This window comes from Ictalurus punctatus, chromosome 12, assembly GCF_001660625.3.
Source record: "Ictalurus punctatus breed USDA103 chromosome 12, Coco_2.0, whole genome shotgun sequence".
Lineage (NCBI taxonomy): Eukaryota > Metazoa > Chordata > Actinopteri > Siluriformes > Ictaluridae > Ictalurus > Ictalurus punctatus.
In genome coordinates, this window is record NC_030427.2 from 24,297,798 (window position 1) to 24,369,886 (window position 72,089).

Sequence of the window (72,089 nt, forward strand, 5' to 3'; positions counted from 1 at the left end):
TAGTAATGGAGAGGAAACCAACAGCGAAAATATACCCAGTATAAGAGCTTAAAAAAAAAAAAAAAAAAAAAAAAAAAAGGAAAAATAAATGATTTTAGAAAGTAAGAGAAAAGTCAAAATTCTGAATTACAGGATATCAGGAAGTAGCATAAAGAGCCACAGCAACATGCAGATGCAACACTTCACATAGGGCTGTATTTAATTGAGTTAAGGATGCACATTAAGCATTTAATATCAAAATTATGCATATTAATATTCAGACCTAATGTTAGATTTATGTACATGGGGTAGAGTTGGTCTAAAACAGAGGCATGTCTTAATTACATGCAATTCTGAGCTTAGATTTATAATCCTATTTTCTTGCGCAATATCACCTCAACTGAATTATGTTCAGGGTTGCTGCCTAACAGTTTGAGGTAAATACAATATGTCACACTGTATGATTAATGATTTAAATGTTAAATGATTAAATGCCATTTGAGGCCAATATTAAGTGCATAAATGCGTTAATTGATCATATTAATATTAGATTTATTAATATTGACATCCTACAAATTTCGCAATCTTTTTTTTTTTTCACTACAGAGGAGACATTGCTTATCCTGAGGCGCAAATTTGTGTTATTGATGAACAAAAAACTTCGATTAAAATTGTGCTGTAGGGATAGCAGCTGAATGCTCATGTCAGCATATGTCGTTTAAAATTAGAGAAGGAATTCTGGACTACAGTTCCCAACAGCCACTGCACCACACCATCATGTCACATGATCACCTACACCTGAACTTCATTCATTTTGATGAGCACTTACAGGTATTTATAGCCACAGTTTGCACTACACTGGTTGTCTTGTGTTTGTCTTATTTTGCCATTATGTTGTCTCGTTTCTCTGCCTAGATTCTATAGTTTATGTTTCATCATTTGTGTTAGTACATTTGTTTTATTTCAATTAAATCTGCACTTGCATCCTACTCGCATTCCGTGTCGTGACATCTTATCCACAATCCTAAATTGTGAGCATATTTACATTATAAAAGATTGCATTGAATAAACAAAAAAATAATAAGCCAGGCACATACTTTAGATTCCCTGACCTTTATTTAGTATCTTGTGGTACGTTAAATTGAAGGCCGGCATGGGCTATAAAAATGTCATATTGTTAAATAAATAAAATTTTCAGTGATTGTGATCATTACAACTAGGACTATTCATGAAGCTATATATTGGCCATATACCAGACTCCTATTAGATGTTTCTTTCAATACTGGTCATCTTCATTCATGTAATTCATCTTTATTCATTAGTTCTTTTTATCTCTAATTTTTAAATTAAGAAAAAAAAGCTGTTTCCTTCTTCAGTCCACATTTTCTATCACCTGGTTTATGTTTCCCAGGCGTTGAAAGGTGTTTGTGTTTATGGGCAGTGGTCTAGATGCTATTGAAAATGAACATCTCAGGTGCTCTGCTTACTCTGAATGACACATCCAAAAACCAATTTAAGCACCTGTTTAATACAACTCTGAATAAGCAGGACTTTCCTCATATAATTGTTGACATAACTTTTGGACTTATGCCACTGACTCCGAATATGGCTCAGTGTGTGTTTAGCCTCACCCACCTAGCAAAAACTCTTTGAAAAGCCAACTTTGCCAGATGCTTCAACAACATTGGTAGAAAAGTGAAAAGTCGTCTTTATTAGGTCGTTGAAAATACGTCTATAAAAAGACGTCCCTCTAAGTCTAAATTTGCTTGCAAAGTGATGTGATTGCAAACACTCAGTCAAAACAAGTCTCTAGCTTTCTGTACTGCTATCATGCAAAATACGTATCCTGTGGTTGTGTGTGTGCATGTGTGTCATGAAGCAGCAGGAAATTACATTCTTATAGATAAATGTATATTAAGAGCAGTAACATCAAGTTTTTCTTATGGCATATTTTAAACATACTGCATTTATATTTATATGAATATATTGAATTTTTTTAACAACACATCACACGTTTTCATGACGTATAATTCCCTACTTGCTGCAATGCGATCTTATTTTCATGGCTGTATTAGGGCCATACATGGTCCGAAACAGACGTCCATTATGGGAAATATTTGGACCAAATCAGATGGACTAAACAAAGCCTAATTTTCAACAATTTTTGGTTTAAATATAAGCCATGACGGACCAACTAGGTTTAGCCCGACAAACAATGTCCACGGATATCTGGTGCTTGGTGGGTAGGATCTACCTATTCCTCAGGCAAAATGGAAAACTGCACTATAGTGGTAAAAAAAAAAAAAAAAAAAAAGCATCAAGTATTACAGTCGATGGAATGGTGAACGAACACTATTTGCATTTATAGGGTTTGCACAACACCTGGCTTTAATAAGCCACTTACACTGATCTATTCTTTTGTTTTTATTTGCGTATGATGGAGAAATTAGTTCCTGTCCATCAAACGCAATGGAGCTGTCACAACCAATGAAGTACTCCATTTGTTTGTGGACATACTCTGCACCAATACTGAAACGGGGACCAAGGTGGACCCACAAATCAATATACATTGGACACAGTCTAGTTCCCACCTCACGAGTTGGTTTGAGCAGTGTTTGCAAAATCTACCAGAGAGAAACAAATCGAAGAGGGGGAAAAAGTTACATTGTACATTGTCTACATTATACTCTAGGGGAATGATTTAAAGCACGACCATATTTGTTACCAATATCTCAGTTCTACAAAGTCCAATGTTAATCAGAATATGCCTCAAAACTGAGCCAGTGTCTCTGCACTGCACTAGTGTCTCTTGCTACCTTTAAACTGCTGACTTAAAACACTGAGCCTCCATCACATCTGTGAGAGTTTTTTTCTTCCCCCAGTCAAAAGACATCTAATTGCTAATCTATAATCCTTTTAATATGCTCCTGCCTTTTTTCGATTGATCCTCTGCCAAGCGGAACAGCATGGCCGCAGGCTACATTAATCCTATTACAGCTGGGTTTGGAATGGTGCTGTGCAAACCTAAACATCTCTTTTTTACACCCACCATGTGTTCACGCTATATAATATACGTATGTCTTAATTGAATCTTGTTGTTCAGAAAGGATGACCCTGACAAAAGCTTGTTTTAGTCCCTGTCTATTTCTATCTATCTGTTTAGTCCATTATTTGTTTAAAATACATGCTGGGTTACTGTATGAACTATGAACTGACCTCTTGCTCTTGTGAAATTGAGTCATTTAATGCCCACGTCATTACACTTTTAAGGTTGCGTTGCCCCAAGAGGTGTTCTATTAATAATGAAATTGTAACCCAATATTCTCCTTTATGTTCTCAGTTCCAATCAATATGTCATATATTTTCATTTAAACAGGTCAGATTTGATGTTGTACCAATATCTGATTAGACTTTCAGTAGGTTTCTGAATCAATGTAAAACTTGCAGCCTGAGGTAATTCAAACTTTCTGCTAAATGAAATGCTGAGAGAATTAAGGAGTGTGAAAAACACATTAAAATTTGTAACCAGAGTTGGAAATGTTGCTTACTTCCTTATGCAGTAGCTAGATACCAGTGTAACATGTTGAGTACAAAATGATCTTTACCTCTTATCAGTCAAGAAAAGCTAGGCAAGACGTCAAAATCAAGTACTGTATTTCAGTTCTATTTCTCAAACAGTATACTGTAATTACAATAAAACTTTAAAAATGTTTTCTTTACTTCTTTACAGAAAGAAAAAATGCCCAAACTGAGGCAGTGTTGGCTATTGGACATTGGGAGATGACAATAATTAATACTGTATTACCACTCAGTATGGCATAACAAGGTATAATGTTGTAGTGTAGCGCAAAACCACAACATCACACAACAGCAACAACACAGTGATACACAACAACAACAACAACAACAAGAACAGCACATTGGTATACAACAACAACAACAGTGTGGTACCACAACTACAACAGTATAGTGTTATACAACAACAACAACAACAACAGTGTGATATAACAACAATAAAAACACAGTGTGATACAACTACATAAGTACAGTGTTATACAACAACAATAAAACACAGTGCTATACAACAACAACAGTAGCAGCACAGTGTTGTACAACAACAGCAATAACAACAACACAGTGTTTACAACAACAATAACAACCACATACGCACAGTATTACTCAGCAACAACAGCACAGTGTTCTACAACAGCACCAGCAGTAACAACAACATAAAAGGTGCCTTCAAAAGTAATGAAATTTAATGTTTGTACATCACCTGTACACTTGCTCATTTATGTAGTTGTCCAATCAGTTAATCATGTGGCAGCTGCATAATGCATAAAATCATGCAAATACTGGTCAAGTGCTTCAGTTATTGTTTTACATCAAACATCAGATTGGGGTGTGAAATAATGGTGTATTTGGTGCCAGAATGGCTGGTTTGAATACTTCAGAAACTGCTGATCTCCTGGGAATTTCACACACAACAGTCTGTAGAGTTTATAGTACTGTGCAAAGGTCTTAGCCACATGCAATGAAATACTGTAACACCAAAAATGCTTTTAAAAATAATGAAATTAAATGTTTCTACATTGAAAAAAACTCACATAAAGAGAAGTAAAAAGTAATTAAATAAAGTCAATATTTGGTGTGACAACCTTTTGCTTTTTTAAAAATGCATCAGTAGTTTCAGATATGATTTGCACAGTCTTATAAGGAAATTGATGGGTATGTTTTACCGAGCATCTTGGAGAATCTACCCCAGTTTTTCTGGAGACTTTGACTGTCTCACTGGTTTCTGCTTTTGCAGATAAAACCTGACAGTCTTTTTTGTCTGAAAAGTGATGTTGTGAAATATGTTGCTTTCTTTACTGACATACAAACATTTTTCTGTAACAATACATTTTTGGTTGAAAAAGTAATGTTCGGAAATATAAAATGTTTGTGTTGACTAAATAAAATAATAAAACAAAATAAAATAAATAATAAAAAAAGTCTATAAATATATAAACATCTGTTTAAAAGTTTATAGCAATATACATATCCGTCTTTCGGATGAGATGTTAAACCGAGGTCCTGACTCTCTGTGGTCATCTCTGTGGTAAAAAATCCCAGGACACTTCTCATAAAGAGTAGGGGTATAACCCCGGTGTTCTGGCAAAATTACCCCATTGGCCCTTATCATGGCCCCCTAATAATCTCAGGCCTGAATTGGCTACATCAATCTCCTCTCCTCTCCACCACATCTCCAAGGATCCCAGCTGGAGAATTGCAGAGGTTAGTTGCGTCTTGGGTTCAGAAAGTCTCCAAAACTACAATCCAAAGTCACCTACATCACTACAAGTTGTTTGGAAGGGTTACAAGAAAAAAGCCTCTACTCTCATCCAAAAACAAACTCAACCGCCTTCAGTTTGCCAGACACTACTGGAACTTCAAATGGGATCGGGTTCTATGGTCAGATGAAACCAAAATTTCCTTTTTGGCAATAAACACCAGAGGTGGTTTTGGTGCACACAGAGAGGTAGCCATATGGAAAAGTATCTCATGCCCACCCTTAAAAATGGTGGTTTGATGTTTTGGGGCTGTTTTCCTGCTAGCGGACCTGGACATTTTGTTAGCATACATGGCATCATGGACTCTATCAAATATCAACAGGTATTAAATGAAAACCTGACTGCCTCTGCCAGAAAGCTTAAAATGGGCCATGATTGGATCTTCCAGCAGGACAATGATCCAAAACATACATCAAAATCAACACAAAAATGGTTTACTGACCACAAAATCAAGGTCCTGCCATGGCCATCCCAGTCCTCTGACATGAAACCCATAGAAAACCTGTGGAGTGAACTGAAGAGGAGAGTCTACCAGCATGGACCTCGAAATTGTGGAGAGATTCTGTATGGAGGAACGGTCTCAGATACCTTGCCATGTATTCTCCAACCTCATCAGGCATTATAGGAGAATTGTCGTTTAGGTGTGCACTACCAATAATATTATAATCTAATAAATCAAAGCTAAAACTTATGATGGACATCATAAAGGTGTGGGGTTAATTTATTACTCAACATTTGCTTAGCCTAAACTAGTATCCTAATTAAAAGGTAGTATATAGTATATTCTATCATATATACTCCCAGTATTGGCAAATTCACATCACCTCTATTAATGAATCATTTTAAAGTTGAAGTCAAAATGTTAATAAGGATAACAACACCTCTATGAAAAGTATGGAGTTTTGAAGCCCTCAGGGTCTCCCCAGGGAGCCTAAAGTTATTAAATATGAGTGTAACCTTTACCCACATGTATTTTCTTTCTCTCTCTCTCTCTCGCTCCTCAAGCAATTTATTTTAAATGGATTTTTGGAGAATGCAGGGGAGAGAGAGAGAGTGATCCTGAGTTGTGTAGAAGTTTAATTGTTTTAAGTTACAATAGCCTATGGGACTGAATTCATAATGTGTAACCAGGCCAGCATATATCATATTGGCATCTGTGGTAAAGATTAGAAAATAAGCTATAAAAAATATTTTGTTGTATTAGCATGGTGTAACACTGAACACATTACTTTTTCTTTTAAAATCTGTTGGTAGGTGTCCAAAACTTTGTATGAAATATGTATGTATATACCATGTACATTTTACCTTTTTTTTGGGGGGGGGGGGGGGGGGGGGGGGCATTCCTGATGTTTTACAAATTCATAATCGATGGATTGTTTATCTACAGCGCCAAGGTCCCTAATTTCACCCTGAACCCGACTAGTGTATGTGAGTAATTTTGTATGTTCTCCTCCTGTTTGAGTAAGTTTCTTATAGGTTCTCCAGTTTCCTCTAACCTCCTAAAACATGCTGGTAGGTGGAATGGCAATTATAAATCACCCCTAAACATGAATGTGCATGCGCATGGTGCCTTGCTATACATTGACATCCCATCCAGCGTGTGGTCCCACCTTGTGCCCAGCTCGGTTATCCAGCATTTGGGGATAAAATGGTTGCTGAAGATGATGATGATGTATCTACGGTGACAAAATAATCTTGTACAGTCTACATGACATTTACGTCACGTAAAATTGATTCTTTATAACCAATTTTTTTTCCTGTCAGTTTAGTTAGTGCTCACAATATGTACACTGTCCTGTGAGTTTATTGCATTGTCTTTTCAGTTGTTCTTGTCTTACAATGTTTGTACTGGTTTGGCATTTACATAATACTGTTTTGGTACTGTGATCCTTGATAAACGTGTTCACAAACTGTTGCCAACAATTATGACATAACCTTTTGGGGAAAAGTATTTGTAATAATAATAATAATAATAATAATAATTTAACTGTACTGTAAGGGTGCAACACAATGCCTATGTCTGTATTTGTATTTAAACCTAAGGTTGTTGTAACCCAATTATTATTATTATTATTATTATTATTATTATTATTATTATTAATATTATTAATGAACTTTACCACTATGCTCCTAAAAATAGAAGTAGAGATGCCAGCACTATCATCATGGTCTGCTGTGGATCTAACAGCTCCACAAACTCAGCTTCATCACTCAGGTACATATTTTTAGCAAATTTAGTTGGTTCTATTTCCCAAAATATAAGCAAACTCATAGCCTCCACTACCTTGAACATGCAGTTACAAGGATGAACAAGAGAACGCTGTAAATGCATGTTAACGAACAAGGTTTTAGTTTGTCCCATAAGCATAACATCTGACTGCCTGAAAGTAAAACTTCCCAACTTTTTTGCAGTATATCATGGGATGGCAATCATGATATGCACACCTCTATTGTCCATCACACCTCCGGTGCAGACCTCTACTCCACAAATAAAACACACAAAATAATAGTGCACCTCATATTTGTATCTGTATTTGTATCTTTTTAGAACACACTATCTATTCATTCATGAACCATGACTAATGTATTCATATTCAATTGTATCCCTACTCTACTGAAAGGCTATATTCCAGTCATAGTAAGACACGATGAAGCATTCCTTCTAGCTTTTATTTACTCCTCAGCTAAAAGGGCCAAACTTTTGGAGGGCTGTTAAGTGAAGAAGTAAAATCAGAACTGGATTTTGGCTATCAAGTGCCTCCAACATTTGAGCATACGACCAAATAGACTGGAAGGGCTGGAGGGGAAAAAATGATGCGCTATGCCTAAAATGAGATTCTGATGCAAGATGTCTAATGTTGCGTGTTCACTTGCTCACTGGAGGAGAAAGAGCTTTATCTAGAGTGCAGGGAGAAAACTGTAATGGATGTGCTTTAGTAAAGGTTACTGTTCCTTCACCGAGCACGCCTGAGCAGCTCCCTCACTGTTCTGTGTGAAAATCAAGGGAAATGTTACATCTGAATAAGCTGCTCACAGTTCATATAAATGACTCTGAATGTGATACAAATGCATGCTTGGAATAGGTGGAAGGTAAGAGAAGTGATTAAGGTACAAACTTTGTCATAGGAGATCGAATGCATAAACATAGAGATTTCCCAAGCTGAAAAAGGTCGCTTATCAGATCTGAAAGGAAGGGAAGCTTCAAATGTGTACAATACACTACAAAATGAATCAGACCTGCTCATTATGTCCTGAAACACACTTAAAATTCAGATAGGCAACTGTGGAAAGCTTTCAGGAAAAGGATGAGCAGCCATTTTGAGGGAAGCCATAATGGCACACCGGCACCATTGAGAAGATCCAGGGGTGATTAATGAAAACTAATTATTCATGGCAATTAAAATGATTAAAGCCGCAGGGCTTTTTTTTCACCATTGCTCTGGATTGCTTGAGGAACAAGGTGGTAACAAAGCCGAGAAGCAAAATTGCATTAGTACTGGAGGAGAACTGTATTAAAATGCAAATGTACAGCTGTTAATAGTTCTTCAAAAACCAATAATCCCCCACAGTCACTCATGTGTCAGAATGGTTAATGGAAAAACATCCCAGAGGCATGCAAGGTCCTTTTTCCATTCTGCTTTTGATTAAAACAGATATTCTGTGGTAAAAGTAGGGCCGTTGAGTTGGGATGGGATTGGCAGGAATGCTTCAATGTTGGGTCGAGGACCCAAAACCCACTGTTGAGTCAATCCCTCATTTTTGAGCTCTCTCTCTTTCTCTTTCCATCCCAAGATAGACATGCTGAGCTAACAAGGGCAAAGTTGCTGCTATATTTGATCTTGTAGTATAAAGGACATTCATTATAGTAGTATTTAACAGGTAATATTTATTGAGTAATAATTGAATTAAATGCAAATGATAGCCAGATTCATAAATAAAGAAGAAACAGGCTTCGTCAAGAGATCAGGCAGCAATGTAAATTGAATAAATATTCGACTTGCTCAGTCTGTCACTTAATTATGATTCTGCTGCAGGGTATGTTTCAGAGAGCAAAATGTTCTGACCCACCAGAGGGGAGAAATGTGGTTTTCTAGACACATTCACAGGAGGGGGGCTGTTGATGGACCAAGCAAATGTATTAAATGCATCATTGTTTCTTTTTTTTATTATTATTTCTATTCTTTTTTTGTGAAAGCCTCAGCAATGATTTATATTCATGGCAGTATAATGAGGTTTGATGGTACTGATGAGATTATTCCTAAGCGATCATGGTTCATGAAAGAGCTTAAGAGCCTGAGCCTGCTAAACTGATTTGCATATACTATACCAGGCAGGATGGGACAATTGGTGAATATTGATATGAATCGATGAGCCTTATGGCCTTTAGTTAACTATTGTACAATTAACAAGATATATACAGTAGCATGAGAAGTGGAAGTAATGTTTACTCTCTGTACATAGTGTATATTATAAACTTGTGTAATTATACCCAACTCTAAATTCCTAAGGCTAATTAAAAAGTGAGCAACTCAAATGAGAAATCCTATAAAGGCCCCCTCTGAACGGTGAAACCTGGCATCCTTTTTAATTACTGATAAGTCATGAGCCAGCTAGGCACTGTTCATGTCTCCCACCGGATGCTCTAATCACTTTAAAGGGGACTGCTGATATTAAGTGCCAAGTCTGAGGACATCTGAGCTCTCTGAACAGACGTTATTAGGCCTCTGCACGCAGACTCTAACTTTTGCAATCACGTTCAGTTGCCGAGAATAAGGTAGTGTTCTGTTCTGCACAATTAATTAAACACATTCAATACAACATTCTGTAAATTGAATCTTACACAGATACATTTCTAAACCATATCTTTATTTTACTTTGTCTTTAAGATCCTAGGTAACTTAAAAGGACTCAAAAAAAAAAAATCAACTGATAAAACTTTCAGTATTTTATTCATATATATACACATCTCCACCCCCAGTTTGACCTGAAAGTAACCAAGATCATACAGATGGTAAGTACTTATATATTTTTAGACAGCTTTTACAGCTGCTGTACAAGAGCATGAAAATTACATCTACATCAGCAACATCATTTTCTTTGCCCAAGAAACCAGGAACAGATATGGGACGTGGCATAGAGAGAAAGGGGGGGAAAGGATGAAGGGAAGAGGATCGCCAGATAGGAGATGAGCGCATATACAGAAGTGGCTCCATTGGGATTGACTATGTACAATACAAACCATTCATACAAATTAAGCTCTAAGATATAGAATTCAATACATTACTGTGTATTATAATGGCAATGAGCAAACTGTCAAACCATGGCTGGATCATATTGACACTACAGGAGACAGTGTGGGCTGTATCATCCAGGATTATTACAGTAATAGGACAAAGGCTGAGGAACAACTGTTGTTAATCAGGTTCTCACATTTCTGCTTCTTTTATTTTAACATAGAAAACATGCCCCGAGTCAAGGCATCTCAGACGAAAACCATTATTTTGTCCATAAACATACCGACAGATCTTGGGGTCATTCTTAGATCTCAAGACAGTATTCACCAAAGCTTGGGGATTCTTGTGTACCTTACACAGTTGGATGGATGAGGGAAAAATTTTTTAGAGTCTAATTAAAGTATTCACTTCAAATTTCTCTTCTGTACATCTGTTCTGGTGAACGGTTGGTAAAATATACTGTCTTAACATCCACATATTGTTAAGGGATTTAAGAAAAAAAAAATCTAATAAAATAATATTGTTACATTCAAGATATTCAAGAAATGAACATTTATACTGGAATATATAGAAATAAAAGTGACATACAGGATGAAAATATAAATTTCATTTGAATAAATCAAATAAACAAACAAACAAACAAACAAACAAATAAATAAATATACAGCTGGCAAATATCAATTGGCAGAATTTACTACCCCTATAATTGTGATCAGACGTTTCATTAATTAAACCAACTAAAACAATAACAATTACAAAGAAGCTATTCTAAATTAAGAACCAGACTGACACTTTAAACCATAAGAACTACATTTTTAAAATACGTGTGGGGGAAAAAAAATGGAATCCCATCTGAAATATTGAATTAATTCTGGGTCACATATTTGGAAGGTACAAGAAACACATATTTGTTGTGGTTGGGGAGAGAGAGTCCCACATTGCCTGTGTTGTCCTTCACATCAGTGGCATCCATCAGCCCGAGGGGAAGTAGGGAGTGTCGCTGTGGTAATTATAGTCCGGGCAGACTTTCTGCACCAGCTTGTAGTCGGTGCTGTAGAAGGAGATGTAGATGCAGATGACTTTGAAGGGCTTTGAGCAGAGCCAGGAGACATGACTCTGTGTCTGCTCCTGGAAGCACGTCTTGGATGGGTCATAGTTGCACAGCGTGTTCTTGGAGCCCTTCTCAACTTTCTCATACTCAATGCGGCAGTTGAAGGACTTGGAGTCCTTGGCATCAATGACTGACTGCTGCGCTGTCACATCAAACTCCACGATCTTGGTTGGCGGCACTAGACTGACGGATACATTGCCCTGGCCTGTTGAGTTGTGGCGGAAATAAACGCTGAAGGTACCATTGCCATGGTCGACAATCTTGCCGGTGATGAGAAGGTTGAGCTTGACTGTTTTGATGTTGGAGTGGAAGTCTCCCCATCCGAACATCTTCTTGAATTTTCCTGTCTTGACCATGGGCCGCCGTTTGGCCCTGGGCCTCGAGTCCTGGAGTTCGGTGGCATTCCTCAGCCAGTCCCATAAGTCCCATTCTGAATAGGGCTCTGGTGTGTCATAGCGAAGATCCAGGGCTGTGGCATTCTCCTTCCCATTCAGAGTCTGTGACAGCAGACGACTGATGGACAAGTCCTTGGTGCTTTCTGTCCATATGTGCTTTAATGTCGATTTGGGGCTCCCTGACTTAAGTAGCTCCGACTTCCCTGGGATGGAACCATCAACACTTGAAACCTATGATGATGACAACAACAACAAGAAGAAAAGATATCAATGACAGAGCTGGCTAAACTTCAAGAGCACCTTGGCAAACATTAAACTACTAAGCATTCGATTTAGCATTGCAATGCCAGGAGAAATTTGAGAAGATATTAATCTTCAGTTCCAATTGCAATTCTTACTCAAGCATTGAGGCCTTCCACCAAAAAGATAGAACAAATGGATTTGGAGAGAAAAAGAGATAATCGATCCCTGCTGCATGCTTCAGTTTGGAAGCGTATTAGCTGACAGGAGTCGTCTGGGAAATAGAACAGGGGGCACTGCGAATGAGAAAAAGAACCCAGTGATCAAAGTTGGAGCAGCATTGTTCTATAACTCCTCCTCCTCATCATCACCGAACTTCTCCTCCTCTACTGCTATGCAATGCTGGGGATATCCAGCAGCCTGGCCTGATAATGCTGGCACCCATTCAGTGAGTAAAGAGCAAACTATTAACCAGCAAGTGCTCCTTGAATTGATGATTGATGAACCCCTGCATTCTCTCCATTTAGTGGTAGTGAGTGGAATTAGGTTCATATGGAGCATTGTGGAGTGCCGTGACATTGATTGCCTGATTTCTACTGTAAGACGTGACAGCAGATCTGTCTTTCCAAGCTTTTTACATCTTGTGCGTTCACTCTCCCCCTCCTCCCGCCCCTCCAGGATCAATAGTTAGAAAATAAGGTTTTAGAATTGCCTCACAGCATGTGTCAGCATTAAGGATGGTGCGACCCAGTTTTAAGCATTGCATTGCGTGGACCAATGTAGCTCACCTAAGAAAACTAGAGGCAATCGATACATGACCTTAAGACTGCTTTGAGTTGCAAATTTCAATGTAATTACTCTTAAAAAATGATTGTTGTATAAAGAGCAGGTTCATATATTCAACTTAAATGTGATGTGTGAACAATACAATAGATCTTTATGATTAGCTGATTAATCTTTATCTTAATGTTACCACTAGAGCAGAGATTACCCAAGAAAATTTTGAACCAACACATGCTGACTAAAATCTGCTAAATATGAGTTAGATACCCCCCCCCAAAAAAAAAAAAAAAAAAAAGCAATGAAGATCAATTATTTTTTGAAATTATTCTTCATTTCTACTGGAATAATGGGCTAGCCAGGCCTTGCCCTGTGTTAAAACATTCTAATGATGTGTGTTTTATTGCCAGCAAGTACATGCTTGGAAAGGATGATTAAAGACTCAAATCAATTATTTATGGCTAATAACTAGAGGGAAAATATGCATTCACCGACTGAGCAACTTTGAAAGATCAATTCTGCATACAGTTCACTACAGATCACATTGATGAATGGACCTTTACAAAGACAGAGCAGTGTGTGCACCACAGCCTACTTTATTATAAATGTCAAGAGAGCAGAAATGTGTAGAATGAGTCTGCTTTTTTGCTGCTTTATTTTCTGCACCATTGTCACTGATATCTCTCTGATTCAAAAAGATAGCTGAGAAAAAAAAAGGTTCATGTTAATACTGACTGTTTAATGGATTTATTGATCCAGTGAACATATATGGAGTATGTGTTGCAGCAATAGTAGTGTCCAACCATCAGAGAAATAACCATGTCCTTTGTAAAAATACATTTATCAAACAAGATTCCGCTATTCGTCATGAACCCGAGGTCCACGATGTCACGTGATCACGTTAGGGGTGAATGTTATGATAAAGATATCATCATGATTATCATATACATTTCCACAATATGACATGCATCATGATATATAGGTTTGCTAACAATTTCCCAGCCATACAGTTGTATTGAATAAAAAATGGTTTGATACCGCCTATCGTGTCAAGAAAAATAAGTTATTTATTTTCTATTTAGAAAGAACATTTTTATTTAGAAAAAAGAAAAAAAAGTTTGATGCTTTAATTTAAACTATATATATATATATATATATATATATATATATATATATATATATATATATATATATATATATATATATATATATATATATAATCTACCTTGAAAATAAAACAGTTTGATACTTTATCTACAAAAAATAGTTTTTTTATTGATAAAATTATTTTTTTAATTAAATTCTTCTGTATAACACTTAACATATATATATATATATATATATATATATATATATATATATATATATATAAACATGAAATCAGATGCTCTCAAATATAAAAACCTAAAAAGTAATAAAATTAATAATAAACTGATAACACAATGTCCATGATATCTCAGAAAAGTTTACTGTGACAATTATAATGGTATCGATATTATATTGTCATATTGCCCAGCCCTATATCACATCTTATATAGAGTTGAATCATTTAGGAATTATTTAGTCTAGAGACTTTAGGTTGTCTCTTGCTACAGGTAGCCAAACCTTTACCCAGACAAAATGACAATATCAAGTGTTAACAATATAAAAGCAGGTTGTGTATTTTTATTTGCTTGCTGGTCAGTTTCTAAGGAGGAAATTAGTCATGGTAGACACAACAAGCTCACTGTTTGTAAATAAGACCCTTTGACCAGTCGTACATTTTGTTATTCAGTTTGTACACCAGGCAGAAATCTGTTCATTCAGCAACAGGTCTGTGTGCCTCTCTAAGATTTGTTAACCCTATGGATTGGACAAATTTCTGTCTCAGTAGTAGTAACATGACATTTGGATATTTTGTTTGTTGCTTTTTTTTAATTTAGCTTTTAATATAGTCACACAGTTGAAACTGCAAATAGTCACACAGCCATCTGTGCCGAAATATCCCAACATATATACTTAAATCTAAGTAGCAACAATGAGCATTTACCTCTAATACATAAATACCTATAATAAAAAAAGCACAAAAAAAAAAAAGATGTATTGTTTACTGTTCGTAGGCATGAATCTGCCAGAACGCATACTAAAGCTATAATAATTGAGTCACTATCAGGTGCTATTTGTTATGAGACAATAATTAACACTTTGGTTTAAGAGCATCCATGTGTTACGATTTAAATTAAATAAAAAAGATATTACTGGAATCTGAAAATATGAAGCAGATGGTGTATGAACAGGATATTAATATATATTTCACTTTCACATCATTATTTCTCCAACATCTATAAATAGACTGGTCTGAGTTTTATAGAATTGAGTAAATATTTGAATAATATCTATCACCTGAGTAAAATATTGCACTAGTTCTTGATAAATGATGACTCGTTCTTGGACTCAGACTCTTGGACCCTACTGTATATTAATGTGAGCTTTCTTGTGTCCACATGGCTGCGTGTACCGGCCGGGCGAGGTGCCAGTGGGTCTGATGGAGCTTTGTACTACCAGCTGCAGTGTTCACCTAAGGGGACAGGGCATCTGGTAAACTTGGGTATGGGAGAACGCTGGTACTGACAGGCAGCCAGATGCAAACAGCTGGACTCCCCCGGGCACTGCATGCTGCCAGGTCAGCAAGAGCAGAATGTGGATACCTCTAAGGTGTCTTGATGGCTCATGCACTAGGTTTTTGCTACAGTTTGGAAACTTCCAGAACCTTTCCCAGAAATTCTTTCTTAAGGCAAACAGAATTATGTGTGAGAACAGAACTCTTATTCATCACAATATTGTGAGAGTTCATAAGAAATCATAGTATCATTTTTTGGAAGGCCATAACTATAATGATCTAATAATACACTAATAGCATGTTATAATAATTTTGTAAGTTTCTGTAGTAACACTTTCTATGAAGGCTATACAGTATGTACAATGACCTATCAATACTTTCACAACCTGTACCGTATACATCAATATAATTATTTACAGTATGAGAAGGCATTGCTGTTTATAGTAATGTTTATTATGCATTTATAAATTGTTAACAGAATGCATTATAAACAGTGATTATAACCCATTATTTTGCCATTACCTAAACATTCTGCCTTGGTTTATTAGTGCTTTATTTTTAGTCATAGCCATACCTCCAAGTTCTTGACAAGAATTTGATAAGTTTGTATTGTGATTTCCTGATCATCTCTCTGGCGTATTTAGAGAGAAAATAAAAATAATGGTAATAGTGATATAATGTGTTATGAACACTATGCATGTTAATTCATAATGCATAATAAATATTATAAAGTGTAATGTATTTTCATAAATAATTCTAAATATGTACAATGCATATTTATGATGTGTATAGCATTGTTATAATTATTTATTAGTAAAAAGTCTACTATGCATTTATAAATGGTTGATTATATATAATAATGTATATAACATCACAAATGTCAAAGAAAAACATTTTGCATGGTCTATTATTCTTTATAGATTATTCTATATAGATAGATAGATAGATAGATAGATAGATAGATAGATAGATAGATAGAGTAGTGTATATATAGTAATGTCTGGCATAATAAAAAAATAATAAGACAGATCTCACGATGCCCCATGCACAAGTGGGCTCAGAGTCTTTGGTATTAGTGATATAATCTGTAATGAACACTAGTTATGATTCAGAGGCTCCCAATCTAGTGGTCACAGATGGTTTATACATGGGGTCATAAGAGAAACTCACTAATGGTACTACAATTAAAACAGATGTGCTGTATTAGAGTGGGATTTGGACAAAATTCTTTGTCCAGCTGCCTCTGCTAGTTCCTCAGCAACTTCAAGTAACCCTGACTAGCTGGAACGACAGAAGTCAAGATAATAAGATAATAAGTCAAGATAAGGAAATATGAAAATTAGGTTAAATATTTATTGACTATTGATTGACAAGCATGACTATAAATAACAACAAAGCATCACAAAAAAGTCTGAACACCCTGTTATAATGCATCCTGTTATAGATTCATAATAAATAATAAACATAGCTACAAAGTGTACTTTAGTTTCATAAATAAGATTAAAATTGCTTATAATGTCTTATACAAACAATGTTATGTGTTACCTACATGTTTATTACACTTACAATATGTTTTTTGTCAGTTATTAAGATGGATCATCAGCTGAGTTTAAGTTTTTATGTCTAATTTTTTTAACATGGTCTTCGAACAAGAGTTGTAATTCAAGTCAATCCAACATGAATTACCACATCAAATTATTTCATGGTATGAACATTTGTATTTGTAGCACTCACTTGCAGACCACTTCTAATTTACCATGTAACACTGGCATTTAAAATATTATCGGAGTTAAGTGGGTTAATATTTAGTGACTTTTTAAAAATATATCACACTATTATTTGTGTGTCGTTGGGTAAATGTACACTTTGATTTGTCCAACACTTTATTTTTAACTAGAAATTAAAAGATGCTAGCACTGCATTAAAGCAGAGCATGATTCCTGCAATAATTAAAATTACTGAATTAAATAGAATAATTACAGAAGCTAATTTTGAAAACACAATCACGCTACTGCTACGGGTTTGTGTTTCCATCTAAGTGCTAATTTGGACTAATCAAGGTATTAATATGCATCAATAAGTAAGTTAGAGATCTAACTGGCATTTAAGCTGCCGTGTGCTTGTTGTTGACTTTATGTCAGCAGCTTTTTTGGTCATTTAATGCACAATGTTTCTTCAAACGAGCTGAACTTCAAAAAGAGTATATTCAAATGTAGAAGGATTGTATTTTAAGCAGTCTTCTTAAACAAATCTGGTGGTTCTTTCCAAGATATATAATCGACATGCATTGTTCTTATTATATATTCAACAGAGCCAGAATATGAAATAAAGAAAAGACCAAAGGTCTGCTAATAATGGGAATATTGGGAATTGAGAATAATGGGTATAGAAATGAGAACACGATGGCTCCTATGGTGCTGTGCAACCTTGAATGTGCTGACATTTATTCATTTTTACACATGAGAAAGCTGAAATACACAGCGTAGTTCAGATAAAGCATCTGCATCTAAAAGAATTCAAGCACCTGTGTCCATTTTGCATTTGAACTTAAGAAGAGGAGATAAAACAGCCAACATTAAAAAAAATAAAAAAATAAAATAAAAAAATCCCTATGCTGCTGTTAGCTTGAGATACTGAAAATAAAAAGGAAAGGCATAAATGAAGATGGATTCCAGTAGATCCTCTGCTGCTAACAAAGCATTGCCTCCAGTGTGTTTCGGTTAGCGGGAGTGCAGTGGCGTGGAGCAGTGGCCAATTAACACTGAAGCTCTGAGCTTTTGGGATGCAAGGGGCCCAATGGAGGAGCTGGACAGCTGCTAAGCAGCGCTGTAATATCATGCCGTGGCTATGCACTAGAACTGACTAATGGCCTTGCAAGGAGGCTGTTAGACGCACCATTAAAGCAGACTCTTTGGTCCAGAGCGTATATATGTGTATGTGTATGTGAGTGCAAAAATGACCACAGGCCTCTCTGCGACAAAATATAGATGAAAAAATGAGCCCCTAAATGTAAATCCTTCACCTCAAGTCAGACCAATAATGAATCATTTTTTTAATGTGTAACATTAAAAAACACCTTTTCAGATTTTTTTCCCTTTTTTACAGCATGTGCTTTCATCCTGTGCATATGAAATAACGGACAATTCTTTTTATTCGTGTTTTTTTTTTTTTTTTTTTAATCCCATTGTTATTGGGCACTTCAGTATTCAGGGAATATACTAAGCTCTTTTCAATTTGTTGGGTTTTTTTATTATTATTATTTTCACTTTATCTCCATTCCCTTTTATACAAAATGCCCTCTTTTTCATCCATAGAACAAGTACACAATTTAATCATGTCACAGCTTCTATGCCTTGTAATCATTTTAACATGATGTAAAGAATATCTACAAAATAAATGTAGCTCTGTGTATCTGAATGCACATTTTTTTTTTCCCCTCTGAAGTCAGACCCTCAGCCGAGGTATTTCACTGGGCAGAAATCTCAAGATTAATCCATCCTGAGGTGCCATAAATCAAAACGGACTTCCCTTTGTCAGCAACGCAGATGGTCCGATCACACCAATTAAGAGGCGAGGAGGCAAAAGAGGCGAGCACATACGCAGCAAGAGGGAAAAAGAGTAACAGAGAGAAGGACAGGGGGGCACCTGTTCCTGTTCGGCTGTCATATTCGACCCTTTCACAGATCAGCCGCTCTTCCTCTGAGCCTCTCTGGGCTCAAATTAATGATGGCAAACAAAGACTCCTCTCCTCTCAGCTATTTGTAGCTGCCTTCGCTTCACTTCTTACCCTCTGAACTAATCTTCAGCGTCACACTTAATGAGATTTTTGGGATGGAATAATAAACTGGAGCTGTGCTGCTCTTCTCCAAATGAGCTCTTTCTCTTTTATATCCTTTCTTGAATCCCTCATGTATCATTACACTGGCTATACATGCAACACCAAAAAAAAAAAGAGACTCGGGCTTTTCTTTTGGACTAGCAGTGTGATTTAGTTGTTGTTGTTGTTGTTGTATAATATTCCCATTTGTACATTTAACCCAAGACATGATGGTGAAACTCACTGATTCAGTCGCTGAAAAAGAAATATGGGCACAAGCTTTCTCTGTATTTAACTGATCTCATGCATTGATTGTTCCTTTACACAAAACCTAATCGTAAAGAGAATGTTATTTAAAGGCCAGTATGACTACATTATGTTTCTTTTTATATGTTTGTGAGCCAAAAATATCATATCATGGCTATTTCTACAATACATGATATCTATCACAATACATATGACTGCTAAAGCAAAACAAACAAACACACAAGCAAATCGAATAATTCAAATAAATTCTAATAATAAGTAAAAAAAAAAAAAAAAAAAAAAAAAAGTGTTAACCCATTTTAAAGAGTCTGTGCAAAATATCAGATCAGCTGCTTCCAATTAGAACTTGCTTGATAACTATGTTATCTCAGAAAAGTGTATTTCACCACAACTTATCATGATAAATGGTAAATGGTAAAATGGCACACTTATCTAGCGCTTTACACTGTGCCTCATTCACCCATTCACACACACACCAATGGTAGCAGAGCTGCCATGCAAGATGCAAACTTGCCATCGGAAGCAAATTGGGGTTTCAGTGTCTTGCCCAAGGACACTTCGGTATGTGGAGTCATGCGGGCCAGGAATCAAAACCCCAACCCTACGATTAGTCTACAACCCGCTCTATCAACTGAGCCACAGCCGCCCCATGATATCGATATTAAATCATCACACTGTACAGGCCTGGTTTGTGTCTGGGTGTGTGTTTCTATACAACCAAGGTGGAGTGGGAGGGGATTTATATTAACTCTAATAACACTTTAATAATGTGGTATAAAACATTCCTTGAAACCATAAATATAACCATAAGGATCTAATCATTGTAACATGTGCTGTACTGTATGACATTTATAACTAATTATAACCTGTGATTAATTATAAAACATCTGTCATATTTATTACCGATTAAAAAAAAAAAAAAGCTTTATAAACATTTAAAATGTCAGCAAAAAAGTGAAGTAGGTGCTACATACTGTAAGTATATCCTTATCATTTTTGGATGTTTCAGAGCACCTATATACATTTATACATTATATGTATTTTCTTTTGTATGTGCCTGTATTATTTTTTCCTTTAAACTTTTCAAACTTTTTTTTTATTAATCCAGAATTAAATGTTTCCATAATCACGTGACAAAAATAAAAATAATAGTGCTATAGAACTTATAACGAGGATTTAACCTATTAATTTTACTTGATTGCATATTGCATGTTTATAATGTTTGTTTGTTTTGTTACATTATATTACAGTTGCCTTATATTTATTGGCAGGTCATAATTAGTTACAAAGGCTACACAGTACACCACATGGAATTATAAGGAATACAAATACTTGTGTGACAGTATGATTAAGTAGAGATGGCACGATGATTCTCATCTGAGACCAATAATGATAATGATACTAAAAGCCTGAATATAAGCTGATATTGATACCTATCTGATATGTTTTTTAAGCTACTAAGCTTTAAAATGATTCAGAATATATATATATATATATATATATATATATATATATATATATATATATATATATATATATATATATAGCTAAATCTAAAAATATATAGCTAAAATCACTGCTTTTTATATTCAGTCAAACTCTTTCACACAAAAATCCCATTCCAAATATTACACCAAATATAATAAATATAATAACATATATAGTATAAATATGTGTAAAAGTCGTCTTGTGTATGTAAAAAAAAAAAAAAAAAAGTTCAATTCTAAGCATTTCCAATTGTTACAGAATCAGAACAAATCCATTTTTTGTTTTTGCTAACATTGACCATTTCTTTGCTGATATCAACCCAATATTGTTCCTGAATATGTATGAATATGGGCTTCATAGAAATGGTTGTCTTTTAACAGGCACAATACATCCACAATATACTGTACATATTTATAATCTAAATAAAAATATATATGGTGGAGAAAAACATCCTGTAGACAACGTCAGTCTTGTCTGGTGATAGACTTGTGTGTTTTCCGAAAAGGTCCAAAAGTCAGGTGAAGAGCGGAGCTCTCTTTGGGGAGGCTGCACATTCTGATGCACGCACCGCGCTCCAAATCAAATTAAGCCTGTAATCCAATAAACTGCCATTTCTGCTGCGAGTGACCCCACAGGACCTCATTTCAAATCCATGACAAGCTTTAATCAATATGATTTAGTGGTTGAGGACACAAATAACTCGGCCGGGGAGAAAGAGAGCGACGGAGTGGCACGTTGAGAATCTGTTTTTATAGAAGGCCTGTGGTTTGTTACAGTGCTGCATTGATTTGTGGACATAATGTGACACTGTCAGTGGAGAGCAGAGAAAGAGACGGGGAGGAAGAGAAAGAGGAGCTAAAAAAAAAAAAAAAAAACGAGGCAACGTAGAGATAAAAGCTGTTATCATGTAAACCCCTTAAGACACATTTAACTGAACATCAGTGATCAATATGCTCATTTCCATTACAGTATTGTCACAGATCTACTCTTATCTCTTTTCACTTATCCACCTAAATGCGTTCCGGTTTCATTTCATTCTTTCTACTCTTTGTAAACCTGTAGAAATCTACAACCGATATTGCCCTTATTTGTTCGTGTAAGCATAACAACGAAAACACCCTTCGGTATTTGAGCAAGACTCATAATTTTGCTTTTCTGGCTTGGAGGATTAAACGTGAAATGAAGAGCAAATACAGGCATGTGCTTGCGAGCCAGTGTGATTTCCTGCTAGAGTTTATTCCAGCGACAGTCATTTGTGTTTGTGACTGAAGAGTGAGAAAGTGTGTTACAAGCACAAACAACATTCTCGGAGAGCAGGTAACAATCCTTTTTACACTTTAAAAGAAGATGGAACAAGTGGAGAACACATTAAACAGGGATTTGTGAGGGGGGAAAAACATGCTCTAAAAATAATTGCATGAGCTACAAAAGCACTCATGAACACAATAGGGTGATAACAAATGTCACACAGGGCCTCTTTCAAAATGGGAGGGGAAAAAAAAACTACTTAATGAAATTTAAGCATTGAAACCTGAGATGCTCAACCTTATCACTTCCCTCCAATTACACTTTGCTAAATTGCTTTCCATTCAAGGCATGCAGCACATCTAAACCACTTTGAACACACCACTCACGGGGTTTCTGGGGTTCCCGAGTAGCTCGATGACCAAGAACAACCATTAATCTACACGGGATATCTTCCTTATGTAGAGAGCTAAAGCATTGTATTGTATTTATAAAGACCACAGGATCACATTCATAAAGAATCTCAGCTTACGCGAGCTCTGAGCCGAGCTTGTAACCTAATGCAATTTCCTGCTGAAAGCCTGTTGACTCCAGCTGTGAAACACACACACACACACACACACACACACACACACACACACACACACACACACACACACACGTACACACACCCACACATACACGCACACACACTTCAAGTTTACTGCAGGCTGTATTTGTGCTGCTGTTCAAAGGGTCCGTGCTAAATCGGCACAATTTGCCAAGGTCCACCAGGGACGAGCTCTACTTACATTACTGAAAAGCACCAATACAAAGTGAAACCATCACCAGATCAACCTGCAGAAATCTGACTATACTGTCATCTTTTTAAAATTAATTAATGAAATCAATTCAGATTTACTACAAAGTATATATATATATATATATATATATATATATATATATATATATATATATATATATATATATATATATATATATAAAATGAAACATTTCTATCCTGATGGGAGTGGTCTCTTCCAGGATAACCCCACCCCCGTCCACAGGGCACAGGGACTCATGGAATTGTTTGAAGAGTATAAAAATGATGTAAATCATATGCTATGGCTTTCACATTCATCAGTCCTTAACCTAATTAAACACCTGGGGGTGATTTTAGACAGAGCTCGACCACCATCATCATCAAAACATTCACTGAGGGAATATCTTTTGGAAGAAGAGCACAAATTAATCAAAATGTGCATGTTTAAATAATTGTACAGCTAAAACAAAGCATAATGAATGTATGAAACGGGTAGAACACACATTAGGATTTCATGACCACAAATGTGTATATTTTGGTACATTATAATATTTAAAAAATAAAAAATTGTTATTATTTTTGTGAGTGGTCCAGTTACTTCTCCTGCAACTCATAACAGTAGATACAGCACATATAGTTTACTTCTACTTACATAGAATGTGCTGTATTATTTTAAGTTGACAAGCAATTAATGCTGGTAAAACTAAGATTTGCAGTGATAGTAAATTAATGTGATTTTCACAAGAAGCATCCTTTCCACTTCCTGCACATGAGAAGCCTTCTTAATATATTCTAAATATTCAGTATTAGACTACAATAGACTATTCTATGTTTTGTTAAGTCTCTACCTTCTATTAATATTAGTCTGAACTGTATTTTTATTGCCTCTTCCTTTTATGCTACATTATATTGCATTTGGCAGCAAAAGGAACAATACATTCTGCTAGTACACATTTTCTATTCTTTCTATTCCTTTTTTTCAGGCTTAAAGAAAAGTTCTTGCTTTTAATGGCGGTGGCATAGGCACAACTGAAAAGCTCATATCCTGAGGGTTTTACACAAAAATCTGAAAAACTCTGGTAATATGAACTGAACGAGATTTGATCATCTGAATGAGACACGCAGAAATTCAAGCCAAGCACCTGCTTAAGTTAACTCTGAGTACACAGAACTTTCCTAAGTAAATATTTATGCAGGTTACCACATTTAACACTTTTTACCAGTGGCCAAAAATGGAATTTCACCTGTTTCGGCATTGAATTTATTTGTGATCTCACACTCCACAGTAGTGGTTAATGGCTCATATGAAAGTAGACACTCAGGGCTTTAAGAATTTATCATAAGTATTTATTTATTTATTTATTTTTGAATAACCTACTAGTTCTAAATATTATAGTTTTACTCTGGCAGTTGTATACAGTGTTTGACTATCAAATAACACTTTAGTTTTTATCTCTGGACCAGTGTTATTGTGGAGACGTGTGAATTGTTTGCCCAACACGAGGATCACACACCTCCCCACATCGGCCTGCTCAGCAGCAGATCAACACATTCATGATACTCTACACACAGAAACCCAACAGACTTGCAGTGATAATTAGTTCATACTGATTGAAAATGTCCAATGTGACACACACAGCGGTGGTCTACTGCTAGAAATACTGTATATGTAAGTCAGTATTATATACTCAGAATTTGTATACAAGTATCTAAGGTTATGTCCACATTAATCCACATAAATTTGAAAACGCATATTTTTCTCAAGGTTTGGCCTTCCGTCCACAGTGGATATATTTAAATATGCTGTATTAGTGTTGTAGCGTTGACTGAGAAAATGGAGATATTCAAAAACGATGTCATGTGACCCATTCCACTCAAAACAGATAAGCTGGTGGACGTTGTTGTACTGCGGTTGTTGTGCCTGCTATCCACTTTGTGCAACCTTCAGATTTACTTTTAAATAAACGCCTGCCAGAAATGACACAAGCCAAAGCTTCTTACGTTTTCACGTATGCGCAGTATATAGGGATGTAAGTGTTTTCAGACGTTTCAGTAATACCATACAGTTTCAGAACATCTCTCTTGGCTATGTATCCTCTTCAATGCATTTATCTTTCAGAATGATACCAACTATATCTGGCTCTGAATTCACAGGAGTGACATACGGAGCTGATGCTCCTCCGGGCTACACGCGAACCTGTCCCTGTATCTGATGGCCCAGCAGGGGTCAGAGCCTGAAAAACAGAGCCTGAAGGGGTTACAAAGTCATCCGACTGTGAATCTCACCCATGTGCTGAGATACTATCACTGCTTTTTTATAAATGTTGGTATGGTGCAGTGTGTTTAATCATTTCACACAGCCTCTTTTGTACTGAATGCAGCTCTACAACAGCGGACTCTGTTTGGTAACATAATTAAAAACCAGCTGTTTTTTTTTTTCTTTTTTTTTTTGGTTTGTTTGTTTTTCAGTTTAACAAGAGAATATTTGCATTTGTGTATGAGAGAAAGGGAATGAACTACAAATGCAGTGAAAAAAGCAAAGTTACAAGCTCAGTAAAATAAAAAATAGTTTCATTTAGAACGAATAGGAGCTTTCAACCTATTCTACACACATATTTTTCTTACTGAGGAGACTGTGTTACGGTTTCCTGGTGTAATAGTATACCATGAAAAGTAAAAAATAAATAAATAAATAATAATAATAATAAAATTTAAAGGGGAGGAGGATCAAATAAGTGAAAATGCTGTTTCTATATCGTTTTGAAAATTTTTCATCAGGCCTAAACGTTTTCATGTGTTTAAAATGTAATTTCTAATTTCACTGATTATTACACACTAAAGAATCAGATGGCAGAATACTGATATTGATCTGAATCAATAAGGTGAGTAGAGCCATAAATGTACACACATGAACATCTACATTCTCACTGAATATGCGTTCATAAATATGTCAGAGATTCTGGTGAACGGACATTAGTCTGAGATCTGAGTATTTTTCTTGTTTAACCACTACTGCACAAAATAGTTCTGACACGACAGGGCAAGGGTTTCCCATAATGCAACTGGGTGCACGAGACTCAGCTAGCTGGGCTGGAACAGTCAAAGGAAAGTATGCCATTGGAAACTAGCAACACTGTGTGTGTGTGTGTGTGTGTGTGTGTGTGTGTGTGTGTGTGTGTGTGTGTGTGTGTGTGTGTGTGTGTGTGTGTGTGTGCAAATGTATATACATATGTACAGTAAGGCTATAAACACTTTCATCGTTCTCTCTCTCTCTCTCACACACACACACTTTTCACTTTAAGAGAACGGAACATGTATTCTTCATCCTCTTTATGAGGAACAGTGGAGGTATGCGAATGTGGGCTTTCTGCTTTTCATTGATTGAGGATCTGTTCCTATTCAACAGTTTATAGAGAATTAGCTTCATCTTCATCTTTACACAGTGGCCAATTTTAATACTGTTACTTCTTGTATTGTCTAATGTTAAGCACTGCTCTGTTCTTTGAAATAGTTGATATAAAAAATAAGTAGTCATATTAATCCAAATGTATGCCCCCACACACACACACACACACACACACACACACACACACACACACACAGTGAGAAAAAAATGAGATAGCTAGAAATATCTTATTCTAAAGATCATAAAGGCCATGCGACTCATGAAGGTGATGGAGGCCAAGATGTGAGATTAAAAAGAAACTAACTAACTAACAACTTTTTTTAAATTATGACTAAAGTTATTTGTCATTATATTCATTGAATTGTTTTATTATTTCTCACGTTACAAATAAATAAATCGATAAATATATTCACATTTCCAATGCACAAGTACAGAAATGTTTCATTCTTTATTTAGGAGTAACAGTTTGTTCAGTTTGTTGGTTTGTTTGTTTATATCTCACATTTTATAGAAATACATATTTTTGCTAGAAATATTTAATTATCATGATGGATGGATAGATGATTTGTTTGTTTGTTTGTTTGTGAATCTGGATGTTTTGCTTTTCCTCAATCAAGGATCTGTTTGTATTCAGTGGATTATTGGGAATTAGATTCATCTCAATCTTCACATCTTTCTCAATTACTCAGTTGCCTTATTTCCCCCTTTATAACTGAAGGACTGTTTGAGTAACTCCATACCTGTTACATGTTAACGAATGATCCCATAATAACAACTAGCCCCTAAAAAAAACATATTTACCCTATCACATATACATAACATGATTTTGCATTCACATTGATCATAAAATCTTTTTCCTGACCCTGCTGATGTGCTCCCAGTCCATCTCCTAACACACTCTCAAGGTGTTATTTAAGACACAATGTATATATTTGTGTCAAGTGTTTATTCTCAAACTAATTTCATCTCCTCTTTACCCACCGCTCTGATCATGGAGTGTTACTCAGTGAGAAACACTGCTGTCCTGCTGCTAATGCACCTTCTACACACTAATAGCACATCAAAGTATGCCCAGCAGTGGCACAAGCACCACTTTTCCTTTTCCTTCTCACTCCTGCCATACTGTGTTCATTTATTAAATAATATCAGAGCTTTCACTCCCATGCTACCAGAATGGAATGAGTCGTAAACAACGCAGCGTAATGTTACAATGCTGACAAAAAATTATTAGGCCTTATGAACAATTCAGACCTATAGGATTGAAACTGTATGTAGGTAAACGCAAGTATATGGTGAGTATGCATACACATACTGTACACATGGCACACACAAACACATTATAGAACCATAAATGCGCATAATTATGTCAATAACACAGTTAATACTTTGTTTTTACAAATAATCCATAGAAAAAGTTGAAACAAAGCAGCTGTATAGTTAGTGAAATATATTACTCTCAGCATGTCATTCAAGCAGATGATGGAGGACAAAATAAGACAAACAAACAAACTAATTAATATCACAGGGAGTATGTTATCCAGCTTTATTCTCCCATTTAGCCCCTTCATCCTTCCAAATACCTGAAATATATTCAAGTGCAGATGTTTATACTATGACGTATATTATTAGTAATTGAGGTTGGATCCTAAAAGATGAAATATCTTTAATACAGAGAGTTTTTAAAAAAGGCAGAGAAAGTAATAGTGCATCAGCAATGTTTTAAAGCGAATGTCTGCAACCAGCAACCAAATCATATTAAATTTCAGATCATAAATTAGAATTGGTCATTTGAATATTTCCTTAAAATGGAAATGTGTCCACTGAAATCATGGCGTGTTATTTATTAGGCCTTGCAATAATAAATCAGAACCCACTGGGAGACTTGTGCCATGTAGAAAACTGCTGCTGTAGAAAAGAAATTGAAAAGTGCCAAGTTAAATGATGAGGTCTGTAAATCTGCATGTCTGACACCAGTATGATCTTAGGTAAAGCAAAGCAACGGACTTCAGTCCGTGACACGAGTTTGATCATTTCTGCTGTCATTAGAGCCGTGTTGTGACAGACCCGAGAGATTGCAGTGAGCCTTCAGCATTATACGGGGGGACGACGACATCAGATCACTCAGATTCTATCTGACAGCCATTTCAGTAAACTAAAATTAAATTCATTTATTTGATCATGGTGAAGTCTGGATAAATTCTGTGGTGATGCTTGAAGACATTGGCAGTCTACATTCCAATAATCAGATTTTAAACTGACAGTTTAATACAAAATGATATTTTTAACACTTATGACTAAGTAGAACATACACTGTTACATTGTACTATTAGTAACACCTTAGAAATGCCTTTATGTCATTCAGGTAAATTAATAAATTTATCATTAATAATTGAATCAGTTTGTCTTTTTTTTAACCACTCAGTCATCTATCTATCTAAACACACCTATATACATATACACATATATACATATACATACATACACACACACACGCACTATATTATATTATATTATATTATATTATATATATATATATATATATATATATATATATATATATATATATATATATATATATATATATATATATATATATATATATTTATATACACACACACATACATATACACACACACATACATACACACACACATACATATACACATGTGTGAAAGCCTGTAGAAGCATAGTATAATAAAATGTATTATTATTTGTAATATGTCACCGGTAAAGTTTAAAATATTTCCATTACACTACTAAAATGATCTTCGATTGATTGAGTGTTAGAAATGCGTAAGAATTATACACCATACTGAAATGATTCATTTGTACACCATATAATTATTATAATTACACTATTATACAATTATTACCCTTAGAGAATTATACACAGCATGTAAAGGCACGTTAACTAAAACAGAGTTAAATGCTTAGTATTTCAACCTATAGAAAAATGCCTGCATTATTTTAACACTGTTGATAGATTCAGTAGTACAGTAATAAAATTAATTCAACAATTGTGACTGTTACTACAGAATGTATTTTATAGTCTCACATGAGCGGTTCAACGACCGAGGCGCCATTTGTGTCCCAATGACATTACATTTACAAATACTGCATGTATGTAAAGTAAAAAGTAAAATGCATTTTAAACAATCTTTCACATCAATTATGAAATGATGTACATGTTTAAGCTAAATGACTTAAGACGCTGTACCTTGGAATGATATCATTAAAATACTTTTTTAAATGTTATTTTGTGCATTAATATCACTAAAATTAAATTAAAATTAATTTCAGCATCTCATGCATGAGATGTCCCTTTTCCATGAGTCAATCATTATGGGTTATGAAAAACATATTAGTTGAAACATTTGGAATATTCCACAAGTCACGTGTTGGACATTTCCTGAAGATCATGTGAAGATGAAAAATAAGTTCCCTAATTTTTTGTCTATTTTCAGTGATGTTGTGATACTGACTATCCAGTTTAAACGTACAACATGTTACCTAAATGGTAAATGGAGCACTTATATAGCGCTTTTATCCAAAGCGCTTTACACTGCATCTCATTCACCCATTCACACACGCACTCACACACCACTGGTAGCAGAGCTGCCATGCAAGGTGCTAACTTGCCATCGGGAGCAACTTGGGATTCAGTGTCTTGCCCAAGGACACTTGGAGTCACGTGGGCCGCCAACCCTACGATTAGTGGACAACCTGCTCTCCCACCTGAGCCACAGCCGCCCCTAAATTATGAATTGAAAGTTAAACAACTAAATTCAAAGCAAATCGTTAGAATGCCATTTATGTTCTCATGCCATTAGCAGGAATGATAGCTAACCACATGATGTGTATTTGCTCATTCCATGATAAAAGCCTCAACTCTGTTACATATGTAACAGCAAAATTCAGATTTAGATCGGTTTACATATTTACATGTATTCTTAGATTCCCTGTTGAATTTTTTTTTTTTTAAATAATAATAAAATTGAACTTTTAAGAGTTACAAGGATGCCACAATTGTGGAATCACCACATACTTTACTCCACACACACTGGGTTTCAACGCTCTGTCTCTGGAGACTCGCAGTATGCAGCTGAGAGGCCGGTGCTACGCGCCAGACTAATGTGTTAAGTAATGGCTTTTGAGAGCTGACAGATTGGCAGTGTTAAGGCTGCACTGGGAGAACCGAGCGCATCTATCACAATGCCACGCTCCTCGCTATTCCCATCATCCGCCATCCATCTGATAAATTCTCACAAAAGCACACGCAGGATCACACAACCTCTAATTAAAAGAGGGACCTCAGGGAGCTTTTGGAGGGAATGGCAGGGGAACTTTATTCCTTCAACCTCGTTAAAGGAGTTAAATTCAATTTTCTTCTAGTGTAGGAGGGGGTTCAAGTACAGCACAGACTGGATATAGACATTAACTGAATCATAGTTTCATTTTTATGTATGTAATGAGGCAGTTATAGGAATTTTTTTTTTGCTTTCACTACTGCGAAATGTCTTGAGTTCACCAATTGTGTGAGTTATATCAATTAAAAGGTTGTTATTCCATAATAAACAGATTTAAATAACTGCAACTACCATCTTTTGCGAATGTGAATCTATTATCTATTATTTAAACTTAAAAGAAGAATTAAAGTGAGCTTTAAGAGGAAAATGCAGTGGAGCTTTATGTGCCCGTAAGTGTTTGCATTACACAGAAATAAAGAAATATATGAAGCAGACATAATTTAAAACAAAGCAGGTGTAATTTTTTTTCCTCCAGAGCAGGTGTGAGTAACAAAACAATCTTTATAACTAAAGATCAGCATTATGTTTGCCTTATGTAATTTTTGTCATTGTCAAATCTGATTTATTTATTTTTTTTTGTCATTTTCAAAGCAACAACTATAGAAAAGTTTCCACAGACTAGTTGGGGGGGGGGTGGGGGGTGGGGGGGGGGTGGATGAATTAATATTGGCCTCCAAACACTGTTTACATCTCACACTGCATACCATCACAGTCAAATGTGTCAAAATTGCATTACTATAGGAGCCTTACTAATTTACCATACTACTTAGTACTGCAATTTGCAACACATGCTTTAAATCACCAGCACTCTGAAAACTATTAACTCCTACTGGCATTGTTGCATTGCTGTTTGGTGGCCTACTGAAGACCAAAATTGTCAATAAAATGCTACAATGGCCAACACTGCTGGTACAGGTCTCATCGACAATGTGTTTAGCATTCAAATGGTTCTAATAAAGGATCTTTTTATCTGCAATAAAGCTGGTGTATATTGTTAAATATAAACTCTAGATCAAAATCGCACAAATGTAATCACTCTGTACTTTACACTAGTACATGTTTTACTCCTTTACTGCAAAACTCTTCAAATTTTCCTTGTTACACAAATAAAATCACAAACCTTCCAGCTAGAACCTTAAGAAAATGAATGAAATACATTGCACTTATGGTAATGAAATATCAAATAGGACCACAGATTTACTGCTTTAACTTTGTTGAAAGAGGAAAGGTCAGTTTGTTGTGGTTGTGGATAGACTTGAGATCATGTGGAATATACCACGGATTGTACATAGTATCACTTGTGGGTTTGAGGGAGTTTAGGCTAAACCAGTGGGATAGTGCTGCAGCGATGCTGACTAGGGGGAATAGAATGTGGTGTGACTAGACATTTGTAACATGTTTTGTGTACATGTTACATCAGTACAGCAAAAAAATATCAAAAGTTAATCACTTTTTTATTAACTACCCATTTAAAAGGCTGGTAAAAACTGAATGTGGACTGTATATAAATCCAATGAGTTATTAGCTGCAACTAAACTCATTATGCATGTACTCATTATACGCATTATACATGTAAAGATGATATCAAATTATATAAACTATGAATGCATGTGCTTGTTGTTGAACAGCAGCAGAGATACTTACTGAATTCTTGTATAATGAAGTAGCCCTGATAAAAGACACATAGTTTCACTTTTGCAATTTATGTCCCATTGATGTTTTGCGAGTGAAGACATTCCAAGTGTGGAAGGCTAGCACAGATTTGGGACAGTAAGAGTATCAGAGAAAGATGCTTTGTTGCTCTGCTCAAAAAACTCAACAGAGCCAACAAAGGCTATTAAACGACTACAAAATAGGTTAAATAAAAACACATATTGCAAGATACAACACAATTTATTTTTGTCAATCTTAAAACTGCAGACATGTTCTCTGACAGACATTTAAATCGTCCATCTTAGTCGCCATCATGATAGATGGAATACCAGCAATTCCTGATACTATCATCAATTGTCTCAAGGCTAGGTGTGAAGGTACTCAATATATCACCAAAATAATCACACAAATTTATGCTTTTTTTTATTTATAATATTTTATAAATTTTATTTTGTTAAATCTATTCAGACTTTGGCCACCAGCCCTATAAAGTCTACTGCTACATAACTCTGTATACGAGTTATTATGCAAGACCTTAACGTAGCAAAGCTATCCTAAAACAAGGGGTGCACTACTACACTCACTGCTTTGTTGGTACTCTGCCAATGATTTAATTTAAATATTTCTTTCTTTTTTTTTTAGATATTGATTAAAATAAAAAGGGAAGGGAGGCAAACATTTGATTTATCTTAGTATCATGCACTTTATTTGAAAAGTCATATCAGTCAGCTCAAGACTAGTCTTGATGAGGCAGAAAAAAATATCTATGAATGTAATTAACCCAGCAAGGTCTTGCACCCCCATGAACTTTTTGGTCAATGTACAATCGCCACCTTAACACACACACACACACACACACACACACACACACACACACACACACACACACACACACACACACACACACACACACACACACACACACACACCAAATGTTATCTTTTATTATTATGTTTTTTATCCTTATAAGAACCCCAGATTAAATGGATCTCAATGAGTGTTGTTCTCTTTATGGCCAGTTCATTTGAAACGTGCGCTCTAACACAGCATGGGAATAATGCATTAGCTGGTTATGAGAAGAAATTCAGATGTAAGTTTACTCTCAACTGTTCAGTTGTATAAAAAAAAGAGTGAGATAATTGTAAGTCGCTGTGGATAAGGGCGTCTGCAAAATGCCATAAATGTAAGTTTGCTCCACAGGAAACATATAAAGCACTACAAAATGACCATCAGCTAGTAACTGTTTCATGGCATATTACTTTGATGAAGAGTAGGACTTAATGGGAAACCACTACTGGAAAACAATAGCATGGGAAAAGCAGAAAATGGTACAGTACTAGGATTTTTATTTACAGCTTATGATAAGAACTTTATGATCAGCAGTTCTTATGTACAAATCTACAGTATCAACGCAAGATTGTCCACTGCAACAAGTGTTACTGTTTTGGGGAAATCTAAATATGTAGGTTATTCATGTGGGACCACAACAGCTGTAGTTGAGTCACAAATCCCGCCAGCTCCAAGAAGAACTGCATTTTAGCATTTCTTTATGAGAGGGCAGTGTTCAGTGGAGCATTACTGGGATGTAGGGTCATTTTGTTGACCAGGCTCATAACTTTGCCATTTATGTTCACTTTGAAGCATTCCTTCTGAACTGTGGATCGATTGCGCAATTCCATACATCACATTGTGTGCACGCTGGTTTGCAACATGGTAGGCACTAGGTACATCTGTTAGCTCCACTCAAGTGGCAAATAGCAGCGTTTTTCTGTTTTATATATCAATAACCATAATAACCATTTCCCCAGCATCATGAAAATAGCAACAGGAAGTATCTTTAAACATGAACTATTTGTACATACTGTATGTTTTGAAGTTGTGAGGTGTACCTTATACACTTTTTTAAAAAATTAAAATAAAAAAAATTGTAACTAATTGACAGCATTTTCTCACAATATTATAGAAAACAGGCTTTTATTTAGAATTTTTTTAATGGTTTTCATTTTTTCTGTAAAGTCTATAAACACGCACACACACACACACACACACACACACACAAACACACACACACACACACACACACACACACGGTTCATCAAAGCACAATCATGATCAACAATTATTTATGAACAATTAAATTTTAATTTTTTTCACAAAGTAGCATCAGATGCACTCATAATATGAAAGTTATAAAAATGTTAACTTCATTTCCATGTAAGCTGTGTTTTAGTGCTAGTTTATTATGCTTCATTAAAATTACTTTGCATACTGCTTCATTACAGAGAAATTAATATTAAACAGGCATTCAGACAACATGCATGATTTAATTTGCTATTGTTTGCTCTCTTAAGTATTGTTTTGCATTTCAAATATTTTTCATTATTGTGTGTGTGTATATATACATACATGCATATATACATACATATACACACACACAATATTATATATATATATATATATATATATATATATATATATATATATATATATATATATATATATATATATATATATATATATATATATATATATATTTTTTTTTTTTTATTTTTTTTTTTTTTCATTATCTACCATGGTATTTTTACTCTAACAGTAGCACCTGGCCCTAAAGTAAGCTTCAGAGGCTTTAGAAGTCTAATACCAGAAACTGAGTTTATTTCATAGTTATCAAAAAGTAACTTAAGATACTGTAACTATGAAAAGTGATTTGAGATGTTTCAGAAGCTGTAATATATGTGACATTGTTACTTGTATAGTATACACTATCCTCATGTTTAATCCTGGTTTGTTGTTTCTTAATGCTTGATACCTGATGCACTGCCATATTTATTATTCAATTCAAAGGTTGATTTACTAGAAAGTTACTATGGAATTTAACAGCAATACCAATGCACTCAATAGCTAATGTTAAATTTCACATAAAATGACAAACAGAATTGAGGTTTCCTATAGACCCCACGTGTTTAACACCAAATGGAGTTATATGAAATTGCAAATGAGTTCATTAGGAAATTTATTAATGTTACACACTGAGTCAAATAAGCAGTCTGTATACATGGATGTTATAAGCTCATGATGTGCATTCATTAAAATCTGACAAAAGACATTATAGATTAAAAAACAAAAAGACACCTAATCGAATGAGTCTAGCCAAAATGCTCTACATTGATGACATTTATTAAGTAGGGGTGTGGCTATACACAATATTCAATAGGATACAGTGGTGTCTCCATATACTTCAATTTCCAATACAGAAAAATAAGCATTGACTGCATGTGCGTAAGGTTTCCATTTTCTATTTATTAAAATGTTCAAAATTATAAGAAGGCTAATATACTAGTATGTTAGTAACTCGCATAGTAGCATTTTGTTTTTTTGTTTTTTTTAACCACTGTAACCTCTCCAGATTCGAGATAAACAGGAAGTTCCTTTTTCAGTTTAAGTTTTTATTACACCTCACTTAATATAAAGTGTATCTTATGAAGAATACTCTACTTCATTAAGCAGTCTGTTGCCTGTATTGTTCGCGAGTCTCATCTCAAACAAAACAATACGATATGCTGTATTGTTACACCGCTATTGTTTAGGTGTTTTTATTGCTTCTGCTTTTTGACTTCACACATCCACACTGGCACACGTGTTTAGGAAGAAAAAATTGGAAGTAAAGGGGGATTTCAGAGGGAGAGAGAGAGAGAGTAGGGGTGAAAGTCAGGAGAATTCATTCTGTTCCAAAACCTTGATTGACATCAGTCTCCACAAATTTAAAGCTTCAGTCAAGAGGGTGAAACTTATCTTGACAATGACTGGCAACTGTCAATCAAAGTCTTAAATCCTCTTTGTTGGCACGAAGGAAGAAAATCTAGAAATAAATAAGAAATCTTCTAAGCTCAGCCATGAAATGCAATACTGACAACCAAGAAAATAGCATGGGTAGGAATTCTGACTGGACTGTTACCAGTCATGTGTTTACATGCACCTTTGTCCCAATTCTCCAGTAAAATGTAAAAGAATGTAAAAACATCTTATTGCTTATTTATTGATGGATACAATGGCATGCAATGGAAACACTTATGAGGTCGGTTATATCTGCCCGGTTTTCTTTTCTGGACTAGAAGCATGATTGATTTTAACATAAGTTCACTCTTTTACTGTAACAGTAGCATTTGTACAAGTCTCCCGTTCATTAAACACTTAAAGGGTAGTTGGTGTTAAGTGGAGATTTAGCTGAAGCATGCTCTCTAGAATCAACGTTATCCATGTAAAGATTGTCAAGTTGCAATGGCGTCTCTTTCAAGCAATATGATACTTATAAATATTTGATTGTAGGCCTGAGTTCAACCAAACTGATGCATTAACTCAAAGCCATTTCTGTTGAGCAAAGGATTACACCAAGTAGCATTTCATTCCAACTGATTAAGTTATGATGATGATATTGTGCTGTTCTTCTTGGACATAAGATCCTGTGTATGCAGGAAGGCTTTAGCTATCGATGATTACCAGAGTTATAGCTAGCTGTTTCAGGTGCAAGCATAAGCAGCTGTAGTTATCTAACACTGAAGAAAATATAGTAATATATATCAAAATGGTTCAACCAAAACTATTGACATATCTGGCTAAGGTATAGAACTGTATCAATCTAATTATTTTACATAAAATTGGACAATAACTCAGATTACTACTTGATTTATCTGGGATTAACAGCATTCAGTCTTCACTGGCACACTTTGTTTTATTTACCCTATTTCTGTCATTATTTATTTTTTTTTTTTGGCAGTATAGTATTGCAGACATCCTGGTGTTGCTGGATTAGCAATTGATTTCACTACAAGAGCTACAAGAGCATGTCTACAAGAAGACTGACAGGAAGTACATAAAAAAACAATTGCAGAGTTTGTCCCTGACCTCAGTTTTCCAGAGACATATGACACACTGGCTTTGATGAAATTACACACACTCCTGTTATCATGGGTAATTCAAAATCTCACTACCCCTACATCCCCTTCAGTGAGAGAATACCTAAGTAGACAGTATTTGCTTAGGAAGGGCAGCATTTGTTTTCCGGAGATAAAGGCTGCCTTTTGAGCGATAAGTCAGTGTTCCTGTGAGCTACTGACTCTTCCTGCACTGCAGAGAGGTAAACACAAAGACCTTACAAAAGCTCATTAACAGAATACAGAAGACAAATGTTCAGGCATTTGCAGTTTTGTAATTCATAAAGTACACTTTGGTTTCACAGACTTTCTACAAAACTAACCATTAATTAATATTTAATCAAAACAAAAATGCCAAATGTTCTGCTCGTCCCTTTGGGCGAATTGTTGAAGGTTCTTTGTAAAACAGTACAACAGATTTTTTTCCCCCCTTATCAGCAAGGGTTTCCCAGTAGACTCTTTTTAGGAAGCAAAGAAACCTTGAATACTCAAATGACCTTTATGTGTAGCAGAAAGCATAAAAATGATCTTACACTGGGTATGTTTTTATGCTGTCATTTTTGTAGGTTACTATAAAGTATACGCAAAAGAAGTTCAGTAACATTTTTCCATAGAACAGCCAGTTTTAGACCTCCTCAGATGAAATGGGGAAATTTATTATCCCTTTTGGCCTTGTATTGCGCACAGGTCGCATATGAATCATGAACTAATGTTCATTTTCATGCAGCATATCATGCATCATTTTCTTCAGTCTCTACCTGATATTAAAAGTATATTATATCTGCCTATAATGCCGGCATATAAGAGTTCCAAAATAAAGCAACTGAAAAATCTATGTAGGGCTAATTAGTTCACCAACTTTAGGTTTATTTGCATTAATTAGCTGATTAATCCTAACTAATCAGATAGTATAGCAATATGTTCATTTTTGTCATGCAATGTTTGTTTATGTTTCACAAAACAGTAGCAAGCTACAAACCAATGACATAAAATATAGCTCTTGTTGACTGATTGTGAATGCCAGGTTTATTTTTGTTAGCGAATTAGCAAACTAGCATTAGATACATATTGGGTGTGTTGATATTCAAGTCCTTGTGATTGTATAGATATTTGTAGTTTTACAGTCTTCCTGTAGTGTACTGTACTATACGTGTTTCATGTGTCTCATGTCTCATGTAGTCTGCAGCTCCAAATACGCACTTGAAGGTTATCCAGACTATAAAACAAATCTATATAGTCTATAATTTGTCCTTATATGGACAAACCCCAAATGTTCGTAGAAACTATATATAAATACAAGTGTTCCAGAAACTTCTTCCAACTCCTTCTTCCATATTCCACATACAGCTACATATGCAATTACTGGGCCTCATTGATCAATCTTTTGTTTAAACTAAAATTCCCACCAGTTTTACAAAAGTTAAAAAAGTTTACAAATTTCCTTCATACTCACATGATGCATATGTTGATAAAGGTGAAACACTCTTAAATTATCATCATGTTCATGGCACAATTAGTGACACCTACAAAACTCCATGAAAGGCAAAGTACACAAATAGCTGAAAAAGAACAAAATGACGACTAAATGACGAAAGAGCGCCACCAGAACACGGTTTGTGCTAAACACGCTAAATCTTCCTGTACTGCAGCTCAGCAACAGATACTCACTAACGCTTTGTCTTTTTATATGACGACCTACAGTATCTTTTATCCTAATTGAATAGCTAGACTTAACTGTCTGCATTTACAGACTAGTTTTGGATTTCTTTCTTTCTAGTCATTTCAATTTTCACATTGAAATGTATACGTGATTTATTCTTGATAATGTATTCTATATATAAAACTGCTATACCCTAGTATACAATTATACAATTTGTAGCCTATCAATCAGGATTCACATCGAGTCTAATATGTACATTTATACAGTAGGGTACAAACCTTTTCACAAACTACCATTAACAGCTTTCTTGTGTAAATCCTCTTGCAAGCAATTTTGCAAATAAATTTCTTTGTATCCAGATTCATAAATCCAAACTATAGTGTCTGCACCAAATCCACTGATTCTCTGATGGTCTCCACTGGTGTAACTTGGAAATCTACAATTGGCATAACCATGAAATGCTGGGGACATGTTCTGGCCACTTATCGATATGTCTGATTTTGACCCCATTAAACAACTAATAGTTAAAAGCTGATTTAAATGTTTTTGAAAAAAATGAAGCTGCCATTCATTTCTATTAAAACAAATAACACAGCCACAGTGGGCGGCTGTGGCTCAGTTGGTATAGCGGGTTGTCCGCTAATTGTAGGGTTGGCGGTTCGATTCCCAGCCCGCATGACTCCACATGCCGAAGTGTCCTTGGGCAAGACACTGAACCCCAAGTTGCTCCCAATGGCAAGTTAGCGCCTTGCATGGCAGCTCTGCTACCATTGGTGTATGTGTATGAATGGGTGAATGGGACACAGTGTAAAGCGCTTTGGATAAAAGCGCTATATAAGTGTGCCATATATATATATATATATATATAAATAAAATTGTGATATTGTGGCTGTAAAGTGATGTCTATACTAGCTGTATCTGTCATTTTAATAGCCAATTTAATCAGCTCATGGGATTTTTCCGTCAGTTGGCTCCCACTGAAACGTTATGCATGTGATGGAAACTGTACAACCAAATAAATTTAAAAAGCATTAATCATTCTGTGATTGCAGGTGGTGCTTAATAAGCTGCTGTCATGGTTGGAAACATTGGTAATGGAAGCAGTTTTGTCCCCAGCACTTTTTACAACAAAAGTCCATCATATCAAGCCTACATCAAACATTTTCTGTTCATGTTCTTCTGGAGGATTAATGGGAAAGTATAGATCAGTGGTCACCAACCCTCTTCTTGGAGATCTGCCTTCCTGAAGACTTTAGCTCCAACCATAATCATGCCCACCTGACCATCTCATCACTGACTTAAGAGGTCCTTGATCAACTAATACAGATGGGTTAGATTTTGATTGGATATGAAACTGGCAGGAAGGTAGATCTCAAGGAAGAGTGTTGATGACCACTAGTATAGATAATCCTCATCATGGTGGGGTTATTAATAATGTCTGTTTTTCAGATCAGGACTTTCACTCTAAGTTATAGTTCCAGTTCAGTTTTTTATCTACATCAAGGTGAGACATAAATATTCATCGACAGTGCTGTGTGATTATCCCCGCAGTCCCAGTCAAACTTTCAACTCAATTTCCAACTGGAAATGTATAACCCTTAAGCTAATAAAACATGCTTGGATGAATATGTACTGAAGATTTTAAATATTGATTCAGTCCTATTCGCTCTCTCTCCAGCTTGAGTCACAATACAAGCCTTATTGCTCAGTTCTTCCATTAACAAGAATAGTCCTCTTTTGTGAAATGTCCCACATGCGTACATTCTGAAGTTGATAACATCATGTAGATAAACCACATGCGTCATGAACACCAACAAAGCATAATGTAATATTTGAGTCACAATCCATCACTGCAGTTGCAATAAAATAAACAAACCAGAACTACAGCCAGGTGATTTGCATAATCTGAATGGGAAAGCCCAGAAAACTGACCTAAGTACCCGCATAACCCAATTCTGAATACCAGTAACTTTCCCCGTGTAAATAATGACGTATTTTGGGCTTATTTCACGTGTAGGGCAATGCCCAGATGATATACATGGGGTGGGCTATGCTTAATATATATATTTTTTTAAAAGAGGTAAAATTATTTATTACATGTCGATCTTACTGAAATAGCTTAGTGGCAGAGGTGGGCGTGGTTTAATTACATCGGCGCAGAATGTGGCAGACACAGCATTCAAGTGAAAGCTTGATACATTGATAAGCTTGTGACAGAACATTGATATTCATCATATAGAAGGTGCTGCAAGTTGTGTGTGAATTGAATGTTGTTTTTCTTCTGTGAAACTGGGTTGATAAGGACATGTGTAGGCTAGGATATCTAGGAAAAAAGGCTAGGAAAAAATGATGAATTCTTTACTTGAGTAATAAAAGAATAGGCTAGGGATAGGGTCTTATTACAGTATATTCCAGATGTAGATCTACTCTCCTAATAACAATATGTTATTTTTAAAAAATGTGCTTTTTTTATTTAAACATCTCCTGTTCTTATACACTTGGACAAACTTGGCATAGAAAATGATTGTCGTTCAGCCCGAATAAGCGACAGCAGACATTTGTCCAAACATGGAGTAATCCATCACTGCTGTTGTCTGACTGATGTTTACGGCTCTGATATTTCGCTCTCATCTCTCCCGTTCCAGCCTCTTACACACACACAGGGAAGTTTCGAGTCTCAGCAGTGTCTCTGGTACTGAGCGAGCTTGTGCTGATGTTCAGGTTTCCTCAACAATGACAATACAGCGTTGAATGTTACAAGATATTGTAGAACTGATTATATGATGACATACTTCTTATTCAGGAAATAAAGATTGCTCTTTTCTCGCAGTCATCATGTCCTTACTGTTTTTTTTTTTTTTTAATTTTTTTTTTTTTAATATCCTGAAGTGAGATGAAGGAGTGCTGCTATATATAGCGAGGATGGAAAAATTTGCCCATCGAGAGCTAGTTTGGGCTGGTGTAGTATGATCTCCCACATCCTCTGCTGTTCACTGGTTCAAGTGCACTCATACCTCTGACCTGTGAGTGTGATTGAAATTCAGGAGAAGAGTCGAGCAGAGACTGCGGCCATTAATCAGCCCGGACTTGTCTTGCCTTCTTACAATGAAGCTTCTTGGATTTCTACCTCTATCTATCTACCTCTGTGTGTGTGTGTGTGTGTGTGTGTGTGTGTGTGCTGGGGGGTGATATTGATACGATTGATTATGAGGGATGCACAAGAGTCAGACTCTGGTTTGGTAAATCAAGCGGAATGCTACATTCTTCAGAAAATAAAATGAGAATAGTCAATTTAAGAAATAATCCGTAATGCATCAGCCAATTATAATAGCGAATTTGTTCCAAAATATGCACATGATGCAATATTAGCACATCTTCTGAAAAGCATGCATAGCGGATGTGTTTAAAATTCCCAAAACTGGTGATGCATGAGTTTAGCTCGGAAGTTCTCATATCCACCAGACAGCACTGACCTCACGTCTTTTTACGAATTATTACACCAGATTCAGCCCAATAGATTTTTCTACAAAAAGGACAATGAACTCTTCAATGCCATGCTGGAATTTCTTCAAGCATGGAATTGAAATAAATGGTGGAACGATGAGAAGAGTGACTGAATTAATGACTGATATGCGAGCTTGGTTTTATGAAACAATGTTTCAGAAGTAATTGAATGTCCCATCTATGATGACACAGCATAGATGAAGAACAATAAAAGCTTAAGCCTCGTACATGCCGCTCAGTCACTAGTTCATAAAGACAATTTAAGTTGAAAGCAGTTAGGATTTTTAGAGAGCAGTGTGTGTAGGGGTCATGCTGGAGATGTGGACTGTGTACTGTTTACTGACTGAACTGCAGGGAACAGTGACATGTTAAACATTACTGTACATCTGTCTCCTCTCATACACATCTACACCATTGTGTAAACTTTTTTTTTTCTGTAATTGATCCTACTCTAAATCTATGGCAAACTCTCGTCTTACCACTAGACTGTATTTACTAATTACACACACACACACACACACACACACACACCTTTCACATCTTTTACATCTATGACCCTTAAACTAATTCTAGAGTCGACATATGTACGTGTTTAAACTATTTAATCCTAGACCTAATCATAATCCCTAACCTAAATCAGATTCTAAATCTAAATTTAAAGCTTTCATTTTCAACCACACACATACACACTTCTGGATGATTGCATCCATTTGACATGTGATCAGAAGTTTTTCAGTTCGTACAGGATTTTGAAGAGAGTTTTTTTTTTTTTTTTTTTTTTGTGAACGTTGCGGCCAAAGATGCTTGATTTTGTTGCTGTGTTCTTTCAAATTTTGCGCTGCAACTTCACAAAGGTTTTTGTGCGGAAAACGACTCGAATTGGCGAAACTGCAGTTCCACAAAATTGTTTTGCACAGTATTTCGCCGTGATGTTTGTTGGTCAATGAGACCTTTTAGCTGAACTCATGTTCGACGCACGTGAATGCACGTTGTGATGATGTCACGTAACTCGTGCTGGCCGAATCTGCAGAAAATGAAAAGCTCCTCCGAATATTGCGAAGTTGGCTTGATTTTGCGTGAATTTGTGAAATCCTGAAGGGACTGAACCACTTTCCATGTGATTATATAATATACAATATGTGATCACAGGAAAACGTGTAAACGTGCACTGCGGTATGCTATGTCCTGAAAATGTCTGTGATTTTACTAAGCACGTGACGTCATATGAAAGATACGCTATGCAATCACATGGTAAGAAAAACCAATGTGAAAAATGAAACCACATGGCATAGATGTGAAAATCATTTGAATGAATCATTTGAAAACTTAATGTGATAATTTAATCATTTGAGAAAATATATCATCAATATATCATCAGACTAGATTGATAGAGAATAGATGGATTAAAAATAAAGGAAAATAAAGGAACCATTTTTAAGAAAGAAAGAAAAAACAAACACATGAAAATCAATAATAAATCCACATTTTCAAGTAAATTTATCATATGAATAATGTGATGTTCATATGACTTACATGCATGGAACACACACCTCAAACACAGTTAACTTACACTGAGTTGCCTGATTATTAATAGATCATGTAAGCGTAACTAAACTCAGTGTACAAGCCATCAGCATATTACACTGTGTGCACATCTGTGTGTGCGTAGCGTATGTATGTTACCTATATGTTATAGTTATGCTTGGCCTGAGATAGACATTTACATTAACGAAATTTGGCAGACACCCTTATCCAGAGCGACTTACATTTATATATCTGAGCAGTTGAGGGTTAAGGGCCTTGCTCACGGGTCTAACAGTGGCAGCTTGGCAGTGCTGGGGTTTGAACTCACAACATTCCAAACAGTAGCACGTCTTAACCACTGAGCTACCGCTGCCCCGGCGACCGCGAATGCTCTCTTAATGCTACTTTGATGATGAGGCAGCACCGCTGATGATGTCATTACTTCACTGGAGGTGCATTAACATCATGCAAATGTCCTTAACCTCAACACAGACCTCTGATCAGTGGACTGTGGAATGAAGATAGCGTGCGTGTTTGTGTGTGTGTGTGTGTGTGTGTGTGTGTGTGTGTGTGTGTGTGTGTGTGTGTGTGTACTCGCCAGTGTTTGAAGACAGCTTATGTCATTCTACACAGAGATTAAACATGCCTCTGCTCTTCCTTCTTCCGCCATCTTACTTGTACACACTCCTCCCTAAATCTCTGTGTCAATTCGGAGCTTAATGTCAATCAGACTTAGTGTGTGTGTGTGTGTGTGTGTGTGTGTGTGTGTGTGTGTGTGTGTGTGTGTGTGTGTGTGTGTGTGTCTGTGTGTGTGACAAATATGAAATGAAAAGTTTGAAATATACAGACTAATATTTGACAACTTGATGGTTCTGTCGTCATCATTTTTGGGATATAAATATAAATAGGACAAGTCGAAAGAGTGGAAGTGGGGGGAAAAAATGGACAAACTGGTAGTTTATAGTGTATACAGTGTGTACGTTATCTGCTAAATGGCCACATCCGTAAACTGCTGTTATATTGTTTAGAATTAGTTGATAGGCTGGCTGATGATAGACGGTGTGTCAAGTGTAGAGGTGGGGCGATACGATTAAAATATCATATCAAGATTCTTCAAGGCATTTCTACAATACACGATATGCATCACGATATACACTGTATGTTCACTAACTGTTCATTAATTGCTCGTAACTACAAAAAAGTTACAAATAATAATACATTTGTTTATTATTATGAATAAACAGATTTAGAATCAATGTGTTTGTGTTTTTTTTATATTTCAAATAAATAAATAAAGTTATTATAAATATTACAGAAATAATAGACCTATACATAAATAGACATTTAAATAAATGTGTATGACATTTAACACTGAAAAGTTTTTATTTTATTTTATTGTATTATTGTACATTAAGAAAGATTAAGTACAGCTGCTTCCAATCAGATTGTAATTCTTTATAAAAAAAATAAAATAAAAAAAAATAAAAAAAACACAACTTCAACTACAAGGAAAGTGTATTTTGATATAGTTGATCATTGTCATATTGGCCAGCCCTGGTGTCTAAAGTGGACTATCCTTCCTGGACTCAAATATTTCTTCAACTGAGCTTACATTAAAATGCTCGTATTATATTTTAAAGCATATGCTTAACAATCTTTATTTACCTCACATATTTTCTTGGTTACCATTTTTCATTTTAAACAAAATGAGAATATATATTTAGACTTTTTTTTTCAGCATCACTGACATTGACTACCGTCTGTTTCTACATTTACTGAAATACAAATTGATGGATTTCAATATTTTATTGTTGGCTTTCTAACTTTATATTACATTTATAACTAAAAATTATTATTATTATTATTATTATTATTATTATTATTATTATTATTATTATTATTATTATATATTAGCATCATGAGTCAGTCCTTCACATTGACATTTCACAGCATTAAAGACTTAATAGAAGTAAATACTGGTGGCTGTAATTAATATATTCTTCCCTAAAGAGTGATTTGTCATTTCTTCTTAACCACAGCAGTGTGAGTTCTGTGAGGAAATGTGTGTGTGTGTGTGTGTGTGTGTGTGTGTGTGTGTGTGTGTAGTCGGATAAGTGCTTGAACTTTCTGAAGCACGCGGCAGGTTTAATGGACAAAAGGCTGAGCGGTTTTACTTGAACAAGTCATTTCACACCTGCTTGGCCTTGCATTAGGCTCGAGTGGGTTAGCGCACAGCTCGGCCGCCGAGTTTCCGATGGAGGCTTAAGTGGAGTGGAACTAGTCAGCTAAGCGGCACCTCCAAACACCCGCAGCGCTCCGAGGAGCACGAAGCACAACTCTAGGATTTTCACTTTTCCTGGGGTAAGAAATGCAGTGTGACTCTGTTGACATGCTGTGTTCATGTCTGGACAGATTTTATGATGCTGTTTGTGATCATGTGACCGTGTCCAGTACCTGCACTGTCTTGTAGGCTGCTTCAACTGATATTAATGCTCAGCTCTGATTTACAGTAGTCAAAATCCATTTAACTAAATCACAAGCCAGGGCAATCCTCTTAGCTATATCTGGAATTTCAGTGCTGTCAGGTTGTCTTAATAACTTCATGTAGTTGTGCAAGTGCTTTATACTAAGTGTGTGAGTGTGTGTGAGTGTGTGAGTGTGAAAATGACATACATGCTATGATGTAATGCACCCACCCTTTGGTCTACATGCCACCTTTACACTGTAGCCTGTATGCACTCACACACACACACACACACACACAATGTGAAAGATTTATACATATACATACACACGCATATAAACTCAACACGTTGCTGAATTTCATGCGTTATATCAAAGAAACCTTATTTGTATCCCGTTATTTCTCCTACTCCTGCAAAATCAATTCAAACCAACAAGGTCAAGTCCAATATTCATAAATCTGACACTTACACTATTGTATGTTAAGAAAAACATGCCTGTGTATTGTATGGGGCATGGATACTCCAGGATTCATGGTGCATTAATTAGACTTTGCAGTAAAACCATTGGGGCGCAGTTTTTTTTGTTTCTTCCAACAATGGTGTCTGACTATGAATGGAGTAGCCCATGAAATCAATGAACGATTTTAAGGCTATGCCAGAGAACATGCACTCATCTTCATTAGGCTATTAAATACACTGGTACACAACCATTGTCTGCTGTCTGTGAAAATGTTGATGAGATATATATATATATATATATATATATATATATATATATATATATATATATATATATATATATATATATATACATACATACATACACACACACACATATATATACAGGAAATAATGGCGTAAATGATTAGACTTATTTATAGGGTTAGGTGTAAACTGATGAAAGAAAAGACAAGAGCTGACCGGCGCGGGGCTTTAACGGAACTGTCCGTGGTGCTGAAATCCGTCTTTCGGAACTCGGAAATCCGTCTGTCTTTACCTCTAAACGTGTATTTGATCTATTTCTAAGTATAAATTCTACATTTATCATACACATGAATCAAAATATGTTCGTCAATGTAGTTCAGGTCCCCCTTTTTTGTCTGCTCCATGTTACCATTGTCAGATAAAACCTGGAAATGTGTAAACATACATAAACACGTATAAACAGGTAGAACATTGTAAAATTACAGTTTTGGAAAACTGTACACATTTAAGTAGTATTATTTAGTAGAATACTCATTATATATATATATATATATATATATATATATATATATATATATATATATATATATATATATATATATATATATAACATTTTATTTAATCTCAAAGAAAGAAAGAAAGAAATCCCCCCTACCTCTTATTATTATTATTATTATTATTATTATTATTATTATTATTATTATTATTATTACGATTCTATCAAATTACTCATTTTACCTTCCAAAAAAAAAAAATCCCTGAAATCTCCGCTTCTGCAACCGACCACATTGTTAAAACTGAGCATATATGAGTATCCCCTTTGTCTTTTATCTCTGGACATAAAATGAAAATAAATAAAATAAAAGACAAGAACAGGTCAAATAAAGCAGACCTCTGGCATGCATGTTGTTCCCTTTCACTGGGTCACTTTAACATGTTTTATGGAATTAATCAAATAAACAGTTTAGTGCATTATTAACAGACGATGTACAGGTTTATTGTAAGCTCGGGTAAAATTACTTTTCACGCTTCTTCTACTTGGAATAAAAGTGTGAATGCAGCACGCGTAACGTGTTCAGAAAAGCTCGTGCACTGCATGCCAAACAACTTTTCCTAAACCTGTGTGTGTGTGTGTGTGTGTGTGTGTGTGTGTGTGTGTGTGTGTGTGTGTGTGTGTGTGTGTGTTTCATCGAAAGCGCAAATTCAAACGCAAAACTTGATCATTAAAAAATAAATAAATAAAAAAAAAGAAGAGCTGCACAGAACCTCGTGGGAAAGTTTGTTGATTATTTTGAGAGCGTAAACTGTGCGCGCGCGTATGCGTTTAAAATATGCGTCTCACGTCAAATATCAACATTAAATAACATTCTAGGTAAATCATGATGAATGATCCCGTCTTTGTTTAATCTAAAGGGCAAATCTAACAGCAATATTGTGAAAGATGAACACTTCGGACGAAGAATGATGAAGCACATTAGAAAGGTTTTTCAAATGCGTATCACTTTTATATATGTTGTGATAAACGGTGTTAGGTTTGTGGAATTGCTGTGATTCATACAGTCACTGAATCACCGAAACACGCTCGGCAGCCCAAAGACATGCAGCACACTGCTGAGTTTCCGCTTATTGTGGCGCCACCTTGTGGCTAAACCCGAGAATATCACACTGTTAACACGGTTAAAATCAGGGGGTTTTAACCTGTAAATTCGTACTACTACTACTACTACTACAACCATTATTACTACTACTACTACTACTAATAATAATAATAATAATAATAATAATAATAATAATAATAATAATAATGAGAAGGGCAGCAGTTTCAATAGGTAAAGTGTTGGATTTGTAAAATATTCTGGAAAAGTCGTTCTGGCTACAACAGAAAGTTGTGTTAATGTGTTGTGCATAGTTTGCATGATGATCTGTGCATGATCATTTGAGGAAACGCACCATAAAAAAGTATAAAAGTAGAAACGACAAAATCTCCCCGCTTGCATTTAGACGAAGTTGAGTTCGATCTCAGAGGAAAAACAAAGTCTATAGGAAATAAAGAGATAACGTTACAGAGAGAGAGAGAGAGAGAGAGAGAGAGAGAGAGAGAGGTGCACTTCCTTACCAGACACAGCGCCGGTGTGAGGAGAAAGACGGCGCACCAGCACGCAGCCCGCATCCTCTTTCCCGTTCTCAAACTTCCGCTAATTTCCCTTCAGCCTTTTCTTCGTCTCCGAGGAACATAGATCCACCCGGTATCCGCGTTACGCACCGGTTAAGACGCAGACGCCATGATGGACCCCATAACCACGAGGGAAAGACGGATGTGCAGTTAGCGGCTTGGAGGGCGCGTGCGGCAGAGGAACGCTTACACGGGCGTTAATCCGTACGGATGGTGAAGCGCGCTCATATTTATGTGCGCACTGGAGAGTGAAGGTTTCGGTGTGGAGGAGTTACCTCTGTGCGTGCGAGTGTGCGCGTGTGCGGGAGCGAGACAGTGAAGTCGAGGTGCTCGTATAGCGACACAGCGCGCGCTCCACGACTCTCTCTCTCTCTCTCTCTCTGAAGCTCTTTTTTTTTTGCGCGCTAGTCAGCGCGAGGCTTTTATATCGCGCGCTCTGGCACGCGCTCCCTCCCACTGGAAACTCGGCGTGTCACTGCTCTGTCCAGCGCTTCCATTCCTGCCTTCTGATAACTTGTTTTTTTTTTTGTTTTTGTTTTGTTTTGTTTTGTTTTTTGTTTTTTTTAATATGTGAAATAAATCACAAAAACAACAAACTGACAACAAAATATGTACTTTCTATACAATTATCGAATAGAATAATTGTTACCAAATAAGGTAAACGCGTCGTTATTGGTGGTGGTGGTGGGGGGCGTGTCTATGCGACCATGGTAACGGCTCTCACCCGGAAGGACGCTGCTCATATTTCAGCATATTTCTCACTTTCACTCCATTTCTTGTCTACCTGTATCTGTTTTTCTCACGTTACCTATTGCTTTTTCATTTCCCTCGTTTTTTCCCTTTGCTTCTCTCATTATTTATTTATTTTTTTCCCCAAAATGATATTGGTTTAGTTTAGTTAGAGTGTCCTGCTCTTTTTAACCTAAAATACTTTTCCTCACGTGAGCAAATTACATTTATCACATGTATAACATCTGTAACAGTTACTTCCAATCATCTTCACTAATCGTTCCTCGCTGTTTCAAAGTCTCAGCAGATCTGGAGCCAAGAACACTGTGCATGAGGCAGGAATACAGGACACCATTCCATCACACAGGCACACACCCACCCACACACACACACACACACACACTCCTAGGGGCAATTTATGGGCAATTTACCTATGGGCAAAATGTAATATGGAGGAAACCCATATGAACATGGACAGAACCTCCAGAAAGACAGGATCAGGCTGGAGCTGTGAGATCAAACAATGCTATGTAACAGTTTTAACAAACTACTATTTAAAAATATGCAAAGAATAAGTTTGGTGGCTTACTGTTTAGCATATTTGTCTCACACCTTTGCAGTTTGGGGGCTCGATTACTGCCTACGCGCTATGTGTGTGGAGTTTGCATGTCCTCCCCATGCTTCGGAGGTTTCCTCCGGGTACTCCGGTTTCCTCCCCCACTCCAAAGACACTTGTTGTAGGCTGATTACCATTTCCAAATTGTCTGTAGTGTTTGAATGTGCCCTGCGATGGGTTGGCACCCTGTCCAGTGTGTCCCCCACCTTGTGCCCCGAGTTCTTTGGGATAGGCCTCAGGCTCCCCGTGACCCTGTGTAGGAAAAGCGTTAAAGAAAATGGATGGATGGATGGAAGTTTGAGCTCCACTGAAACTTAATCTGACTACCTTAAACATATAGTTGACCAAGATCACTGGTAAATTCATTCAATTCAATTTTATTGGCGTGGTGATTTTAACAATAGCTTTTTTACAGAATTCCAGATGTAGATTTAGATCCCTAATGAGCAAGATATAGCTGAGAGTGGCAAGGGAAAACTCCCTGAGAAACCATGAGCAAGAACCCTTGAGAGGAGCCAGATGTAAAAGGAAACCTCTTCAGAGTGATGCCACCAGATGAGATTATAAATCATTCCACTCCTACATTGTATACTGTAAAGACAAACAGTATTTAGTGTGTTGAAAGGATGTTCAGGATGAGCATATTATGAATAAGAGTCCTGGGATGAGCAAAGAACAGTCTTTATGATTACAAACCATTTACACTGCTCTTATGCTAATTAACGATATTCAGATATGTAACAGAGCCTATAGAAAAGTATAAATAATTTGGATTTTTGTATGCCTTATGTTCCCAAACTATACATTTAAACGTTAACCTATCAGTTCAGAATATAACTAAAAAGTTCAGCATATGCTGAGTCTGTGTTCTTGTTTAGCCATGATAGATCGGCATTCCCCTGACAGGCTTAGTTGTTAAGAAGGAGAAAAGTACGAGTGAGCAGAGAGGTCAGGAGAAAAGACACCACAGGTCTGCCTTCATAAATCTGCAGTGGTCTCGTTGCTACTGCATCGGCACGGCACGAGCATGTCACTATAACTCAGGCGGTGGGCTGATGGGATGCGGTTGTGAATGGCTCCGGTAGCCTTCACAGTCCCAGCATGGAGCGATAGGGCCTGCAGGGATTAATCACCGGCCCAGATTCACTACTCAACCATGGGGTTCATGTAAACTGACCATTTTTTTTGGGAGGATCCAGCCTGGATTCAGTGCATATGTTGTCATAAGATCTTTGCTTCACTTAAACCAAACAGTTTAGAGAAGACAAAAAAAAATACTGTACGGGAAATCGAATACATATTTGTGAATCTAATTTATTCAGTTGGAGGAAGGTTTCATCCAAACTTAAACTAAGAAATATAACATCATTTGTTCCGGTCGTCTTGTGCTAGCAGCTTTCTGATCGCTAACACACCACATTAACCACTGAAAGAGTAAACAGAAAAACACACACACACACACACACACACACACACACACACACACACACACACACGCCAAGTCTGCATTTTGTATTCTGTACTTAGTGTACTCTCCATTTATTTCCAATTGTATTCTGAATCTTATCTCTGCTAAATAATAACCCATGACCTGTGAGAAAGAAGTAGAAATAAAATTAAAAATATGTAAATAAAGTTCTTGAAGTTTTCATGCCACATTCTGTCACGTTTTAGAGTGGCTTAAAATACAGAGATACTACAAAACTCTATATCGTTGTAATACCTTTTTGTATTACTTTATGCAATCTATTCCTAGTTATAGAAATCTCATGGCTAAATAATAATTCTCGGTATTGAGAAGGGAATGATGCCTGTGAGTGGATCCATGAGAGGACACCTGCATGCAAAATGACTTATTTCCTTTTTTTCTATTCCTTTTCTTTTCCTTCCACTTTCTTTTCTGCTTCTTTTCTAAAGCACAGGCTGCCTGCTACTCTACCACAAAGTGCACAGTGCGTGGTATTAATCATGAGGTCAAGTGGGTCTAATCCACCACGCTGTACCTTTGGCCCACACTCACGCACATTTGCTTCCACTCACTCCATCTAATCTGTGACAAAAGCACAGGAGATTACAGGGTGCAGACTTCCACTTCCTAATAGCTCTGTAGAAGAGAAATGACAGATAAAGACGACCGGGGCAGCTGAGCGGTGCGCTGGCATGACGCTGCTCAGCTGCCATGGCTCGATGCCCAGTTGTTTAGGCAGATGTTGACCAAGTAGGGGTGCAAACTCTGAATGCGTCATGATACTTAGGTTTTCAATTAGATGCATATTGGGCTGTGTGTCAGGCAGCGATGCAACATTGAAATACGCAGACACAAAACAGTAAAGAATAAAGAGAAATGGTTGAAAGGTCAGATCGAGTAGTGCGTGTGAAAGATATTGGCAGAGAGGTGCCAGGTTTGGTGTGAGACAGTGGATACTGGCAGAGCGGCTCATCTGGGTGTGAAAGCGGCCCCTGAAGGCACTGACAAATGTGGGTGCTGAGCAGCGGTCGCAGGATGCAGCTGGCGTGTATCAAGTGCTTCCACATGGCAATTAGACTGATGGCGAGTCTCACAGACACTGCCTGGGTGATAAGTGCTCAACAATGTCCAGAGCATCTGCAACACCAAGCACCATGAAGCTCAGAAAATGCAGAATTACTGCTGCATGTAGCTCATGTGAATGTCAGAATGTTCTCTCTCTTACATTTATGCCTTTACAGGAAGTCTCTCTAGTCAATGTATATTACAGAATGCTTCTAGATGATTTATGTAATGAAACAAAAGAGGGTTTCTTTCTTTCTTTCTTTCTTTCTTTCTTTCTTTCTTTCTTTCTTTCTTTCTTTCTTTCTTTCTTTCTTTCTTTCTTTCTTTCTTTCTTTCTTTCTTTCTTTCTTTCTTTCTTTCTTTCTTTCTTTCTTTCTTTCTTTTAAAACTAACATCCAGTAACACCCCTGTTACCAAGTGTACTTCACACTTGGCCACAATTTATTTAATTTATCCTGTGAGAAGTGAGGATATCATGTGAGAAGACATCTGAAACAAATCTTACCATGAAAGAGCATATACAGTAAGTACAGGGTGTCCCAAAAGTATCCATACATAAGGGATATTAACACTTTTTTAGCAAAATGTCCTCCAAAAATTTTCATACTCAGCATATGTTATTTTCTGATAGCCTTGAAGAACGCCTTTGACAAAAGAAGAACACTGAAATCGTTCTCATGGCTGGATCAGGAAGCTGTTGCAAGGTTGCGTTGGACTTTAATAGGAAACATGGCGAGCACATCACACACACACGACAATTGTCGCCAAACTTATTAACAAATTCAAAAAGACAGGAAGTGTTGCGGACCGACCGAGAAGTGGACGTCCACGAACATCCACTGACGAAGGCACAACCGACGTGGTGCTGGCAAACATAGTCCCTTATGTATGGAGACTTTGGGGACACCCTGTATATACTAATTAAATGTAAGCAAATGTATGTATTATTTTCATTATAAAATTGACCTATGAAATGAGATGAATTCTTTTTAAGTATTCATTTATAGAAATTATTTATATCTACAACTATCTACCCACAGAATAAGACAATTTAGCCTAGAAACAGGTTTAATAATGATCTATTTCCTTCATGTTCATCATATAATGAAAAATAGTAAACAGATTTGCCCGTGTTCAATGTTTTCACTCGCGCAGACTGCAATTATTTGTAGTGAAGGCAAAAAATCAAACTTAGTACGTCATAAGAATATCATAAGGCAACATACTGTAATATAGTCTGAAAAGGACCAAAAGCAAAACATTCAGAGCCACCTCACCATCACGCTCTCCAGATTATATCTAAATGAAGCAGTGTATGATTTCTGAATGTATATAACAAGAGAAAGTGGGAGTTTGGGAGGGTTTGTGCCCATTCAGAGTCAGATTCATGTTCTTGGCTGACAGGAATGGAGCCTGATGTGATCTTTTGCTGTTGTAGACTATCTGCAACACGCTGTGCACTTGAAGATGCTTTTCTGCTCACCACAGTTGTAAAGAGTGGTCATTTGAATTATCATAGACTTCCTGTTAGCTCAGACAAGTCTGGTCATACTCATCTGACCTCACTCGTCAACATGGCATTTCCACCTGTAGAACTGCTGTTGGATGTTTTTTTATATATATATTTCACATCATTCTGTGCAAACTCTAGAGACTGTTGTGGATTAAATCCCCAGGAGATCAGCAGTTTCTGAAAGACACAAACCAGCTTGTCTGATACCAACAACTATGTCACAGTCAAAGTCACTGCGATAACAATTTCCCCATTCTGAGGTTTGATGTGAACATTAACTGAAGGGCTGTACATTTGGGATGTATTCTACATCACTTATGCCAGCTAACTCTCTCACATCATATGTGTTTCCTGATGTATACTCTTTCTTCAAACCTGTTTCTTTTTTTTTATTTTCTTAAAGCTCTCCAATTGTTTTTTTTATTTAGGCATGGAGCCATTATTAGCTTTTTTTTTTTTCTTCATTTCATAGGTCCTCTAAGTGCACAGGCCAACAGCATTGAAGTGCACTCTCATCAGGCCTGTATGCAAACTGGAAAAAAAGGGGAAAAAAGCACTTGTCCTGATTATTTTTAATTAAAGACACCTTCCTGGTGTTTCAATGTAGAGCTCTTGCGCAAATCTCATGATCCTATCTAACTCGACTTAGAACTAATACTGTGGAATTTTGAAAAGGTACTGCATAGAAAGGAACTAAATGCACGGTCTAAAAACTGTCCAACCCGATATTATGCTTTACTGTGTGTCATCTGCTTCTCATTTTAAACATGGATTGAACTAAATGGCATATCATTCTAATCTAATCGACACCGTTTAACCAGTCATAATGGAGAATTCAGTAGCACGGTAAATAATTATCTATAGCACAGCTTAACACTATTGGTGTAATATTTATAATTTTGTTTCTCACAGTGGCTGTATATTTTTATTATTTTACTCTTTTGCTTGACAAAGACCATCAAGGATTTTTTTTTTCTCTTTCTTGATCCATGAGCATCATGGCGTGTACAAATCAGATCTCATCTGTAGATGCAGAAGTCTGCCCAAGAGCACTCATCTTAATAGCCTAATAGAGACTGAGCCTCATTGGATTTTATTTATTTATTTATTTATTAAAAGATTATCCTTTTTAAGTGATTCCCCACTCTCGCTATCGCCGAAGCCAATCCGAAGCCGATCTGATAGTACGGAAAGACATCCACTTTCCTGTACCTGAGATCTTCTTGGCTTAATTAAATTTTCTTTCATCTTGATAGCTCAGAGGTTGGGACATTGTCACTTGTGACCTTGCATTGGGACTTAATTGATTAGGTCAGTTTATGGAACTTCCTATCCTTCACTGTGGAATTCAATTGGAATGAGGGGCCAAGAGACATGATTGTGATAATTACTGATTAAATAATGAGAACTGAAGGTTCCCAGAGGCTTGAGGCCGTGATTATAATCATAGGACTATTGTTGCCCAGTTGATTAAGACCAGATTTAGTTTAACTAACTGGAGGACACCCAGTTGCCTTCAAGTTGAATTGAAGTATATTCTAAATTGGATGAGGTATCCATCTACATTTGACACTTTTGGCTGACCTCTAACCAAACTCGTGCTGTTGCAGTTAACAAGAAAATTACAGTTTTATACATGTTTCAATGTATTATATTGATCTGAATTTATTTCTTTCAAGTTATGTACAGTAAAACTAACTGAATGTATTTTTACCAATCTGTTCTATAAAATATCAAGACATGGCATGACTATTTATGAGCATTAATAACAAAGAGCAGTATTATTATTAATAAGCTTATTCATATTGTTATTATTAATATTATTATTATTATTATATAATTTTTTATATTTTATATAATTTATAACAAGCATTTTACAGCAACACTGCTGAATTTAAGATTCCAATTTGTTATGTTTAATTCTCTGTAACAGCAGCACTGCCAGCTGTAACTCAAATGAAAGATTTATAATAATGTGCTCCACATTATCTAAGCCTAATAAAATGTTTTTTTTTTTAAATGCATTGTTATTTAATAAAGGAAATGTATAAACATTGCTATGATGAAGCTTTCTGTAAGCATACATTTATTTAACCTTTATGGAAGGAGTCTCCAGTGTCAGCACATTGTAACAGTCATTGAGTTGGGAACTATGGGAAAGGCACAGGCTTTGTGCTTCTTGGTTTCTCTGTAACATGACAGACTGCAGTTCTTGGTCTTATTTCAAGATAAAATCTTTAAGAGAGAGAGAAAAATAAAGGTTGGTGTGCGACCTCTTTGTTCAAGGGAACAAAATCAACACTCCTCATTTTTTTCAAATTTTTAGACCTCTATAGATGGCTTAAGATTGTAATGAAACAGATAAGCTGAGCAAGGATAAATCAACAATTATAATATAAAACAAACGGGGGGGGGGGGGGGGGGGGGGGATCAAGGTTATCAACATATATCACTTACTAGCATGACCCCAGGTGTCTTTATGTGCTTTTGTTAGTGTAAAGGAGAGGTTGATGTGCTGTGCTTTATTTTAATACAGCACCTCTCGTTAGAGATTAATGCTTAAGTAAATACTCATATACATTACTGTTTCTAATTCAGTATGAAATTAATATGAATTCATATGAAACTACAATAAATAAAACAAACTAACCATCATTTACAGTATAATCTGTCCGCTGTCCTCGTGCCCTGTGATGGACTGGCACCCTGTCCTTGTGCCCGATGCTCCCTGGGATAGGCTCCAGTTTCCCCGTGACCCTGAAAAGGAATAAGCGGTAGAGTATGGATGGATGGATGGATGGATGGATGTCCGCTGTCCTCAGCTCTAGTCACTGTCTTGTGCTGCCATCTAATGGACATCACAGTAAATGCAGCCTCTGAACATAACCATAATTATGATGTAAAATGTTGCCCTAGAATAACTACATTTATCTAATATGTACACAGCAAGAAGCATTGTTCAGCGATGATATTCTGGTATATAATTTGATCAATTAAAAATGTAGATTTTTGTAGATTAGTGGTTAGCACGTTTGTCTCACACCTCCAAAGTTGGGGGTTCAAATCCCACCATGTTCTACCTGTGCTCCAGGGTTCTCCTCTGGGTACTCCGGTTTCCTCCCCAAGTCCAAAAACATGCTCTGTAGACTGATTTGGCATTTCTAAGTTGTCCGTAGTGTATGAATGTGTGTACAAATTGGCACTCCATCCAGGGCGTCTTCCTATCTTGTCCACCAAGTTCCCTGGGATAGGCTTCAGGCTCCCTACAACCCCGTGTAAGGTAAGCAGTACAGAAAATGGATGGATTGTAAATTCTTACTCTAAGACATTGAATGCATACTTATCTGAACTACTGCAACAGAATCACGTTGCTTGCACACCTGCTATATATTATGCGCTAGTGTTTTGAGACCATAGAAACTCCTGTTTCACCTGCACAGAGTCTGTAACACTGTAAATCAAATCCCATGGCATTTAAAACTCTTCTACCGGGGCAAGACCTCTCTCCTCACCTGAAAGGGAGAGAACCATGGCCAGAGAGATGCTAAAGTGGCATTTATTATGAGCACCTACAAAATAACTGTATAGAATGTTAATGATGTAACTTCCTTCTATTATAAGATCACAAAACCTTGCAGAAATTGGAGGTAATCCATTTACATTAGCTACTTAAACTTCAATCTTATTATTCAGTTATTTATCTGAAAGTGTATTAATCAGTAACTACTGTGCATTATTTAGTAACTACAGTGACACTAATATGAAAGGTTTATAAGTTAGCAACATAAGTCTGAACCATTCTATGTGTCCTGGGCATTTAAACAATTTACTCTACATTAGCAAGTATACAAGATAAAATATTACAACTTTATTCATGAAAAATTCATAATGTGTAATATTATGAGAAAAAAAGTTCGAGAAAAAATATTTTGAGAATAAAGTTGTAGTATTTTGAAGAGTACTACAACAAAATGGTACAGTACATATCAGAACAGCATTCAAGTGTTAAAGGGGTCCTATTATGCAAAATTCACTTTTACATGGTGTTTGAACATAACTGTATGTCGGCAGTGTGTGCACACAACCACCATATAACGGTAAAAATCTACCCACTCCTTTTCTTATATTCCCCATAAATCATAAAAATGTGTAAAAATGAATCATTCGCGTTTTCTCTCCAACATGACATCATGTTGGAACAGGACCCACCCACGACTGGTGATTGACTATCGGTTAAACTTACTATCGTCTCTGATTGTATTCACAGAGACCAGAGCTATATAGTCATTTTTATTTTTAACCCGAAAACGCTTACTGTCTGTATAATACATATTAACACTTAAGGACTTAAGGACTTAACCATGGTATTTACGGTGTCAGTCATATTTTTCATATTGGTTGTTGCCATAGTATCCGAGTCATACTGGTTGTTTCTGTAGCATCTGAGTCATATTGGTTGTTGCCTTAGTACCCACAGCACAAGCTGTGAAGGCAGAGCCCTCTTACAGAAAGGGGGTGGGGCACAGCAGCTTATTTGCATTTAAAGAGATACACAAGAAAACAGCATGTTTTTGCTTTCACCCAAAAAGGGGCATCTACAGCATGGGATACTAAATGTTCAGTGGGGTATTTTGAGCTCAAACTTCACAGACATTCTGGGGACACCGGAGACATATATTACATCTTGGAAAAAGGTGCATAATAGGTCTCCTTTAAAATAAGGAATGTTGAGGATTTGTTGAAATTTTTGCCTCTTTTGTTAAAGAAGAAGTCGCAGGCAGTGTATACCTCCAAGTCTATCAATGGCTTTTTCATAATATCAGACATTGCGACTTTTTCTTCATGTAGTATTTATCCATGAAATATTATTACTTCTCGAAATCCTGTAGCCCTAAAAACGCCATCATAAACAAATGACTTCTGTTGTTGGCATGTATTGACTGCTTAGGGCTATGAACTGTCCAGCATGTATGTTTGTTTTTGTGTTAGTTTTGTTCTGATGAAAAAGCATAATAGCTCTATACTGTATAGCTTCTAAAGTTATCTAGTTAAAATCCAGTTTACATTTCAATTGTATAAATCAGTGTGAAATGTGAGTTGACTTACATGTTACTTGGCAAATTAGTCAAAGCAAGCTACCTGTGCTAGCTACATATACTCACCAGAGTCACCAGAAATCTCTGCTCCTTCCTTTCATGCTTTATTTTTCTTCGTTATGTCTCAATGAGAGTTGTATATGACAGAATAAAATGAGTCACAGTTACGTTTTGGGTATCAAACAGTAACTGGGAACTCATTGCAGGTTGTGAAGTTGTGAGGGTTATATGTTGCGAGTGGCAAACTGAAAAAAAGACCATCAGACCATACGTGCCATATGAGTGATCTGCGGAATTATTCAAGCCTGTTGTTTGGATTTGTCATTTTACTGTGCCATGCCTATTTTGCATATAACTGAGAAAATGAATTACTTGCTGTTGTTGCTGAAATCGCAGCTCCATGTCATGCACGTACACAGGAAACGGTTGTCTGTCATGTTGTCACTTGCTAGTGTGAACCTAATTTTAACGTGTTAAAACTATTGACATTTCAAGTAAACATGGTGGAATCATGGATGCAATGTCTGTAGTTGACAGTAAATTTGTTGAAGTTGAATGTTTATTCATCTCAGAAGCTGATTTCAGTTTTTATGTGTTCAGCTTCTTATTGAAATATATGCAAATTGGTTAACATTTAAGCACCTATAGGAGAGAAATTGTTTGATTTGCAATGTTGCACAGGCATTTTGTTTATAGAAAGAGAGCTAATAAAAGTCAAATAAAAACCACACTACTTATGGCTACTTATCAGTGACATGTCTTTGTCAGGGTTTTTTATTTACAATAAAACAAGCTAGTTTCCTGAACAAAATTATATTATTGTACAATTACTATATAAAATGTAATGATAAAGTTTACAGTGGCTTCATATATTGAATAAAAACATTTTTTTTTAAAAAAACGCACATTGTTTGTTCTTCATTTTCTAGAAGTAGAGTTTCAAAACCTTGCTGTATTTTCTGTAGTTAACTAAGAGAAGGTACATAGCCATCTTGCTCCGACCAAAGCAACTTGAATACACTTGACATCGTAATTACGACTTCCTAACTCGTAAATACGAACTTCCCAGGAGGACTTGAATGCACAGTGAAATAGGGAAAAGCAAAATGTTAGGGTTCAGTTTCTTCACCTGTTGAGTTGAATAAAGCGGTGCAGTTAATTGAACTATGAACTTCATTACTTCCTTGAAGGTTTAGTTAAAAATACCATCCAAGATGTTAAATAACTCATTAAAGTTAAGGCACTTTTGCTCCAGTGAATAGTGTACAGTACTGTATCTTTTCCTACAGCACCAACTGCCATCACTGGATGGAGGATAACTATTTTTAAAAAACTATTTATTAGTGTAATGAGTGTAAGAACAGTGACAAATCGTGGACGTTTTTTTTCTGTTGTTTATTATCAGCAATTCATCAGATACATATAAATAACTTGTAGGAAAAGGACAAAGCTGAGCAACGGTTTTCACATAGTAAATCTGCATCGGCCCAGAGAAGATCAGTAGCTATTAACTCTCGCTCGCTCGCTCGCTGTCTCTCTCTCTCTCTCTCTCTCTCTCTCTCACATACACACACATGCCACACACATACACAGAAGTTGTGCATTTAAAAAAAAGAAAAATCAACATATTTATATATTATACAGAAAATTCAGAAAATACTTAAATAAAATCATTACGCATGTATTTACAAGAAAAAGTAAACATTCCTTTCAACTGCTGTTGTTAAAATGTGAATGATATGCCACTAGAGACCAACAGTTCTCACACCTGCTTCATGTTGACTAGAGCTTATCACATTAATACTGACTTTGATTATGTTGTAAACATGGACGTTTTTCTTTAAATATGGTGACAAATTAAACATTGCACTCATGATGCTGCTGAGAAAATGTGAAAGTGGTGAACCATATGCATTGTAGAGGAATTATATAGTCCCACATTGCTAGTTTTTAACACACGCTCCTCAGCTTCATCCTCCCATTTCTGTTTGTCCCCAGGACTGTTTTAATACTTCATTAGCTCAAGTGAAGTGCCAAAGTGACTCAGAAGGCTGATGCCTTTGTTTTTTTTTTAAACTGTCAACAACACTGTAAAACCGGATAAGTTCATTTAACTCAAAAAATGTCAGGAAACTAATTACCCCAAAATTTTTACGTTGATAAATCAATTTCTTTAAGCAAAATACACTTAAATATAACAAGTTTCAGTTAAATTTCTGTTATATTAAGTGTATTTGGCTTAAAGAAATTGATTTATCAACGTAAAAATTATGAGGTAATTAGTTCCCTCACATTTTTTGAGTTAAATGAACTTATCCGGTTTTACAGTTAAATGGTGCATCAAACTGATTATAAATGGAAACAGCAAATACTTTCAAAAGTAAGGGAATAGCTACACACCATGGAAACAATATTAAAGGATATGGCTAATCAAGACTAACAATTTGTCATAAACAGGCCAAATACACTTAAATATAACAGAAATTTAACTCAAGCTTGTTATATTTAAGTGTATTTAAGTGGGGGTTTAAATTTATCCCCAATTTATCTTAACACACTGAGGAAATACTGTTTTAAATTTGAGGACTGTGGCTATGGATTTGAGGATTGTTATAAAGTTCATAAATGTTACATAGATAAACCATTTCTAAGGGGATGAAAATATTTTTAGGTTTGGGACAGGAGATAAATGGAAATCTAATGTAGGCAGATGTTAGGGCAGTAGAAAGTAGATTGTTTTTAGTTAGCTAGCTGCTTCTGGAGGAAGTAAAAAAAAAAAAAAAAGAAGTCTGCAATGTTTTCATATCATTATTGATCAAATTAAGTGACATAAACATCAATATCTATGCAAAATTACTGTAAGCTGAGAATGGTAAATTTATAAATGAACATTAAATTGGTTTATTAATAAAACATTAAATAATGAGATCATGCATTGCTTAGCCCGTAGGAGTTCTACTGAATTGGCAGTTTTCAGTTTTCATATTATGACATCTAATATCTCAGATTATAAAATCATGTCCTCCCTCATCTCAATTTTTATTGGTTACGCTAACTGAAGAAGAGGTTTGATTAAGTAAAACTCCAATGAGCACTTTACATAAAATATGAAACTCATATGACCTTCTTTGAAAACATCTCAAAACCTCCAGTTTGGGATAATGGAGCCCTTTAAAATCAGACCAGCCCAACTGAAATGATATGAAATGATAAACATTTCACAGAGTGAAAAAATAAAATCTTATTACATGATGCACAAAGTCAGTCAGGAAAAAGAACATTTAGCAGACTTCAGCTGTACAAGGGGTAATGGCAACCACGTTTTGTTTTTTTGTTTTTTTTGTTTTTTTTGTTTGTTTTTTTTTTTTACATTTCTATCCAGTCTTATCACAAACAAAAGTTAAAGTAAACAGAGTTCATTCTGCAAAAAGAGCTATTTTTTACACATCTAGCACAAGACTGTACATTGTATTGAGAGAGGCAGTTTTCTATGGCAAGGTTCTAAGTAATCATGCTGCACTAATATAGTGCAAAACAGGACCTGAATAGGGAGAGGGAGAGAAACAGGCCAGGGTTTGTGTAGCGGGTGCTAGCAGGCCTCTGAAACCAGAGTACCAACTTAGAATCCCATGCCACAATACTGAAAATGGAAAGACAGAATACTGTGAGATCAATTATATGAGTAATCCAGACAATGCAGCCTGAGGAAGAAACGGTTATCCTTGTGCTTTCTCAACAAAATGCCTCAGTTCACAAGCGCCCTCTCCAACAGCTTTCCTTTCCCCAAAGACAAGCCCGTGTTACAGGACGGCAGAAAGGCAAAGGCAGACCTTCCGTAAGAAGATACGAGTTCGTGAAAGGCTCCAGTGAAAGTTGAAAATTCGAAACGTAAAAAACAGGAAAGGGAACAAACCTGGGCTAATTATAAATAGGGGTCCAGTCTGAGGTTCCATAACATCATAGAAAAAAGGAGACGCATAATCTGTAAAGTCCATAAGTAGGCAGCTGTGGAGCTGGGGGGGGTGTTTGCAGAAGGCTACATGTCAGCGTCACCATCGTAAGCCAGTGTCAGAGGCTTCAGTCTGTTGTTCATCTGTCTTCTCTGGGGCTTCTTTGGCTTTTTGCTGAGAGGGAAACATACAGTAAACATGCAAGTAATTGAGGGATCAGCAAATTCTTCAGCATTAAATATTTACATATTTAAAGCCCAAGAGTCAAGAGGCTGCTTATATTTAAAAAATAAATTAAATAAAAAAAAAACTTACTGAAGATACTAAAGTATGATTATATGTACTCACATACACTTAATGTGAGTGTGAGATCAGAACATTACTAACTAAGCAAACCGATAAACACTGTAAATATAGTATATGCCTTCTATTTTCCAGATGTATTCTGTTAGACTTCATGCACATTTCTTTATTGACCGCCATGCTGTTAATAAAAGGCTGATCATCATGCAATGGATCTAATATATTGAATAGTATAGCTCATACTTCTATAATACAGTACAGTAGACATGTTTGTGAGCTGTGTGCACTGTATTATTCTGTGTATTATTCCCATTAACTAGATTATGTAAATGAAGCAACGAAAAAAAGAAAGCTCATTTGCTATTGATTGTGCTGCCATTCTATCCACAAAATAAAAGAGCTGATATAGGGATAGGGGATAGGGATCTTACCTTAGTGAGTACTTTGACAAAAAATAATGCAGAAAAGTAAATATACGAGATTATAACCAAGCTACACAATAATCATAGCTCACAAATACTGTAGCTAGGTGAGGATTAGCTATAAAAATAAATAAATAAATAAATAAATAAATAACGTCCACTTATTTGATATGAATGTTTCTTATAAAAGACAGTGAAATAGGAAAAGAGGAAGCTATGAAAGTGACTGATAGGGAGGATGGTGAAGAGTAGTTCCAAGATTTGCCCAACAGAGGACAATGTTGACCAAAAGACTGCAATTAATGGCAGAATCGGATGCATCCTGCACACCAGTGCTGTTTATCGTGCCCTTCACACGTTGCCTTTTTTTTTTCACTTTAAGTGAAATATTCAACTATTTCTTCAGCTCAAGTTTGTTAGATTCGATATACAGTAAAATATTGTGTTAAAGTATTAAAGGAAAAATTCGACTGGAAAATTATAACTGCTCTGATCTTACTGAGAGGCAGAACTTGGCTTCACCGCTTAAAACCTAACAAAAGTCTCAATCTATAGATTTCAAGATTTGGTCTTGTCCAGAAGTCACTGGGATTATGTCAGAAGGTGTTGATTAATTTTCTGTAACAGCAGCTTCAACAGTAGTGCCAGCTACAAAACAAAACACATTTCTATTAAAGCTCATTGTAAGCTATTATAATTCCTAAATTAACCACTAAATTAAACAGGACTTGTATGGTAGATGCCCAACATAAACAGATTAAAATAAACATGTGTAGCTGTAAATATGGTGAACTTTACTGTAAACTGTTTATTAAGCGTTGTTGGAAGGAGTCTCCAGTGTCAATGCTTTGTAATAGTCAGTGGTATAACTGTAGCTATTTGTTTTTCAGCATGGGAATGTGTTCAGGACAAAAGGGTTTGTGTTTCCAGCGTCTCTGTAACATGACAAGCTGCATTTTTTGTTTGTTTTGTCATGCTAACTTTGAGAGAGAAAAAAAGAGAGAGAGAGAATGCTGGTGAATGAACAATTGCTTAGAATTGCTTTGATGTAAGTGATAAGTGCAACTATATTGTTTTGTAGACATTCCACAACATTAAATGTAACTATAAACAGATCAAATGTTCTTCTAAATAAAAATATTGTAACCTTTGGAAATTTTCTGTGGTAGACGATGATAAGATAAAAACATCATGTGCAGTTATTGGAAAATAATCAACTTCAGGGTGGTAACAGTAATGTCACTTCAAATCGGGCCACATTACAACACCCTGTCACTGATTATTTTCCTTTAACAGCACACCCTGTTGTGTTTTACTCCATTCCTATCTACTTTATTCTAGCACTTCATGTTGGAAAATCCACTCCAGGCCTTGTGGCTATCCTTCTCTTGTACCGTAAGTGCCTACTTATTTGACCTAGATGATCAACAAAAATGTGTTGCGTCGTCGGAGAGATTTTGTGTACATGGACGTGTAATGGTGAGAAATTATTTTATTTAGAGGAGTGTCTGATAACCATGAAAAACAATATATAATGTAAACAGATGTAAAAAATTATACTAGTACTAGTAGTGACATGTAATGCGATCGAAATTCCAACATACTGGATGTCATATGCTATGTTTTACATTCATTAAGACCTAAAGTAATTGAATGTGCATCTTGGCGAGTCTATAATTTAGGAAACTGACATGATGTAAAGGAGGTTTGTCCTAAAAAAAAGAGCGTTCACAAGAACAACACACAAAGTGTATACATTGTCTTGTCATGAATGTTAATGGTTCTTACCAGGCTAAGTAAGACATGGAGACGATGAAGACCAGCAGTACAAAAGCTCCAGCGGCCACGCCATACACCCAGGTCTTCAGTGTGCCGTCTGTAAAGAATGATCAACACAGACAAATCAACACCAGCTGCTTCACAACCTGATTATTAAAACCTGCCTCTGGCCATTTGATACTACCTACTGAAATCAACTGATCATACAACTGGCTTTTCATATATTTATACAACACCCTTCCGCAGACATGGATAAAATATCAACAGCCACCACTAAGTGAAGAATCCTTGGTTCGTTTCAAGGTTTATTCCTCAGGTCTGTGAAGTGTAGCCAGGGGGTCTGGTGTTTGTGATTTTTTTCAATTTTATTTATTTAAATATCAACCTACTAGTATCAAAACTATTATATTGATTATTGAGTACTTACAGTTATCAAGCTAGCTTGGATTCATCACCTTTCATAAATATTTCATTCATTCACTGATCATCAGTAACTGCTTTAGCATTTACAGTACATGCAGTGTTTCAATGTATATGTCTCTGTAGATATTTCACAGAATGTATACTGCTTCACTTGTCAGTAATCATTGTAAACATTGTAAATATACATGTAAATGATGTGTTCATTCTTAAGTAGTGAAAAAGGCAGAAGGATTAAGCTTTGCTGCAAGGTTATAGCCCACCTGGTCCGAATGGCTGCAGGTACCAGGTTCTTCCAGAGCGTCCAGGCAGGTTTGCACTAGCCTGAGTGGGGCTCATGGCCCTGATGGTCTTTACATCGCCTGGGAATGTGGGAATTTCCAAAACAGGTATCAAAGTGCACTGGTCCAACACTCCATCTGACGTCATCACTTCAGTGTAGCCCTCCTCGCAACCACACACTCCGGCCTGCAGGGGGCAGAAAGACACCAGTGGAACACATAACCACACTGATAATACTGTATATTCTACCAGCAGCCCATGCTTTGTTTAAATACAGACTATTACTATACTAAAAGCCTTTTAATTAGTGGAAATTCCCCACTCACTTAAGTTCAATGCTTTTTTAATTTAAGTCCTTCATTACTAATATGATCATGCCCAGTCAGTCATTCTGTCAATCTGTTCCTGTGCTGCTTGTCTACATCCTTGTCTTATTACACAGCAATACGTCAACAATTACATATTTTATTTATTAAAGAATGACACCTCATGCTATTTAACCAATTTGAGTTACTCTTGTGGAATATCCGCAAAACAAATTACATCCTATTATCACTTATGGGTCACATGACCTTTCTGATATGGAGTCCCTTGACCATGTATTAGTTTAGGGATATAATTCAGGACTATCACTTCTAGGATTTCCTCACATTATACACAGGTTACAATTTCCCACGCCAAACTGAACACATTTAGTCATTCGTTCTGTGATGTATTTTTTCCACAGCAATTCATTATACTGCATGTCGTCTCACTCTGTAACTGAGAATGATTTCAAGAAGCAATAACAGTGATGTCACTGAGCATTTTACCATGCTGTGTTGGTATTTGTCATTTGCCAGTTCTCTAGAATGTTGGATGTGTGAAAGTGTAAGTTTGGGAGTGTGTGGGGGTATTTAAATGAGATAAATCCCAGCATGTGTTCTGGAGCTGATATGTATGAGTCTGCTTGCACTGCACTCTTCTGTGTCTAAATGCTTATGTGCTTGTGTGTGTGTGTGTGTGTGTGTGTGTGTGTGTGTGTGTGTGTGTGTGTGTGTGTGTGTGTGTGTGTGTGTGTGTGTGTGTGTTTTTTTCAGAGGCATTCCACAAAACCCACTGATTTCCAATGTGTATTCTCCTTGCTGTGCTTGCAGTTCACCGGGAGTCTCCTATTCCCTCAGCAATCTCAGGAGGATAATCACTCCCAGTGCAAACCCAGTACTCAGACCATCACACACATGACAGAACGGACTGGAATCTCCAAAGCATCAGAGAAAATGAGCAGAAGCTATGAGCTGGTCCATAGAGGAAATGAGTAATGCTTGGAAGGGGGTTAACATTGAGTTTCTCATCAGCCTTACAGTATATATCTATATACACTGCTTGAGGGCTCAACGGTTAAGGCTCTGGGTTACTGATCAGAAGGTCGGGGGTTCAAGCCCCAGCACCGCCAAGCTGCCACTGCTGGGCCCTGCTGGGCCACTGCTGGGCCTTTGAGCAAGGCCATTAACCCTACTCCAGGGGTGCTCCATCATGGCTGACCCTGCACTCTGACCCCAAACTTCCTAACAAGCTGGGATATGCGAAGAAAAGAATTTCACTGTGCTGTAATGTATACGTCATGTATACGTCATAAATGAAGGCTTCTTCTTCTACATGATAAAATACACACCAGGCATTTCCTGTAGAATGCATGCACAATCTTCAAACTCATTGAGCTATTTAAGATTCAGATTTCCACCAATGCCAGTTTTCATAAAACGAATGCATGATATTTCTCTGCATATATATTTCTCTGTGGATATAAAGCATGTTACATAATATAAAATATGTAGGGAATAAAAAAAGACAGGGTGTGATGCAGAAGCACACGAAGCAAGTGACTTTTACCACATTGGAGTTTATTACACTCCAATAACTGTACATCCTGAAGTGTTTAATTCCTCTTACGCCACAGCAATTTGCCAACATTTGCAACTGTCATGACATGTCCAGGCCCGAGTCATAGAAAAATGTTGAATATCAGCGTTCTGGCACAGGGATATATTGCATAACAATGTATAAAACTTTAATTCGAATGCTCATTATGCCACTTTCTGCACCAACAAGTTTTAACCAAGCTATCATTTACCTCTTTTCCTTTTTACATATTGAGTGTTGCCCACTTCATGCATAACATTCCCAACATATGATTAGTCTTACTGGGTTCATGAAATCCTCTTCTCTGCTCAGAACAACGCAATCAGGCTCGCAAGTCATGCGGTTATGCGGTATGGCAAAACAGGTATTTGCAAAATGTCTCCGTATTCTCAGTATCCTAAAAAATTTACACACTAAAAACTATCCGTATGGTAATATACAGTGTTACCATGTTGCCTGCAAACATTTTTGTTGTTGTTGTGAGACTGGGTTAGACATGTCACACCTTTTATCTATTTATAGTTACATTTAATGATGTGGAACGCCAACAAAACAAGTTTTGTTCATGGTAACGCTTACGTTATAGATGCTATAAACGGTAGATGTACGTTATAGATGCAGTAGTACGTGATAGATGCTATAATGCATTGAAAACCGTACTAACTCAGTCAACATCAGCTGTTTGTCTAGACGACAGCAATCCAGATGTGGAGCATGTTGTATATTTAAAGACGTATTTTATAGACACACACACCTGCACACACTGTGCGTACGCGTACAGCTATAGGAATCCACAGGAACAGGAACAGAAGCATTCCTTGAAATATATTGCCATAGACTCTTCTGCAGTTCTTCTGATATTGCATCTCTATGATTTCAGATTTCATTTGTATTCATATACTGGGAATGCACACATGATTGTTCCCCCCACCCCCCAACACACGCACACAACACACACACACACACACACACACACACACACACACACACACACACACACACACACACACACACACACACACACACACACACACACACAAACTAACCTCAGTGCAGAATGAGCGGTGTTTGTCACAGGCTGGGTCACATGACCTGTCAGACACAGGTTCGCTTGTCGACAGGCATCCACCTACAGGGTAAGTGGTCACATGTCAGTATTGCAAACAAAGTTTAGAAATAACACACACACACACACACACACACACACACACACACACACACACACACACACACACACATGTCCCAGATTTTGGTACTGCTGCTTATTTTTATGGAACAGTTTGTTACACTGGAGGCATCAGATTCTCAGAGAAGTTTTTCTTTCTCTCTCTCTCTCTCTCTCTCTCTCTCTCTCTCTCTCTCTCTCTCTCTCTCTCTCTCTCTCTCTCTCTCTCTCTCTCTCTCTATTAGTAGCACTCTCCGCCTCTCTCTCTCCTCCTCTAACTGAACTGTTTTAAGATATTAGCGCTCTTGCTAAAGGATTGCCTCATATTAACTGCATGGTTCAGACCTCTAGACTCGCACATACATTACCATTAATTCATCACTTGGCTGACTGCATGAATATAGACACAGGCAGAATAAATAAAAAGAGTCTGAGTTCCTGCAGTCAGTCCCAGGTGAACAGCCATTTCTGAACAGAGGAGCTGCAAGCAATTAAAAATGAATCTCACTACAGAATGCTGAGGAATCCCTCCACACTCAAGAAGAAAAAATGAAGAATATTCACCTCCTGCTCTCTCTCTCTCTCTCTCTCTCCACACACACACACATACATATACACACATACACTAATATTAATAGTATATATTAACACACTAATATATATATATATATATATATATATATATATATATATATATATATATATATATATATATATATATATATATAAAAGCCATAGCATGAAGGAGAAGCCAATGGGAATATACTGAAATGGACAGTCAGAGGGCATTCTCTCTCTGCATTCTGCAATAAGAGAGGGAAAACAGTACCTCATCCAGAGCTTGGACCTTCTCCATGACAAGTGTTGGATTTTATCCAAGATTGGAAGCGTGTACAAGAGCCACAGCCAATTCAGAAACCGTTTACACCTGAAATGTCCTAAGAGAGCTCTCTCCTCTACACTCTCTGTGATGTTTTTTTTGATTACTGAAGCATTAGGAATGAGCTATCGTGTCATCGGGAGGTGTATGATTGTGGCCTCTGAAGAACCCAAAAAAACAAAAAACAAAAACTACAGGGGTCTGCAAAACAAGTGTTCACCTATTACAAGAGTCTTATGAATATTCATAAAGCCTTGCATTTTAGGACAGCACATGAATATTCAGGAGAACGTGTGTGTGTGTGTGTGTGTGTGTGTGTGTGTGGTCTGAGAGGAAGAAGGTGGGGTGCTTGCTGGAAGCTCTGGTGCAACGATCTGTCAAAGTGGTCAGTGCCATCTGGAAAAAGTTCTGTTTGGATGGCTCAACAAAGTGGGATTAAATGATTGAATACTGAAATCATTTTTTTTTTTTTTTTCGAACTGGAAAATGTTAATGACTGATCAAATACTTACATCCAATAAAATTGCATTAAAATAATATATGTAAACATAAAAATGTCTATCTCTTAAGACTACTGAACGATTTTTTGAAGAAGCTGTGAAACTAAACTTCCTTAGTATTTCAAGCTGTTGGCCAGGGTAAAGCAAAAATATAACATTACAAATGTGATAAATATACCTTATATGTTAGCAATTTATCATATCTATGTAGTATGTATTAGCAATGTATCATATGTATCATATTTAGGATATCCATGTTGTTTGTTGTTGTTGTTGTTGTTTTGTGCCCAGCTACTACAATACAGTGGGTTCATATTATTAATAACTAAGTCATTATTTATTATTTACAATAAAGACATTTAGTTAAACAGGCAAGAAAGG

At 36.3% G+C, this 72,089-nt stretch overlaps 2 protein-coding genes across 2 annotated transcripts in view; both read right to left on the reverse strand.

Moving 5' to 3' along the window:
* Window positions 1-10,159: 10,159 nt before the first annotated feature.
* On the reverse strand, window positions 10,160-50,011 carry nxph1 (neurexophilin 1). Its single transcript, XM_017480844.3, has 2 exons — window positions 49,562-50,011; window positions 10,160-12,283 (listed from the first exon to the last, which is right to left on the reverse strand). Exons 1-2 carry the CDS (start codon window positions 49,613-49,615, stop codon window positions 11,519-11,521), a joined length of 819 nt encoding a protein of 272 aa, XP_017336333.1. The 5' UTR covers window positions 49,616-50,011; the 3' UTR covers window positions 10,160-11,518.
* An 11,489-nt stretch (window positions 50,012-61,500) lies between these two features.
* The window catches only part of thsd7aa (thrombospondin, type I, domain containing 7Aa), a 117,275-nt gene continuing 106,686 nt past the window's right edge, over window positions 61,501-72,089 (reverse strand). Inside the window, exons 25-28 of the mRNA XM_053684297.1 lie at window positions 70,210-70,292; window positions 67,243-67,447; window positions 66,569-66,656; window positions 61,501-64,229 (exon numbers count right to left, since the gene is read on the reverse strand). Coding sequence (XP_053540272.1) covers window positions 64,142-64,229; window positions 66,569-66,656; window positions 67,243-67,447; window positions 70,210-70,292 — 464 coding nt within the window. The 3' untranslated portion in view covers window positions 61,501-64,141. The remainder of the gene's footprint in view (window positions 64,230-66,568; window positions 66,657-67,242; window positions 67,448-70,209; window positions 70,293-72,089) is intronic.

Excerpts from the sequence above, each read along its gene's own strand:
- nxph1 (XM_017480844.3), bottom strand. The coding sequence starts at position 49,615 with ATGCGGGCTGCGTGCTGGTGCGCCGTCTTTCTCCTCACACCGGCGCTG. Across the intron at positions 12,284-49,561 it reads TCACACCGGCGCTGTGTCTG|GTTTCAAGTGTTGATGGTTC; the intron begins GTAAGGAAGTGC and ends TCATCATCATAG.